The sequence below is a fragment of the Gobius niger genome, assembly GCF_951799975.1.
Source record: "Gobius niger genome assembly, chromosome: 6".
Lineage (NCBI taxonomy): Eukaryota > Metazoa > Chordata > Actinopteri > Gobiiformes > Gobiidae > Gobius > Gobius niger.
Window position 1 is genome coordinate 21,022,543 of NC_136857.1, and position 64,174 is coordinate 21,086,716.

The following is a 64,174-nucleotide window of genomic DNA, read 5'->3' on the forward strand; positions in this document are numbered from 1 at the left end:
CCTTTGTGTGCAATATCCTTTTTTGGAATCAGCCCCGTCTCATGTGTAATCAGTTATGACACTGAAGGGAGACTGAAAACCCCTTGATTTTGACCAAATCTGAGGGGATTTGGATATGACTGTCAAAAACAGAATATTCAAAAATATGAACCCCCTGCTTTTAAAGTTTCCCCATTTGACTCTAGAATGTGAGAGCATAAACTGTAGACCACATAAATACTTATTTTATAAATACTGTTTTACTGTCAAAAGTTCCACAAAAACACATTTTTGCACAAGTGAAAAGCCTTTACAAGTGATCAATATTAGTGTTATATAAAGTCATCAAGAGTTATGTGCCCAGTTGGAAGTGCCGCGGGTTCAGAAGCGCACGCGGACCCTCCAGGAGTACGTGGTGAGCACGCGGCTCTTCTTGCGCACTATGCAGGTGTACAGGCCCTCGTTTATGGCGTTAGCCACGATGGTGATGTGGTCATCCTCGAGAGAGATGTAGTTGGGATGGGAATACACCAACAGCTCCCCGTCCTTGTACCAACTGTAACACACCAAGGACCACAAGTTTCGTTAGGATGTTCTATAATAGGAAGACGCGTTATAATTTCAGGTGAGGACAAGGGCCAGTTCACTGTTTTTACAATGAACAGGAAGGAATGGGTCCAAGAGTTGCCGAATTAGGAAGCCTACAGCTTATTTAAACGATCACAATTGCACCTTTGGGATTGAAATGTGGCACAATCTTTAACTTAAACAGTGAAAAACATATTTATTATTTATTATTATTCCGGTTTTTGTTTTGTATGAATAAGCCCTGTAATTACAGAGATATGAAATATTAATTAGGTAAATTCATTTATGAGTTTCTGTCACATTACCTTTTTCCTGTTATGGATGATATTTTGAGTACTTCTAAAAAATGATATTTATAATAAGTTCTCAATTGTGAATCGGATAGCCTTGTTATTATTCAAATATCCTTTTTATATTCTCATATCAAGCGAGTGTACTCCATATCTGATATATCTTCAGCCGTAGTGACACTTACTATACTTTGCCTTTCTTTGAAGCGATTTTCTTCCCACAGCGGAACGTGAGCTTCTTTCCCTCCACCACCAGTTTGTGTTTGGTCCTGGGCGGAGTAGGAGTCGGAGCCACCGTGGGGAAAGGAAACTCTGAAGAGAGTAAAAACAAAACTCTGGCTCATTATCAGAGGTTAAGGTGGTGGTAGTGGTTAAGGCAGGGCAGGGGTGGGCTATTAATGTTCACAGGGGGCCACATGAGTGACTTGAATAGCATGAGTTAGAGGTCTGCACCAACAATAACTTTAACTTAATCTCATTGCAAAACGCACTGAATTATGTCTGGAACTCACTTGATTGTAAATGTAAATACTGTAAAAAAAAAAAAAGAGGCAAAATGACAACAAAGCTCTGCATTGACTCAGCAGCTTTGTTGTAAATATTTTATTGTCACTTTTAAGGGGGGGAGAATCCGGCCCCTCTGAGTTAAGGTGTACTTTATTGTCCTCTGCACCCATCCTTCGATGCCGCTGGGTCACCCTGTAAGGAGCAGTGGGCGACCCATCTCCAGATGTGGGGTCAGGCTGATGGTCAGTATTACCGGGCTTGAGGAATAACCTATTGTACATGTTTTGGTTGATGGGGGTAAATAAAGTATCCGAAGGAAACCCATCCATGGGGAGTAAAACTCCACACACACGGACAGGAAACACGGGACCTTCTTGCTGTGAGGCAAATAAAACTATTCGTGCGATTTATACTTTAGTACTGATGTTAAAGGACAGACAACATGAAATATTGTTTCGTGATCCAAAACATACACCATTACAATGTGTTATTGAATTTCGTATTGATTAAATTACATTTTATTTATGGACGCCTACATGAAGTTTTTATAACTTTGATTTAGTGTTTCACATAAGGGTACTGTTTATACAAAACATTACTACTCAAAGTAATTATGAAGGATAAAGTACTGTAATAAAACTACTCTAAGAATCACATTTACTTCAAAAAGTTATTCAAGTACATCTACCAACTTTATTGTACACTGCAATACATCCACAGCATGATGTACAACCACACAATGTTTGGTTTGCGCCCACGATCACCTTTATTTTTATGCTATAGCCACAGTAGGATATGAAGGAAGGGGGAGGTCAGGTTATAGCTCTAGTTTTTGAGTCTTCAAGGGGTTAATAAAGGCTAAAATATCCGTTTTAAGCCTTTGTAAAGTTTTGATTAATTATTTGAGGATTTAAGTGTCCAATGCTTGACAAAATGAACCCTAAGTTTTTCATGCGGCGGTTAGCATGGGTTCAATTCCCACCTCTCTGTGTGGAGTTTGCATGTTCTCCCCATGTCTGCGTAGGTTTCCTCCGGGTACTCTGGTTTCCACTACCACTAAAACATGTACAATAGGTTCCCCTCTGGGGCCAGGACTCCCCTGTAAAAGAGATTCTTAATCTCAGTGGGACTTTCCAGGTTAAATAAAGGTCAAATAAAATTTCCCAGGAATGAAAGGATGAAAAAAAAGAGACTATAATTGTTTTAACCTGATTCCTCAATTCAATTCAAATTCTGTGACCACCAGCGCAGACTCTGCTGCTGAAGTGTCCCACTGCAGTCCCTCTGGTGACTGCAGCAGAAATCCAAACTGACCTTGTGTGTCTCTAACCCTCAAGCCACAGTCTGGAATTCCAGCGGTTTGGAATCACTTCGGAATTTTCCACAGCCGTACTACGTTTCCCAATCAACAATGAGGAACAGATCAGAGCCAGGCAGCAGCGCTATCCTGCTGTCTCCACACTGTCCCGCACGCTGATGTCCCCTGTCTCCACACTGTCCCACACACTGATGTCCCCGTCTCCACATTGTCCCACACGCTGATGTCCTCTGTCTCCACACTGTCCCGCACACTGATGTCCCCTGTCTCCACACTGTCCCACACGCTGATGTCCCCTGTCTCCACACTGTCCCACACGCTGATGTCCCCTGTCTCCACACTGTCCCGCACACTGATGTCCCCTGTCTCCACACTGTCCCACACGCTGATGTCCCCTGTCTCCACACTGTCCCACACACTGATGTCCCCTGTCTCCACACTGTCCCACACACTGATGTCCCCTGTCTCCACACTGTCCCACACGCTGATGTCCCCTGTCTCCACACTGTCCCACACACTGATGTCCTCTGTCTCCACACTGTCCCACACACTGATGTCCCCTGTCTCCACACTGTCCCACACGCTGATGTCCCCTGTCTCCACACTGTCCCACACACTGATGTCCCCTGTCTCCACACTGTCCCACACACTGATGTCCTCTGTCTCCACACTGTCCCACACGCTGATGTCCCCTGTCTCCACACTGTCCCACACACTGATGTCCCCTGTCTCCACACTGTCCCACACACTGATGTCCTCTGTCTCCACACTGTCCCACACACTGATGTCCCCTGTCTCCACACTGTCCCACACACTGATGTCCTCTGTCTCCACACTGTCCCACACACTGATGTCCCCTGTCTCCACACTGTCCCACACACTGATGTCCCCTGTCTCCACACTGTCCCACATGCTGATGTCCTCTGTCTCTACACTGTCCCACACGCTGATGTCCCCTGTCTCCACACTGTCCCGCACACTGATGTCCCCTGTCTCCACACTGTCCCACACACTGATGTCCTCTGTCTCCACACTGTCCCACATGCTGATGTCCCCTGTCTCCACACTGTCCCACACTCTGATGTCCCCTGTCTCCACACTGTCCCACACACTGATGTCCTCTGTCTCCACACTGTCCCGCACACTGATGTCCCCTGTCTCCACACTGTCCCACACACTGATGTCCCCTGTCTCCACACTGTCCCACACACTGATGTCCCCTGTCTCCACACTTTCCCACACACTGATGTCCCCTGTCTCCACACTGTCCCACACACTGATGTCCCCTGTCTCCACACTTTCCCACACGCTGATGTCCCCTGTCTCCACACTGTCCCACACACTGATGTCCCCTGTCTCCACACTGTCCCACCAGCTGATGTCCCCTGTCTCCCCACTGTCCCACACACTGATGTCCCCTGTCTCCACACTGTCCCACACGCTGATGTCCCCTGTCTCCACACTGTCCCGCACGCTGATGTCCCCTGTCTCCACACTGTCCCACACACTGATGTCCCCTGTCTCCACACTGTCCCACACGCTGATGTCCTCTGTCTTCACACAGTCCCACACACTGATGTCCCCTGTCTCCACACTGTCCCGCACACTGATGTCCCCTGTCTCCACACTGTCCCACATGCTGATGTCCCCTGTCTCTCCACACTGTCCCACACACTGATGTCCCCTGTCTCCACACTGTCCCGCACACTGATGTCCCCTGTCTCCACACTGTCCCGCACACTGATGTCCTCTGTCTCCACACTGTCCCGCACACTGATGTCCTCTGTCTCCACACTGTCCCACACACTGATGTCCCCTGTCTCCACACTGTCCCACACACTGATGTCCTCTGTCTCCACACTGTCCCACACACTGATGTCCCCTGTCTCCACACTGTCCCACATGCTGATGTCCCCTGTCTCCACACTGTCCCGCACACTGATGTCCCCTGTCTCCACACTGTCCCGCACACTGATGTCCCCTGTCTCCACACTGTCCCGCACACTGATGTCCTCTGTCTCCACACTGTCCCACACGCTGATGTCCCCTGTCTCCACACTGTCCCACACACTGATGTCCTCTGTCTCCACACTGTCCCACACACTGATGTCCTCTGTCTCCACACTGTCCCACACGCTGATGTCCCCTGTCTCCACACTGTCCCACATGCTGATGTCCCGTCTCCACACTGTCCCACACGCTAATGTCCCCTGTCTCCACACTGTCCCACATGCTGATGTCCCCTGTCTCCACACTGTCCCGCACGCTGATGTCCCCTGTCTCCACACTGTCCCACACGCTGATGTCCCCTGTCTCCACACTGTCCCACACACTGATGTCCCCTGTCTCCACACTGTCCCACACACTGATGTCCCCTGTCTCCACACTGTCCCACATGCTGATGTCCCCTGTCTCCACACTGTCCCACATGCTGATGTCCCCTGTCTCCACACTGTCCCACATGCTGATGTCCCCTGTCTCCACACTGTCCCACACGCTAATGTCCCCTGTCTCCACACTGTCCCACATGCTGATGTCCCCTGTCTCCACACTGTCCCACACGCTGATGTCCCCTGTCTCCACACTGTCCCGCACACTGATGTCCCCTGTCTCCACACTGTCCCACACACTGATGTCCCCTGTCTCCACACTGTCCCACACACTGATGTATTCTTTTAACATCTGAATTGTTGCAGGGTTGTTGTTTTTGTACCATTATACCATTAGACAAAGACTATTCTGTAGAATTTGATGTTTTGCAACACTATGAGCCCAAAGAAGATCAGCCGAGTACCTGAACATCCTGCATGACCAGGTTATTCCATCAATGGATTCTTTCTTCCCTGATGGAACGGGCTTATTCCAAAATGACAATGCCAGGGTTCATCGGGGTCACATTGTGAAAGGAGCATGAAACATCATTTTCACTCATGGATTGGCTGCCAGAGTCCAGATCTTAACGCCACTGAGAGTCTTTGAAATGTGCTTGAGAGGGCTTTGCACTGTGCTCACACTCTCCCATCATCAATACAAGGTCTTGATGAGAAATTAATGCAACACTGGAAGGGACACTTTTGACATTGCAGCTTATTGAAACATTGCCACAGCTGTAATCAAAGCTAAACGTGGTCCAACAAAATATTAGAGCATGTGGCCTTTATTGATGGCTACTTTTATTTTTTGGTCAGACAGTGTAATTTCAAAGTATTTAGTAGTTAGTTAGTAGTTAGTATTTAGTTGTTATTTATTTATTTTTTTTAACATTTTTAAACTCCATCTCGTCCCTTTAAATAAAGACTAATCTGGGTCTAAAAAGGGCCTAAACTAGGCCTAAATTGAACTAAATATGATTGTAAACTTAATCTATATAAAAGAAAAAAACATCAGTCTTAATTGCATTAGCTCATAGCTATCCCTGGTCTCTGCACATATAGTATATCTGACCTCTTATGAAAATACCACAGTACACAGTCTGAAAACCACTCGACTAGTGAACCTCTGGACCACTATGAATTACAGCAGCACGCTATTGGTTCGTCACTGTGCTGGAGTTAAAAGTGTTGCGCGTCAGTGGCACAGGAGGTAGTGTGTATAGTGGTATAGTTGATTCCCACTAACTGCTAATAGCAGTAGAGTTTTAGAATGGCACTAACAGTAGCATTAACAGTAGCAGGAGTCAGTAGAGTGCAGGGCTGGACCTGCTGGCTCCTGTTGCTCCATTGGCAGTCTGTTGAGTGTTCAGTTTTTCTTTTCTCTGGAATAGTGTGTGTCTTACCGTAACAGAAATCACAGCTGGAGGGGCAGTGCTTCTGCATCAGCCTTCGCTTGCTTTTGCAGTAGCCTTTGCGAGCCCATGCCTCACAGATGAATAAGCGGTCCAGACATCCTGAGGGGCAAAGAGGAGGAGTAGGAGGAGGGCAGTCAGGAGAAAGCCTTGCTCAGCACACAGAGCACAGTGAGGATGACTCAGGACGAGCTCACACTTACTGCACTGGTGCCACGTGGCTATTGCCAGCTGTCTGTCATGTGCACTACACTCAGACAACTGAGGAAGCCCCCCAAAGAAAACAACTCCTACTGTACTTGTCAAACCACCTGGACTCAACTGACTCATAGGTTCAATGTTTGTCTTTATTGAAAATACAAATATATATCTGTGCCAGCCTTTACACATCATCGTTGATTTGTTTGTGTAAGCTCTCATGAGTTTTCCTAGAAGTTTTCAAAGTCTTCAGCTGAACTGAGTTGTTGAAATTGAAGGTTTTTTCACCTCTCTTTTCAGTGAGAACAGCCTGCTCAAGTTAATGATTTGACTGGTTTAAAAATAGTATTTATACGTCAAAATCTATGCTCAAATTTTGAGAAAGTTTTGTATTGTAAGCTTTTTTTCTAACACTGCTAGTAGAGACTTAGAAATGTCTCTATCTCTGGGTCTATCGACTGGAAACTGTCATAATTGCATGTCACATTTTTTCATGTCATCATGTGTTGATGCACTAGCATGGATGTGCATATAATGATTGTTTTTGTTTATTTCTACATATGTACTATAATTGCACACACTGTCCTAAATATGCAAATGTTTCTCCACATTACAGCGGTGCAACTATGTAATTTCTCTGCCTCCTTTCTTCAGTAAAGTTATTTTCTGCCTTTGTGCTACAATATTATGTGTCCAGTTAGTGCAGTTAAGTGCTGTACCATAGAGGCGATGCAGACCCCACACCTCGTCCTGGGTGATGAGTTTGCGTCCCGTCAATGTTGCATTCAGGTGCATTATGGCCTTGGAGTCCATGGAGTGCATGAGACCCAGGACATGTCCGATTTCATGAGTGGCAACGTGGACCAGGTCGGTCAACCATACGCCTGAAACAGAGCGCACAGAATGATCAGTTTTCCCCCTCTGCATTTATCAAAGGGCCAGAACTGGACTCACTATAGCTCGACAATGTAACCCATATCCTATTACATGCAATGCACAAAATGTTTTCAAAGTGTCACTCTGTCCTCAAAGTCCCAAACAACTGAGTAAAAGCCTGCCTTTCTTCCAGCTGAAGCGCATATTTCCCAGAATCCAGTACTCGTGGTCGTCGAAGTGTATCTCTCCGGTTGGCGGGAAGAAGGCATGGGCCAGCTCTCCGGTGATGCCATCGAAGCAGTGGTGCAGGTAGGATTGCAGACAGTCTGTGTGGTTGACAGGGTAGAAGCCTGAGGAGCACAAAGATACACATTTACTAGAGTTTGAACACTGTAGAAGGGGATTAAAGATTCTGTGGACTGTGTGATACTCATCTAAAACTCATACACACAATTTGGCTTCCATCTACATGCCTGTATTGATGGCGTCTGAATAGTAAACATTGATCATTGAGAAGCACACCAAAGAAGAGACTAGGACAGATTCCCTATTATTTGTGGAAGAATTTGGTAGTTTAAAGTGATATTTTGGGATTTTTGACAAAGGGCCTCATTTCCTAGTTATCCAGAGTGTTGTTGATTTTTCGAGATATCCTATATATATATATTGAGTCCTTATAGTCCTTATGGAAGTTTACAGTTTAGTAGGCTAGTAGTAGTAGGCATTGAAAACTGTCTGACCCAAGCACAGTGCACCTGAGGCAAATCACTGATAACACCAGACTACCGATACAAATGTCTGCGTTCCGTTGACTGAATAATTTTTGAGATAAAACCATTTTGCATTTAAAAGAACTTATACGCAGCGGCAGAGTGATCTGCAAGGTCACCGGATCTAGTTTGTTTACCTGCGGCCGGGATTACTACACGTGGCTTTCTACAAATCATATTTGGCAACGTTTGGATGACTACCCAATGATTTTGAAGAGGTTTTAGCTCTAGCCTAGCACCACTAACCTCTTCAAATATAAGCCTACAGAAAGCAACAATACTCTGGATAACTAGGAAATGAGGCCCTATGTCAAAAATCCTGAAATATCCCTTTAAGTTTAATAACTTTTGATGTATGGTATGCTGTATTCTCGCTACATTTGACCCATCCATCAATGCCTATGGAGTAACCTGAAATAGAAGGGTGACCACAGTGCAGTGCCTAGGGATCTATCACCAGCTCTTGAGCTAGGTTTGGTTAGGGCCAGCCACAGGGTTTATCATATTATCATGTTTTTTGGTTAGTTTAAATTGTAGGTACTTTGAAGGTCAATACTTAATTCCTGGAGTACAGAGGAGCAAAGCTCTCACCGATCTTGATGTCTGCTTCCTGGTCGGCTGGCACCTCCCTGAAGGTGAAGGGGGACACATCGCTCCACATGCCGAAGGCTCTGGCGATGCCCCTGCGCGTGTCACTAGCATTGATCAGGTTGGAGGGGAAGGAGAGCAGCCTGGCAGACACAGCAGAGTGTGGTGAGTGAGAGCAGCTCTGTGGACACACATTCCTCCACAGCACAGCACTTTGCCAAAACACAAGGGCTACTGTTCAGACAGTGCAAATCCCACAAGCACCGCACTACAACTCCATTACCCCGAGTCCAGAGAGAGAGAGCAGAGGCAGCATCAGACAGAAGGGACCAGGCCCATTAAAGCACACAGATTAGGCTAGAGGTCTGTCAACACCACTGTAATAAATACAGACACACTATGATCTGTTGGCCACCACACTGTGTTTCATACCACATGTTGCTCTTTCTATCTGTTCTGTTCCCATGCTGAGGACTGGTACAGAAGTAAATAAACATTGCAAGCAATTTATTTTATTTGGCTTGCTTTCAGGATAAGCAAAACTTTTTGTTCTAAAAATGTTTATATTGTTGGCAAGGAAGCTGATAAACACAAGCCTCTGGATGTTTTCAGTCTTTCTACTGGCATTGAACTGTTTTAATGACAGCTAAACCATATCTGTGCAAGCATATGAAATCCATCAAAGACAGTCTGATTTAGCTGAAGAGTTCAAACGGTCTCACGCTGTGGTCCCATTCATCATGCAACAACCCAGGTGTCTGCCAGCACTGTCCTGTCTGACTATGAGGCCTGTAGGTCACCATGATTAGATAGTTCACTAAAATAACCTTTTTTTTTCAGAGTCAAGTCCACTGCCCAGTGGCTACGGGTATCTATGAAAACCATGATGTTATTCTTCTCACAGTGGGATCACACACACCACAGTTACAGGTGGGGGAGGAATCTTACTTGTATGTGAGCTTGAACTTGTCCCACTTGAGCTGCTCGGGGGTCAGGGTGTAGCGCTTGTTCCGGGACAGATGGAGCACCTGGGAGCGGGCCTCTTTGCGGATCCCGATGAGCAGGGAAGTGGTGTAAGGTTCTTCCTTGGACAAAGAAAACCCTGCAGTTAATCACTTACTGTGCAAGAACAAGAACTCTATCTAAGAGGTGGAGTAAACTACAAAACTACAACTATATATATATTTTGGCAATGTGAAGTTTGTTCAGCTCACATCATCTGTTCTGCAGCACACTCATGGCTCAACTCCACTTCTTCATCTCTCTGTGTCTTGTTATGTAGGCTATTTCTTATAATTACACAATGGAGAACAATTATTTGAAGTAGCAAAAAGAGTTTTAGAAAATAAATAGTTAAGCCTCCTTGGAAATAAGTAGATCTAAAGTAATCATCAGGTCAGTAATCCTTAATGCAAATAGTAGCATAATATATAAAAGTACAATTTTATGGTGTATAAAAGCGCTACTTATTACTTTGCACAATAAATCAAATAGATCCTATACTCAATAGAGCATACAATGATTCAAAAATGGTTTGTGTGTGTGTGTGTGTGTGTGTAAATAAATGTTTAGTGATGTGGGGTAACCATTGGAGCTATAACTGCCCTGATTTGTTCTCTATTTGCTGCTTCCTGCTTGGGCTGAGATTGGGACCAGTCTTGGCCCATAGATTATTTATACCTCCCTTCACTTCCTACTAATCATGTGTGTAAGAACGCAGCTGCTCTGCCTTCAGGGGTCAATGCTCAATGCCTCGTTGCAAAAGAATTGTCTGGTCAGAGATTCACGAGCTGCTGAGAGCACTACAGCCAGCACATCCTTCTGTGTTGACTCTTATTAGTCCTGCAGCAAATCCAGTCCCACACTCTGGCTCACACAGAAATAAAACATAAAACAAGCAGAAGACTGGAGCCAGCAGTGAGTCTTCGTCCAAGGGCAGAATGAGTGAGGACAAATCCCACAGGAGCAGCCGTCTGGAGCAACTGCTACTCAGAACCCACTTCCAAGAGCTGTTTAATGCACATTATCATGCAAAGCCTAATATCACGCAAACAAAACAGAATAGGACCAACATCAGTCAAAAATGCAAACTATAACTTCAGTGAAGGGTTGAGCATTAGCCTATATGCTTGATTACATATATCATAGAGCTGAAGCACATTGTAACTTGACATTCTAGGGCCCAAAAATACAAAATACAAAAAATACTCTCATTGGTTGCCCAGGAGAATCTAGAGAAACTATGTGAGAGAACAAAGATCCTTAATGCCAACATGTTGAAATGCAAACCAGTACAGGTTGATTGATCACAGGTGCTTTTAGTTGCTTTTAGCTTTTAATTCAATGGGTGTAAGGCGTCACTGTGAATTGTAAAATCATGACCACTTGTTTGATCCTATGGATTTCAGTGTAGTGCGTGCACATACCTCACTGGTCCAGGGGAGGTCCGCAGCTCCGTGCGTCCCGGCGCACAACAGGCTCAGCAATGCGGCCAGCACAGAGGCGCGCTCCGCTCTGCACGATCGCCTGTCAGTTTCAGGACTCACCATGGCCATCACAAATGGTCCACACACCGCAAAAGTCCCTCCGAAGCCTCACAGCTTCACTGCGCAGGGGACGCTGGGTTGGCTATTTGTTGTCCATGGCACGAAGAAGTAGGATGCTGGTGGAAACAGTGTGGCCGTACAGAGAGTACACTGATCTGCTCCGTTCTGTTCCACAACTTTGGTTTCGCATTACTGCACATGGGGCAGCAGGTCAGCGGCGAGACGAGCTAATGAGAAGCACACGAGTCTGTCCGTCACAACACTGTCTGCGGAGTGCACCATTAAAACCATACGCTCTGCTGGCACTTTTACGGAGAGGACGTGATTCATGAACGTGCTGCATCTGCGAACGCCAACATTTAGATTATTGTTGATTACAATACAACTTTGATTTGCCGTCCATCAATGCCCTTGAGACAGGAATAACTTTTTTATCTTTGCTCATGTTAAAAATGAAAACATTCAAAACATAATATTAACCTGAATTGAAAAACACAACTGAAACGAAGAGATTATTTGTGTAATATTTATCACCGCTTTCAGGAATGAATCAAAGGTCGGAACCATTGTAGCCGGGCGCATGTTTCCTACGTGCTTTAGATGTCGGTGCACTCTCGGAGGAGGAAATGGCAGCCGTCAGGTGCTGCAGGCACCACTGTGGCACATTACTCAAGTACCCTCCGACTGGACACGAACGCCGTGTCACTGCCTTCAGCTGCAGCGGCCCAGAGGACTCTCAGACATGCTCGTGATCGCCAGAGAACTCCGTGAGCGACGGATATTGAAGATATAGAGGTAAAGCTCCAGCAGGCATTTAGGCTGCCCTTATTAGCTCACAGGCTAACTAGTTAGCTTTAATCCTATAATCTGGAGTTAGTCTTGGTTTGTTTGCTCGTCTCCCTCCATAACTATGACTGCAGCTGCACGAATTGCACCTGACAGCACTATCAGTAATCCTGTAGTGGTGCATAAATGGGTCACTGTTATGATTCGACTTTGACACTCAGAGTGGGTGTATCCACTTGATTAACACTTGTGGGTTCTCCCGGAGGTGAAGCCATTTGAATGCCTTCGTTCAGTCTTAATTGTAATTTAAAGCAAACATTCCTTTAATTGATTCTGAAACTATTTTTGTCTGCATCAACATTTAGTTCATTTTATTCAGACAAAATCCCAATTTTAAAAATCTATAATCCATCCATCCATAATCATATTAGAATTTATAGTTTGTGTTGTACAATGAGACTGGCCTCCATCAAAATACTCTCTTCTCATAAAAGTCTAATTTGACATGATTTGTAATGCATATTTTGTCACCATAGGTACAAAAGGCTGCTGCTGCTGGAATAGATTGCTGAGGAATGGCCAAAGAACAAAAACCTAGTCAAGCAGAAACATTTGTTTTTGCTGGATCTAATGGTCACAATGGGCAGCAATATGAGACTAATATGAACAGTGTGTCGCATAAAGCTGCACTGGGCCCTCAGCGGCGCTCCAGGATGTCCCGAGTTGCCTCAGACCTCCAGTCGAAATGTGCAGCGTACGTCCTGGCTCTGAGGCCCTGGAGCTTCAGTGCCTCTCTCACACCCGTGGCTCTGGGGGGTGCATTAGCCTACAAATTGGAGGGCTCGGTGGACTTGATCCTTCTGATGGTGTGTGCAGTAACCGTGCTGGTGGTCCATGGAGCAGGGAACCTTGTCAACACTTATTATGACTTCTCCAAAGGAATTGACCACAAGAAGAGTGATGACAGGACACTGGTGGACGAGATCCTGGCGCCCCAGGACATCGTGATGTTTGGGGCGCTGTTGTATTCTGCAGGATGCATGTGTGCCACTTTGCTTTATTTCCTGTCCACACTCAGGCTGGAGCACCTGGCTCTTATCTATTTTGGGGGACTTTCCAGTTCGTTTTTATACACAGGAGGTAAGTAACATGTGAATACCATATTTGTACAGTTTTACAATACATTTTAAACAGAGAATAAACTTTACTTATCAGCTGCTCCATAGTTACTGGTCCGCCTACTTTCAACAGCTCACACACTGCCTTTGTGTCTTTGTTCACTGTTTGCATAGTTGGGTTTTGTTGATAACATTGAGAAATTCTTTACATTTCTTGATTGTCTTCATGTTGTTCTGAATTTCTTAAATTTAGTTTTCTCTAATGTTGTTATATACAGCACATTCATTCTGCAGCAAAGGTCTGCTCTGAAACCTTTGCATCATAAGAGAAAATTATTTGAATGTTACCTGTAAAGAGCCACTTCTAATTTTGATTAGTGTGCATTAGTTAAAGAGGACTCAACCAGAACTTCCCTTGGAAAAAACCTCAAATTGCAGTAATTCGACATCTTATTTTATTTTATATGATGGTATGAAGCATTATGCTGCCATCGTTACATGCAACAACCATTTCTCAGTTTTATTATTTGATGAAGTTTGTTACCCATTTTGTGGCTAACATATATTATAACTTATTTTTTCTGCAGGCATTGGCTTGAAGTATGTGGCACTAGGAGACGTGGTCATTCTCATCACATTTGGCCCTCTGGCGGTCATGTTTGCCCATGCTCTGCAGGTTGGCTATCTCTCTGTTCTTCCACTGGTTTATGCCGTCCCTCTGGCCCTCAACACGGAAGCCATCCTCCACAGCAACAACACTAGAGACATGGACTCTGACAAACAGGCGGGCATTGTTACCCTGGCCATCCTGATTGGGCCCACTCTCTCCTATGTGCTGTACAATCTGCTTCTCTTCGTCCCTTATGTGCTCTTCTGCATCCTGGCCACACACTACACCATCAGCATGGCCCTGCCACTGCTCACCCTGCCCATGGCCTTTCCCCTGGAGAAGCAGTTCCGCAGCCGGTGCTACGCCAAGATCCCACAGAAGACGGCCAAGCTCAACCTTCTAATGGGACTTTTTTATGTCTTCGGCATTATTCTGGCTCCTCCCGGAAGTTTGCCATTGTTTTGATTTGGGAGTTTTCTTAATTTGGCTTTTTAATGTAGAGCTGCACAATATTCAGTTGGAGTCACTGTAAAATGGCAGGTCTGACACATGCACCAATAATCAGCAGCAGCATCAGTGATTTTTGTCAACAAAGACTATAGCTATATTATTATGTTGACTGACCTTTTTTTAGTGACTATAATAATAATCTAAAGTAGCTCTTTAATGACGAAAACATGAGACACTTTTGAGTTTACGTTGACGGGATGAGACAAAAATGGGCGAATGGTTCGTCAGCGGGAGAACACCTAAGGTCCCATGGCCTCACATGCAGCAGGCTGTGCCCCGCGCTCCGGAGATCAAATTGGGACTTTATCTTTTCTCCGGACAATTTTTACCCCAATTAAATACAGTAGCGTATGCCGTATGAACGCAGAAAGCATGTTGATGATTTAATGTGCTAAAAAAATCTGGAAGCAGTGATTAAAGGATGAGGAGAGCGGTCGCTTTTGGGAGCAGTCATGTTTACAGTGACACTTCTGCCTATTGTGGTGTAATCTGTCTGTCAAAAGCTTCACACAACCCGTCAACCTTCATCCCAATTTCCAATAATTCTTATTTTCAATACTTATGGATCTAAATGAAACTCACTAAAACCTTTTTGACTTTTTTGAGTAGAAATAACTTAATATGACAAAGTATTTTGTCCGAAAACATGCTCTGTGCTAGATTCGACCTGCAAATCTTATTTAATGCACTGCAGGGTTTTTTGTGTGTGTTTTTGGCAGATGCTGGGCCACATTACTGTGTCAAAATGTTCTTACCAAGGGACACGACAACCGTTTGTGTCCAAAGTGAGTTTTAAATCTATTCACTGAAAGACAAAATGTAGGAATCACATATGAACACCATTTGACTCAATATGAGGGGGGTCATTTCTGTAAAAGTAGCTCTTTGCGAGGGCCACCTTCTAGAATATTGTGCAGTCCTATTTATTTCAGGCAATTTCAAATATGTTCTTATATTTGTAAGCTCAGTGAGTGATTCTGCTTGCTTTGAATGTTTAATTTATACAGATCTAGATATGGAAGGATTAAGACATTAGATTTTTGTCAATTAAAAAGCCTCTTTTCAGTGTTAAAGCCAATTTTGTTTGCCTTTGTTTCCAGGCAGAAGTGGCATCATAGTAAAAACAGAGTTTTGTCACTTGTTAATTCAGTCACTGTCTCTGGTACGCATTTTTTATTTATTTTGTTTTGGGCGCAGCCAAATAGTATTACTTTGGATTATAATAAAGCATTGTAAATTATTATTTTCTCGTTTCTGTTCCAGATGCATACAGTTGTACACTAGATGGCAGCAGAGACAACACAAAGCCACCAGCCCAAGTCACCAGATATCCCCAAAACATGCCACTTATTAGAAATATGACTAATTATTAAGTATTGTTATTTTATGATCTAACACGAGGGAGAACATAACATAATTAAAACCACGGGGTGAAAAATAATGTTTCACTAAACGTCACTATACAATCTGTCTCCACGGAACACACTCATAGTATAACAGACTCATCCTTGTATATTATATAATGACTCTCTGCTTTATACTATACTGCTGCTGAAGAACACAGTGGGGAGAGCTGGTTTCCTAACACATCTCTGCAGAATCTCCAGCATGTGAAGGCAGCGTTGTCGTGACGCAATGCATGGGCGTGTTGACATGGCTCCGAGCAGCCGAACCTTTCGGCATTGTAAACAATTATTTGTTCCAATACAAGAAATGTCAGCGCTGTTGAATGGCGGCAATATGGAAATACATCTTATTCCAAAGTAATCATCCCTGACCCGGCCTCGGTAAGTTGCTAAGTCGCAGCATATGCCATTTTTGTGTCATTTAATCATGGCCATACGTGCATTAGCTAGCTAGCGCCAGCGTCGGACAAGCTAGTCGTTTAAACGCACCACAGCCTGGATACAGTCACTGAACCCAAACCTCTATTTCTGGTATTTACTCTGATATGTTATACGTTTTGAATGAGTAATGTCCCCTGGCTGAGATCATTTATAATGTCTGTCAGAGGGACAAAAGAAAGGTCTTCTTATAGCTGCTGGTTATTGAAAATCACAGTGATCGGCGAGCGAATAATGTTAGCACAAAAACATCCATGCCGATGTTTGTTATTTGTTCTGTCCCCGACTGAGATCATTGCTGTTTAATGACTTGTAATTGCGAGTGTCAAGAAGGTGTACTTGGCACTGTACGGTGCATTATGGACGCTGTTTGGCGTAGCAGCTGTACGTGCGCTCCTGGGAGAGCTGATGGACAGGATCAATGAAATCCAGTGCGCTCTGTGCCAGCAGTCCGCGGGGTGCCCGTGATGTGCTCCAGCCTAAAGGTGCGGGAGCAGACCTGTCAGCAGTAGCATAGAGCTCTGCTAGAAGGAGCTAAAGCATTCAATATGAATATGAAATTCAAAGTCAGCTGCATGGTGCCCTAAAATAAGCCTAGGGGGCGTTAAAGCCATGACCCTCTTGATAAACGGTCTAATTATGGACTGTAGTTTTAATATGCTTCTTTTAAAAGAACTGTCACATTACACTACCTCCCACAATACTAGCACTATAACACGTGCCCTGCCCAAAGTATTTTAGGCATGTCAAAGCAGATTTTTAAAAAAAAATTTAAACAAACCATGGCAGTTGTTCTAGTTGTGGCCCAATAAACTAAAGCTGTCCTGACTGTGGAACATGCTTAAAGTTATGCCATAAAGTGCAACTCCCTTTATCTCTATAACGTGATGTTTTACTCTGAATTGTCCCATTGAACTAGTTTGTACTGCTGTCTGTCCTGGTGCCATACACCTGTCAAGTTTGACAGAAGGAACAAGTCGCAGCTGCCACACTGGAGCTACAACTGGACATACCACAGTCTGTCAGCCCCACCTACTGCACACATTCACTCAAACGCCATTTGTGTACCCTGCTCCCCTCACATGCACTTCAAAGAGCTGAAATGAAATTGTTGCGTGGCCACTGTCGAGGTAGGAATGAAATTTGTTGCCTATTTGTCTTTCTGAGGCTTTACCTTCTACTGTATATCAATACATCGTCTCATGGAGACCCTCAGCTCAGCCCCTGACTCTGGTGGTTATATAGGTCAGAGTGAGACTGTCCACTTTGGTTGGTCCTCTTTCTTTCTTTGTGACCATATGTGAAAGATGTTGTGTTCTAATGCTCATCCTGCACAAACATTGCTTTGTTACTGTTGAATAGGGCTGCACCTGACGACTGTTTTTGTAATCGATTCATCTGCAGATTAGTGGCACCGCTTGAAGACATGTTGATGGAGTAAACTTTACTTGAATGTTTGTCGGAGGCTCGTAGTGCTTAAAAAAGTCACTACAACTGAAATTGCTGAACACAAGCACACATTCCGGTGTACAGGCCATTCCTCATTTGAAAGCTGAGAACCTCCAGTGTTCAGTCGGAGCTTTAACAACTGGACTGACTGAACAAGCTGGTCAGGAGGGCCAGCTCCGACCTGGGCTGCCCCCTGGACTCTGTGGAAGAGGTGAGGGACAGGAGGGTGTTAGCCAAGCTCACCTCCATCATGGACAACACCTCCCACCCACTGCATGGGACTGTAGAAGAGCTGAGCAGCTCTCTCAGTGGCAGACTGAGACACCCTCAGTGCAGGACGGAGCGCTACCACAAAGCCTTCATCCCCACTGCTGTCAGACTGTACAATAAGACTGTAAAGTAACAAGTGCAATAATCTCTGTATCAGCTGCACTTTATTAACTCTGAAGTGATCTTCTTGAACGCCGACTGTAACAAGTGAATTTCTCCTTTGTGAGATCAATAAAGGTTTATCTTATCTTATCTTATTTGGAGGCTGCCCTGGCACTGATTGGGACTTTATCGGGGCAGGAACTGGGACTGTGGAAGTGGAAACTGGGCAACAATTTAAAAAAAAGTGGTGCTACATCGGCTTTCTGATTGAATAATTGTCATGAGACACAGACAGATGGTATTTAGGAAACTTAAATGTAGCTTTTTTTGAGTCTGTGTAGGAAACGTTTAATCGATTACTAAAATAGTTATCAACTCTTTCATTCATCAGTTATCGATTGGTGGCTTAGTTCTTCTGTTTAATAACATGTTGTTGCATTGTCATACAGTGTAAATCATGGGCTTTGTAAATATAGAATATCTTATGTACTCCTTTTCCCCCAGCTACTGTATGTGTGACTTGTGTTTGTCCAATGTGTGTCAGTGGTGGGTTGAATCATTCTTCCACTTTAACTTGTTGGACTTGTTGGAGTGTGTTGGTTTGCACAGTGTGGACTGTGTGAGAGGGAGAGCGGGGTGTTCTGCTCTGGCTGCTCCGGTTTACTCACCTTTCAGGCAGCTGCTATACCATCCATAACCAGGAAGTGACGTCACACTCTTTGACAGTTTAGCCTGATCTCTCTTATTAGCTCTAAAACTCCCCATGACTCAACCCACCCCGCTTTCCCCTTTACCACAATGAACTGTTGTACTGTGATTTGTCCAGTCAGTGTCGAGGCTGCTTGGCCATTATCTGCTGACATTTCTGCATGCATAGAAATGCAGCTTGTCTTTATACTTATTTTCATGTTCTGTGCAGCTTTGTTTACTGGAAGGGAAAGTAGACTGTTTCTAAAGGCCACTTTCCTTCAGTAACCAAAATGGCAAATGTAGCGTGAGTTAACTTCTGCATGTTGCATCTTTCTCATTGTTATTGTGCCCTACAGCTGTGGCGACATCAGAGTGCTGCTCTGTGTGCATTTTTAGAAAAGGCACTCTTGTATAACTGCATTTGGATGAGGACCTCAAGTATTTAAACCAACGTCCCCTCTCAGCCCCCCCCTGCCACACACTGGAGCCCACCCCTCGGCTTCATCCTTCTGGATCTCACATGGGCAGCTCAGCGGCTGGTGTCCCCGTGGCTGGCAGGTGGGACACTGTTACTTGGGGCATACATATTTTGGGCTGACATGATGCTCGTTTCTGCACGTAAAGTGGCCGGTTGCGCTCCTCTCCCCTTGCACGCCCTCCTCTTCTGTGTGCAGTTCATTCACCGAGCATCATCAGCTGAGCTGACTGCTGCTGGGACATCACTAACACGCTGCCTCTCTCTTGTCCTGTTACGTTCAAGTGGAAGGCTGCTGTCCTCTCAGATCAATCTGAAAACATACAGCATCTTAATGATAATAATAATAAAGCTCATTCACTGCCTCTTGAAAACTGCCAGGGAAGAGAGGGATATTGCTGAGTGTTACACAATTTAAAGAGAAACATTCAATACCCTCAATTCTCACACACACTCAGCAGACAGAACTCGCCCTCACAGCAAGACAGTCCATGTGCTCTGGTTTTCCTTTTCCCTCTGGATTCCCCTGAAAATTAGATTTTAAATCAAGACATGTCACAACGTTTTAAAACGACATCTGACGTGATGTTTCAGAACCAAAGAAATTGCTCAGTCCTGTATTTTTCATTTCTTTTTCTTATTTTTGAGAATTAGATGTAGTACTTTTATATTTTATTAGCTTTTAGTTCTGTACTCCTGGTGATGGGTAGATGATGGAAGGGCTCACGTGTCCATTGTCTCTCCACTGAAGCTGTAGAAATGTTTGGATCACAGTGGTTCTTGTGTTGTGCTGTTGAGTTGAGTTCAGATGGACCAGAAATGCTCCTGGTCCATCTGAAATTAACAAACAGTTTGACAATGTAGATGCGGCATTGATGCATTGTGAATATGTAATCTGAAGCATATTGGAAAATCTGCCTGCTCATAATAGATACCAGGGATTTTATTACAATTAATGTTGCAGCCCCAATTGATACTTCAGCTGTTTAATGCTCTAGTCTTAGAATGAGTTTGGACCACAACTAGCCATTTCTAATTCTTTTATTGTTTGTTAACAGATAAGTATCAGGTAAAGGGCCTGTCATTTCTATATTATGGTGAAGTGTTCCCTGTAAATATGTTGTATGTAAAGTTTAAACGCAGGCGGTGTGTTGCATAATAACAGAACCCAGACTATCAGACTGATCGGTCTCCTCGGCTCTGATTACGTCACAACAGTGGCTTTAGTTATTAGTATTGGGGCACTGTTTTTCCTTGTAACACAGTTCAGAAGCTGGCACTCTCTGCTCTCTAAGGGACTCAGATAAGGAAAAAAAAAAGTACTGTATGCTCCAAAACAAACAGCAAAGTTCACATCAAGCCAAATACTGGGAGTCAGGTGCCTCATTGGAGGGACAGTCTGGTGGAGACCCACCCGGAGTCACGGCTCGTCCAGCACCAGGCGACATGTTCAAAAATGGACTGAAGATCATGGGCAGTGAGTATGGATGTTGGAGGAATGTTTGAGCTGATTTCACGTGTTATCTGCGGTACGTTTGGAGGAGGGTTCTCGCCCTTTGTGGTACTTCCCGGGGAAAAAAAAGTTATTTGATATTTTAGTTGAAAATCTGTACAAATATTTTGGCTTAGTTCTGGCTTGGTTTGTTATTTTTTTCAGTTTTCACACAAATGAAAGCGATACACTGTCTAAGACTGTAAAAAGAAGATATACTGGGTTGTATAGTTTGGTGTTGGTCCTATAACTGTACATGGTCTTAGTAAACATTTCATTTCTGATGCACATTTTGTCCTTTATCCTTTGATCAGTGTCTTTGTAACATTAACTATTTAACATTACAGGGAATCATTCGTTTCTCCAGTGAGTGATTGGGTTATCATCGCGCCTACAGACCGTTGAGCCAAAGCCTGTGATGCAGTCAGAATAGCGAAGTGGCTGTTGTGTCACTGTATTGACAGAAGTCCCACTGAGTGTGCTGTTTGCTCAGGCGCTGTATTGATTTTTGCAGAGAGCCCCCTGGCCACCGGTTGTGTCCGACACCAGCCAGTTCCAGCGGCTTGTTCTCCGGTCTGACCCTAACGCTGATGTAGATGCACTGCCGTGGCTTTAGTGTGGCACATAGTCTTCCCTTGGAGAATAAACACGACTTACATGTTAAGGGACTCTCAGATGAATCATCGAGATAAGTGGTGGAAGTCAGAAATGGCAGGAGGTAGGTAGGTATTTGTTTTAATCATTTCATGGCCTTTTTGATACTGGAGCATTATAAAACCACAAGGAATGTTCTTTTTGTAATGAGGCACCTGATCATCCACCAGCCCCGCGCTCTGAAACGTTGATTGCGACTTGGAAAACACATGTAAGCTGTGTACGTTTGGCCTTCCACCACGTTTTACAGGCCGCTCCATAAGAACAGCCTCCCGTTTGGATGGTTGTTTTACAGTTTACCGCGCAGCAGGGGGGCACCTCTGCGCTGCTTTCATGTTTACTATAAGGACCCATACGTGCGGTTACGTAACACAGCACAGTATACACTCGCATGATTCAGCACACCTGTCCTAAGGCTTTGGCAGCCGAGCATCCATGAGGAAAAGCCATTTAACAGGTTATGTATCTGATGGAGGCTTTATAAACTGGTCTTTTCTAGCCGGAGAGAAAGAAGACAGTATGGCTGGCCAGGCTGGGTCTTTTCTACTCTGTTGTGTTTTCTTTTCCATATTGTTATAAAGGGTCAGAATAATTCACCCATTCGTTGTGAGCTTATACAATGATTGGGCTTATCCTCTGAGGGAGAGGCGAGCAAAACAGTTTATATTATGATAAAAATAATAGAAATAAATTGATTTACCTGACTAAGACCAGATTGATATTACAGCGCAAATATTACATTAGCTCAGAAATATAAATGTGGAAAGGCTCCGGTGGCTAAGTATCAAAAAGTAGCTAAACAAAAAATAAAGATTCTTTTTTTTATGGTCATGTCGCAGAGAAATTGAAGTTGTATCAAACCTTGAGCCTGGTGAAACTTTAGCTGACTGGAAGGGGCCCATAGATTCCGCAGTCTCCTCCCTGAAGGCAGCACACTGAAGAAACTGTGTGATGGCTGCCTGAGATTTCATAAATTATTATGTTTTGAGCCTCCGTTGTGGTCCATCCTCATTCATATATTAGATAGATATATAGATATTTCTGGGTAATGTTTGTACTGTAATAACAATCTGTCATTTTAGGGCTTGTCTGCATCTGAGTTTTTCTTTTCTCAGTGGTGTCTGATTGTAGTAGAGACTAGGACTAGGTTCAGTTGTATTGACCAAGGTGACTGACTGGTATGAACAAATCTAGACTGATCTAACCATGCTGAAAACTTGCTCTTGAATGTCGCCCGTGTGGAAACGGCCTTTGATGATGCAGATGTGACGTCATATTGTTTGATTCCCTCAGCATATTAAATCATGAATTAGGATACCGTTATTATTATTGACAACTATCCCCTATAAGATATCCCCTATAAGCCGATTGGGCTAAGTATGTTGTTGATGTGTATGCCGTTACTACGTCCCCCACCCCCAAGAGGATCACTGTTACTCATGCAGTTCTTAAGACACTGCATTGGCTCATTGAAAAATGAATGCAGTGCATATTAGTTGCCAGCCCGCAGAAAATACTCAACAGCATATCCTAATTGCCTTCAGCGTGGGTGAGTTATCATTGATAGTATCTATTTTTTAGTGTTGTTTTGAATGTCATTTGATGGTAAGTTTGGAAATGAGTGACTGCAGGTTGATGATGAAGCCTTTCAAAGTGCCTGATTATCATAGAAAGTTGATTGATTGATTTGATAACAGCGCTGTAGTACTAGTGACTTTGGTTTAGCTCAGCCTTCCCTTCCAGTGATTAAGTAAACAGCCATTTTGTTCCTGTCCCTGTTAGTGTTTTGGAAGTCATCCCAGGGTGACTGTCTCAGGTTATAAGTGCATCCAGTACATGCAAATCTTAGGCAGGACTGTCACGATAAGTACTATATGGACTTATCGTTCAATAACAATACATTTTTGCACTCAATATTTATCGCCTGTGCATGAATTTGCACTTTTTACCCCCATTTTTACAATTTAGTACTGTATTTATTAGTCAAAGTAAGTTTTGTTTCATTGTATTTCATGTTTACTGTAGGATATTTCAAGAGAAAGTCCTTTTCGAACTAAGCTTTCTCTGTCATTTTTAAGCTTTAGAGCAAGTTTCTGAGGCATAAAGAGGTCTTCATTAATATCGTTTTTCGCAAATTTTTCCTGCCTCGATATATCAAATGTCAGATTTTTGTTATCGTGACAGGCCTAATCATGGGTCACGGCTGGAGTGTGAAAGATGACGAGAGAACAGACCACTGCTTCAATTATTAGGCCTTCATTAATGTGAGAGCATTCCTAAAAAAGGTTGGGACAAAGGCTTGTTTGTTCTCAGTTGGGCTTCCTGAGATTCTGCCTGTAGATACTGAATGACCATCGGTTACTTGCAGAGCTGTCATATGGATGGACTCTTCAAAATGGTTGATATTCAGAGATCCATATACAAAAAGGAGTTCTTCTTTTTGCATACTTAAACTTATACTTATACTTAAATTAAACTTATGCTAGTGTTCACCCAGAATACGTGGATATCAGTATAACAACTGCAATGTTTCTGTATGTTATGTTGCAGGCTGGTGGTTCGCAGAATTGAGACGATACGATCAAAGGGCTTTCTAGGCATTTCCTAAATCCACCCTGTTCACTGTCCCAGCCTGTGGGGGAAGTCTCTCTGCCCTCGGTGCCCTGGGAGAGTGTGTGAGTGTGTCTCCTGGGCTGCCCCGTCCATGCGTAGATTGCGCACATTGGCTGAGATACGCGTTTGGATTTTAAAAAAATGGGGCATAATCGGCCTACTCTCTCCTCTCTGATCCGCGGCATCCATATGTTTTCATGTCTAAGCACACGCATTCTGAGCCAAAACAACACGCTAATCTCTGCGGGAGGCCCATAATCTACAATGCTTTACGGCCAGCTGCCAGCTTATTATCAGGGATCACAAACCCAAACTGACAGATTTCTGCTGGTGTTACAAGACGTGGGAGAAAACTCAATTTCAGCTTCACAATATGGCCATGTAATGAACACCGTTATGAGCTACGTGTGTGTTTGATTCATGGCTGTCTGCGCAATAGGAGAGGTGTTGACCAGGTTCAATAAAACCTCTAAAGAGATAATGGTCCAAGCCAAACAGTGAAAAGGGTTACATCAGGGCAGGATCAGGTCAGTCCAGGTCGTCACAGCAGGTTAGAACCAGAAAGTATTTGGGATGCCATTGATTTTATGACATTTGACTCACACTTGACAGCTCAGACATTCACTTCCACTTTCAGCCACCTCAACAATTTACCAACGAACAGTCATGACTGAGGAAGCGATTATCTTGCGGCAGACGAAGTGGATATTTATGGTTTACACACTATTGTCCCATTTCCTGCACTTATTCACATCTCTAATTTCGGTAATACGAAGCAATGACGTTGAATTGTGCTCAAACGTTCTGCGCGCCTCAGTTCTTTCGCCTCGTTTCCTAATTACAGTCTTTAAGGTCAGACTGTTGATTGGATGCGGACCTTTTGCCTTGTGAGAAATTAGCGGGAAAGAACGGGAACATCGTTTATTTCTGGCATAAACGTCGAGAACAAAATGTCACGACAAGCGAGGCTATGAAAAAGGATCCCTGTTTCGTGCTGTTCGCTGTCACATCATATTTACCGCTGTTTGGCACAACCCGCTCTCCTTTGTGAAAGGGTTTTTCCCTCTCATTTTTGATCAGCATGAAAACATATTGAAAGAGTACGTGGAGAATACTTTCTGACCCTCTGTCTGTTTACTCTTTAATTGCCGCTCTGGTGTCATCCTACAAAATGAACAAAAGCCCATTCCCGCTGTGCCGCTGCTGATTAATAGATGCGAATAGCTGACTGCTGATCATCATTCGCTCCTTTGCAAACCATATATTGCTGACTCACATAAGCTTCCTCTATTAATTCCCTTTTCCAGCCGCACCAATTCAAAACACTGGAGTCATCAGTCAAGTGAGCAGCAGCCAGCATCTGTGAGAGTGTCCTTGGAACACAATTACTGACATCTCTCTCAGTCTCAATGCTGTTCCGAGCCAATTTTACACTTTCAGATCTGTAAAAATGGTCTTGCAGCGCAATGACAAGACAGGAAGTCTAAAGCCGCCGCGGTGGCTAAGTTGTTGTGTGCTTAAAATAGAAAGCTGCTGGGTCAATGAGGATATGCCATTTTAGGCATCTGTTTTGCGAATATAGACTGCGAGATGTTTGCACTACTATCATCTGAAAATCCCTCACATCCCGAAGGCTGAGGAGGTTAGAAAATGTATTTACCTCTTAACCCCCACTCGAACCGACACTTTGTCCAGTTTGGCTTTACCCAAATCTATAAGCTTAAAACAAAATGTGACGAAAATGCAACGAAAAAAGGAGTGAAAGGTTGGCAAAAAAGTAAAAAAGCAACAAAATACCAACAAAAAAGTGACAAAAAATCAATGAAAAGGTGACAAAAAAGCAACAGAAATTAGTCAGAAATGAGACAAAAATGTGACGAAAATGTGACAAAAATTAGAAAAAAATGTGATGAAAAAGCAACAAAAAAGCAATGAAAAGAAGAAGAGTCAAAATAAGAGTCAAAAAGTGACAAAAAACTCACAAAAAGTGTCAAAAGAGCAACAAAAATGTGACAAAAATGTGACAAAAGGGCAGAGAAAAAAGTAATGAAAACGCAAAACAAGTGACAACAACACGGAAGCAATGCAACGAAAAAGATCAGTTTAGCTCGGTTTTGTAGGCCTTAGCTTTCAAATGAGGCGGCTCCAGTCGAGAAGCTTTTAGACTTGGGTAAAGCCGAACTGGAGAAAAAATGTGCTTGGTTAAGGTGGGTGGTAAGAGGTTAATGCGTAAATAACAAACCACAAAAGCGCTACTGTCATAATAACTGTCATTGTTGTATTAAAAAGAGAGAGAGATACAGCTGGTGGCAAAAATGAATGAAAAAATTAATTAGTTTTCAAATTATAATGCAGGTTTTGGCTTTCATCCACCACTCAATTCAATAATTTACAGATATGGCCAAAAAAAACATGGCAACTGTCTATTGCGCGGCGTCTTTCCTGCCATCTTGTGTTGCTTATTTTAATCTGAGCACAATTTTTCCCATGTAGTTTCCAGTCCGGGCATAAACACGACCTCCTGCGGGCCAGTGGTTTGTTCCGGCTTGGCTGTGTTGTTGATGCTTGGGGCGCATATGTGTGAGCCCTGCAGGAGCCGGCGGAGACACAGGTGCTAAGGTCCGGCTCTGATCAGCACAGCGGGGCCAGAGCAGCCGTCTCCAGCTGCTCTCTCCACAAGTGTGCCGAGACATCCACCAGTGAACCTGAATGCACCGCTCCATAATTGATGAGACACAGGGCATGCTGCGTTCAAGTCCCACAGTAGCAAGACACGAGTGGATCGATTAGGGCTGCGCAAAGATCAAAAATCAAAGATGAGAGGCTTTGATTTGATGCTTGTTGTGATATTGTCATGTACTGTATGTTGTTTTAGGTCTATTTGCAATATGTTTATAGGGTTCAAAACTGTTCTCATAGTGGAGAATCTTTGTCCACACTGTTGGAGAACTTGGCTGCACACTTTAAGGATTTTGTGACTGTTTATGCTTGTAACATGTTCCAACGTGAACCATTTGAGTTAGGTCCTGCTGTGCTCTGCTCTGCGGCTCCTTTACATGGCCAAGCGTGGGTTCTGAACAGCTGTCAGAAACTATGATAAAACTTTTTTTTTTTTACAAAACCTCGTCTCCAGTCAATGGAATGTACTGTACTGAAAGGATTTTTGTGTACGAGCAAAAAAAAGGGTTATGAGTGAGTCTAGAACTGTCTTGACTTGTAACTTTCCAAAATAGGTGATGTAGCATAAGCTAATGTTGGTACTTTTAATATTAGTTTTGAGGATTGAGCTGTCAACAAAGTCATGACTGTCACAAGATAACAGCGTAATACTTGTGATGCAACAAAAGCAGCCTCTATCAATATAACACTCCACTTTTGGCTTTGGAATAATATTTGTTGCATTTCTTCTATTCTCTATAGTGACAAAAATGTTTTATTTTTAACTAAAAGAAACCGAAATCTAAATATTCACCAATATGCTGCATCTTTTGACCGTTGTGTTTCCAGTGACCCCTGACCTGTTCCCTGAGACCCCGCTGGTTCCCTCTCTGCCCGCGATCTCCTCATCTCGCGCCATCCCGGGCCCTCACAAGCCTCGGAGGTGCAGCGGGGGTAGTGCCAGTGCCCCACGCCCCCGGCCCGTACGCTGCAAGACCGTCCCCGGCAGAGGCACCATGGAGGTGGGCATGCGTGTGGTGCGCGGCCACGACTGGAAGTGGGGAAACCAGGACGATGGCGAGGGCCACGTGGGCACAGTGGTGGAGATCGGTCGTCAGGGCAGCACCACCACGCCGGACAAGACTGTTGTGGTGCAGTGGGACAGCGGGACCCGGACCAACTACAGGACGGGGTACCAGGGATCCTTTGACCTGCTGCTGTATGACAATGCTCAGATAGGTACGAAAAACACACTCCCTCCCAAATGATGGCAGGAGTCAGGACTGAGGGACTTGATGATGATCTATCTCTGGCTGGATCTTGTTTATAAAAGAGTTTCTAGAGTCCAGTGTAAATTCCTACTTAGTTCAAATAGGATACACTGACACTTTTACAGCTGTTGAACAATGTTTTAGGGACAATAACAACATCTGCTCAAAGATGCGATGAATTTCCAGTGTATGATTTGTTGCAAGGCTGTGACTTACACTGCCATTTCTCCTCATCAGTGTCTGGGTCTATTTTGGAGCAGCGTGACACACATTCATTAGCATTTTGCTCCATTTAGAGTGACATTTCTCTGCTTCACGACTTGGCCTTCGCTTAATGAGAGAGCTGCAGCCAACGGGGAAAGGGTATTGTTGTGTTGTTTGAGGCTCATGCCACTTGACATGATCTTAGCTTTTGTGATAAATGATTGTGTGAAACATTTCTCCCACATTTCTAAGTTCACCCCTTATGGATTACTCAACAGTATGATGCTCAATTCAGCATTTCACCGTGGACAGTACCTGAGACAGATGGTGGAACAACACCTGTTTGATTATTTCTGTTGAGATGATGACAGTGTAGTTAATAAAACAATAACAACAACAACAACCCATCTGTATTTTCGGCAGGGGTGCGCCACTCCAACATCATCTGCGACAGCTGCAAGAAGCACGGCATCATGGGAATGAGGTGGAAGTGTAAGGTGTGCTTCGACTACGACCTGTGCACGCAGTGTTACATGAACAACAAACACGACCTGAGCCATGCCTTCGAGCGCTACGAGACCGCACACTCTCAGCCGTGAGTACATCAGCGCTACATTAGCCTTTTATCTCTCATTTGTGGTTTGTTTAAGCTTCATTAGCAACCTGAGGAGCAGTTGAATTCTAAGGTTCTGTGTCTGGAATGTGCATAATAATAATAATTATTATTTGACACCAAAACAAAACAACGCTGTGCTTGTTGCAGTTGTGCTCACTGGGCAAGTTGATTCTTATTATTGTGAATATGAAATCTGGCACATTCCTACTTTCGTTTCTACAGAGCTCTTAACATGAAATCAGATTCTTTTTAGTAAAAGAAAATGAAACATTAAAAGTACAAGGTCATAATGTAATGTAAGCTCATGTGGCGTCTTAATTCTGTGATCTTGAATCTGATCGTTGACTCAGGGAAATATGAATCTGAAAAATGACCGATTTCTGGACACAGGAATCTCCTTGGCCCATATAGATTGCATCTAAATCTTTTCTGCAGACCGTTTCCTCAGTCATTTGAGGCCATCCTGCTCTTGTTTTGCTGATGCTGTCCCTCTGTACGTGAGTTTATTCTTCTGCATCAGTTCACAGCGAGCTGCTCTCCGCTCCCGGCTTTGTCTGAATGTCATCTGCACGACCACTCTCTTTTAACAAACGCAAATGTATGACCCACATATCTGCCATAGTTTACTGTAGGCCAGGCTCAAGACAAGACTGTTTCCATCTGTGCAACAACTCTGTGTTAAGACTCGCCTAAATTCGTTTTGCTCTTAATAAATCTGAGGATTTTCAGCTGTTGCTTAAAATAAGTAATAGTAATGGACCAAAAATGGCTCCTTGTGGGACTCCTGTAAAAATTGCAGTTTAGATGAGGTTGAACTGTTTTTTTTTTTTTTTAAACATCTTGTGGTCAAATATATTTTTGTGTACATTTTATACAGTGCAGGTTTTGCACATTTCTTTAAAATGCTATTTTACATTTAGCTCCTTAATATCTGCTTATTATGGCTTTGAGTAGAAAGTTGTATGAAACAGTTTTTTCTTAAATTTAGATTGAGGGAAACGACATATTGGATTTTTGGCAAAAGTGACTGCGATTAATTAACTTTTTTTTTGTTCTGTGAGTTTGCAGCCCTTTTTAGAATCAGTAGCCTGAAATGATTGAACTGCCAATATTATTTTACATACAGTGTCTAGTTGCAGACAGTTGGCCAAAATCTATCTGTCCTTAACACAGGGACATAAAGAGCGTGTATCTGCTGAAAAGACGCAGAGATCATTATAATAGAGAGACTAAGGTCACACATATTGATTTGTCATTGAGGGTGGGTTCTATAGGCTCAGCAGTGTCCTTCACTTACAAGGTGTTTTAGTCAAGCATCTTTTGTAAACAGCTGAACCCTTTTACAAACATGTTCTTTTCAATTACTCTACATTCGCACTTTTAAAGCCAGAGCATACGTCATATGATCATCCAGACAGTATTTGTCAGTGTTCATGTTTCTCTTTTTAGCACCTAATACTGTATGTCGAGCAATCAATCGGGTATGGTAGTGTTTATTTTTGTGATGCCGGTTGATTCACTTGCAAGTCATGTGAGAGCCAAACTTCCTGCTGGGTAAATATTGGTTAGAGTTTTTAAAATAGCACAATACTCTCTTGAGAAAACCTTGTGAACCTTCGCCACTAGAGCATGTTTTGTGGTTTTGTGTGAAAGATTTATTTGAATCCACTGTCAAGTACTTTTTCAGATTTGCCTTCCTGAGCTTCTTTTTCAGCTTTCATTTTATACTTATGAGCTCACTTTAAAACTCTTGAGACCAGCGTCACATGGAAGTCAGTCCTTACCCAGCCCCTAAAATGACGACTGAAGACTCAAGTCCCCTCCCGCCCTCACCCTCTAAATGTTTGCTCTATAATTGGCCAGTCATAGGACACACTCATATGGCCTAATGTTACATCATACTACTGTACGCGACCATTGAGAAGAATCCTTTCCTGTGATAGTCCAAACGGAGAGCATGTCCAGTGGCAGACAGTGAATTGTGATTTTTTTCTTTTTAATTATGCTGCAGGAGTGAGTCTAGGATGGACTTCATGTGCGGTGGTATAGCCATTAAAATAATAAACAACAAGCAAATGAAAACACCAATAAACCGTAGTCTAGTGGTATTACTATTCTAAAAAGAAACCGAAGGACCTTTTATCAAACGTTATGCCAATAGGCTATTTATTCCTTCCTATAAGTGGCAACATAACACGTTATTCCTGATGGTGCAGCTGTGATTTATGAGAGGCGACTGGTTGCACTGTTTTTTTCATGTGAACATATGCAGTGGTTTAGTGGCTGCAGGTCTATTTGCAGTTTACAGGCACTGGCTTTACGACCGCCCCCGGGGAACAATGGGAAGTGGAGTGGAGGGGCTAGTCATGAGCAGGTCCCAGGGCTAACGTGCGTGTGCGTGTGCGTGCGTGTGTGTGTGCGTGTGCGTGTGCGTGTGTGTGTGTGTGCGTGTGCGTGTGTGTGTGTGTGTGTGTGAGGCATGAGCTAGATGTTCTGTCCTCATGTGTTCCTCCGTGATTACTGCAGATTGCACTGGATTAGCACGCTAACATCTGCAGCTGTATGGATTAGCCTGCTAACACCTTCAACTTTCTACACGCACAAATTAAAGTGCCATAGGAAGTGTTTATGGCTTAGATTTATGAATGAGTGAAAGCGGTTAACATTTTTTTATTGCCACAAATATGAAAATAGTAGGCAGCATTTTAGACGGCCAAGGACTACATAAGTGGTGACCATTATTCATGAACATGCATTTAAATTGTGCAACATCCAGGGTGTTATTGTTGTGTTTTGATAATATTCTGGCCTAAAATTTTATGGTCACATTTCGTTCGATAAACTTTAGAATCACTCGATAGCGTAAGGACCCCCAAATGGCCTCGACTACCAATAGATGAATTCAGGTGTTTAAAATCCTGCGCAAAACCAACTTTTCTTATTGGTCTTTTCTACACACATGACACGGTGCCGCCATCTCAGCTGCTTCACAGCTGCTTTCATCGATTATTGCTGCGACTCCAGCGAAAATGTATTATTCTGGTCATATTTTTTCCAGTATCGAGGCAAAGTAAAACGGAGAAAGTAAATGTTCACACCGTGTAGCTGTCTGTTGGCTCTTCACCCAATTTCTCCATGTTCTGTCCTGTCACACAAAGCCTTCAGGCCAAAATAAAGCATTGTGTGTTGTGATTCCTTACCTCAATCCTCTTGAAAGTCTGTTGTCTCTTGCCTGTATTTTTTCTGTTTAAAAGTGTGCTTTTAACCCGCTTTCACTCTGCACTGTTCAATCTGAGCCAAAAGCTAAAGGCTAAAATATCTCAAGACTCAGACGCAATCATAATAAAAATCTCATTGTGCTGCTGTGATTCCCCATACCTGATTTCTAACAGTGATTTAAGAACATAGTGAAACGTCTGCCGCCCAAGCTCTTCGTGTGTGCCTCTGGTTTACGGGGACACGGGAGCCTGCTGACAGAGGGACATATGTGTGGGCCATATGCTTACGAGAAGAGCCTTCCGCACTCGGTTAATCAGCTCTGTCCCAAACAAAAACAACACGCACACAACACTATTAGGTCAGACCTACTGTACGTGTAATCCTGCACCACTCATCAGACCAGTCCCACCACATCAGCACTACCAAGATGGGCACTCCGCTAAAGTGTGTGTCAATCTATGAAATTAATTGAACACTATCGAGCAACGTGTACATTTTGTTTGTTTTTATTCTATTTCATTAGATTTGGGCCAATCCAGTGCCAGTAACAGCACATTGTTTGGAGGGAAGTTGGTCTTGTTATTATAGAAAACATTTTGATTTATTTTTTTGCTAAATGTTTGAACCCTTGCTCTAAATGCAAGAAAGTGGTGCAGTGACCTCTGAAGACCTTCTGTTAGTTGTAGCCTACTTATTGGATCTCTTGTTGTCTGCTGGAGATAAACTTCTTTCCTGACTGGGCTGCCGGGCTGTTGATTATTGTGTTTAGGTGTGCAGCGTCTGGGAAATGCGACATTTGGCCTTAGGCGGATTACTGCTCATCCTTTGAGAACTGGTGACTGTATGTCACATGTGACTCTCCTTGACTGTTGATGTCCACAGACTGTATCACTCGCACCCTTCATAAATACTAAGTGAAAGAGGTACTCGTCTGTGGGGTGTGTGATGTCGAACCCTTTTTACAGTTAATGTTTATGTCACAATATTATGGGAATTACTGAAAAAACAAATTGTTACAGTAAATAATACTCATGAAATTCTCACAGTCTTGCTTGAAGAGTTTGATAATATATAATAATAGCTTTTGTTTTTATTTAGTTTCCACAACAGATTGGGCCCTCTGTGTTTTGCTTGTGTGTTTACCCTCGAGTGGCCTGCTCTCTAATTGGCCACTGTCAGGATTAGTCTTAAAGCTAATGTTTTCAGACGCCAGAGCTCAGAGCAGAGGTGCTCAGTTAGGGAGCAGAGAGCAGACATGAAGTTCAGCACAGCCACGGTCAGGCGTTTATGGAAAGAGTGATCCATGACTTCTTTAAAGTATGGGCATTGGGAGCTCCTTTGCACCGAGGACTGACCAAATCTTCACTATCAGGTAGGTCAGACGCAAGAGCGAGCTAGTTCTGGGATGTTCCAAGAGAATGTGGCTACTTCCAAGATTTGTGGTTCAACGTTAACTTGTGTGAAAGCAACAGGCCACCGTTTTTTCTTACTGAGATATGTTTTTACCTGAGCTTAGACAAGTTGATGCGTACCTGTCTGGTCTTTGTGGGTGCACTCAGTCACGATGTTGTCAGCATTTAGCCTCTCCTCCTCTCCTCTATGGGGCCAAACGGGGTAAAGCTAGAAGCGACTAAGCTCTTCCACGTTTTCCCTATTTAAATACCTTTACGTGAGTAGTTACACGATCCAAGTATAGTAACACAAAATTAAACATGTCGATTAAGCGGGTAAAAGGGGTACTATTGTAAGGTGTATAAACACCGTAGGAGCACTTCGACATCCACGCAGTTAAGTGAAGATATTTCTGCGAACATAACATAAGGAACATAAGGGAAAAAAAGCCTGTTCCTTTTAACTACCTTTGAGCCGTCCCAGACTTTCAATTGTTTACTTGTCTGGACCTTTGTGGATTTGTTACACTAAACTAGGGCTGCACCATATCAACATATTATCTGTATTGAAATATTAAGAGACACAAGATCTATGTCCATATGTAATGTACAAAATGTTTGCTGCTGACCAGCGTTCCCCTGAGGTGACTCTGGCTATATCAGACATATTGAGCCTGTATGAACACAGCATGTGCTTCTGTCGCAGAGTGTGTCTGGCCCCAAGACAGAACCTCCCGCGGATCATCCTCAAAGGCATCTTCCAGGGCGTCAAAGTGGTGCGTGGCCCTGACTGGGACTGGGGCAACCAAGATGGTGAGTGTCCCGTGCCCCTCCCTCACCCTCACTGCCCCCCCTCTCTTCACACACAGGACAAACACTGTCTAACCTGCACTCTCTAATGGATCTTTAATGGCACTCTTTACTGGAGTGAGTCATCCCATTGTGCTTCACAGATGTGTGTCCTGTGTTCTCACGTTCATTGTCATTCATTTTGCAGGGTTTGTGTTCTTATTATTCTTTTCTTACTAAGAGGTAGTTAAGGCGGGGGCATGAGATTGTAGATGTTTCTTTGAATTTGCAGAAACAAGAAAAGTAGAAGTAGCCCTGATCCATTTTCACACAAATGAATATATATATATGAATATAATATATGTGAAACTCGGAAAAATTGAATATCGCTAAAAAGTGCTTTTAATTCTGTTATTCAACTTAAAACTGTGAAACTAATATATGATAGACTCATTGCATGCAAAGTGAGATATGTACAGCCTTTATTTGTTATCATTTTGATTATTATGGCTCAGCTTGTAAAAACCCCAAATTAAAAATGTCATAAAATTAGAATATTTTGAAAATGGACTGTAAGCCATAATCATCAAAATAATAACAAACAAAGGATTGACATATCTCACTTTGCATGTCATGAGTCTATATCATATATAAGTATCACATTTTAAGTTCGAATTTTCCAAGTTTCACCTGTATACTACACTAGTTCAGTTTGAAATAAATTCCCCTGACCGAACCTGCACATTTATTGGTGCTTTGGTGCGGTTATTTGCATATCTGTGACATTTTTCATCTTCATCTTCATGGCGTGTGTTCTTAAATTGCCTGTGTCCTTTTGTGTGTTGTGTCTTATTCCATTTTACAAACTTGACATGCTCATGTCTGGCTTCTTTGTCTTTTCTGTGAGTTTCACTGTTTTTTGTTTTGATTTAGCAATGGCAAATGAAGAAGGTCTATGCTTCTGTTAATATATATTTTTTGCATTTCTTTCTCATCATTCACACATTTTTACCAGATTTCTGAAGGACTTGGAGGATAACATCCATCTCATGCATATTTTCTATTACTTAAACACTTTCTATTTGTCTGAAGTTGATGATAATCTCCCAGCGCTGATGTGATGTTATCTCTGTTTATGGTGTCTTGTGTGCACTGACGGCTGCAGGTGGGGAGGGTAAAGTGGGGAAGGTAGTGGACATTCGTGGCTGGGACACAGAATCCGGTCGCAGCGTGGCCAGTGTCACCTGGTCCAACGGCACCACCAACGTCTACCGCATGGGCCACAAGGGCAAGGTAGACCTGAAGTACGTGTCGGACGGACAAGGAGGCTTCTACTACAAGGATCACTTCCCTAAACTGGGTAAGACACACCGGGAGCTGACTGTACATGAAAACTGATGTAGAGTTTGCATGTTCTCCCTGTACCTGCGTAGGTTTACTCCGAGTTCTTACAGGTTTAATTTACCACTAAAACATGTGTGAAATAGGCCAGGATGCATGATGTGTGTGAAGCAGTGAAACATGTGAATTTAACCACACAATCACACATTTTTTGATCTTGGAATCGTAATACTAGCCCTGATTACATTAACATGTTATTTTAGTTATTTATTTATTTGACAGGGACATTGCACAACAAATGTGTTGCACAGACCAGAGATAGCTACAAGATAATTTCATCTGTAGTCCCTGGGCAGAGGCAAAGTGACAGCAGTTTTATACAGTGGCCAATGAGCATTCTGTCCATTCACAATATAAAATGCAGTTAGTTAATGAGACTTTTTAAATTTGCAGTAAAAAGTGCCATCTCTGGTGATGTTTGCCAACTCATCACCTGAGGGCCAACAAAAATTGCCCTTTGGGCATCCCTGTTTTAGTGTGTGTCTTGTATGTATGAAGCCAGTGTGTTACAAATGAGTGCAAACATTTGCATGGTCTTGTGTCTCCAGGAGAGCACGCTGAGCTGCAGCGGCAGGAGAGTGCTGACGGACACTCTTTCCAACAGGCAGACAAAGTCAAGTGTCTGTTAGAGGTGGACATTCTGAGGCAGATGCAGGAGGGCCACGGAGGCTGGAACCCCAAGATGGCCGAGGTAACACCAACTTCAAATGCGCTCATTTTATCCAGACAGAACTCAGGTTTACTGTACACTTTTTACCATTAGTTTTCTGATTATCAGTTGGTTCCGAGGCAGTTCATTTTGATAATGCAGTCCTTTCTCTGAATTTACGCTTTACAGTTTCATCTGTGTTTGTTTCTGTTCCATTTACATCGTGCAATCTCTTGTTCTAATCTTATGTAGATTGTTTATAAGTAGATGGTCAAATAAGTGATGTGAAACAGAGCCAAGAGTGTGAGTCCATGCTGTTAAAACACTTTGCGGTGGGTTACATGTTGCCTGTCTGTCCACAGTACATCTGCCGGATCGGGACGGTCCACAGAATCACTGACCGAGGAGATGTCAGGGTGCAGTACAGCAACAACATCCGCTGGACCTTCCACCCGGGCGCACTCACTAAGGTACGCTGCGCCCTCTTCACCACTAAGGATCGCTGCATTGGAGAGCTAAGTGTATTCCTCTTGGCAGGTGAACACGTTTGGAGTTGGAGAGCTGGTCAAAGTGCTGGAGGACATGGACAGTGTGAAGAGACTACAGGCGGGACATGGAGAGTGGACGGACAGCATGGCTCCTGTACGATCATTCTCACTCATAAGCTCACACATGTTACTCATGGCACTTTCTGAACCACTCCATTTGTATAGTTTTATGAGAGCAATTTCCAGTAAATCCTGAACTGAATGTCTCCTAGTTTGTGTATTTGTAACGTGATGTTTTTGGACTCCACTTTGCCTCCTCCCCTGCAGGTGCTGGGCCAGGTCGGGAAGGTGCTGAAAGTGTATGCAGACGGTGACCTCCGCGTGGCGTTCGGGGGTCAGACGTGGACCTTCAACCCGGCCTGTCTGTCGGCGCAGCCCGTGGAGGTGGATGCAAACCTCATGACAGCCGAGAACCCGTCTGAATCAGGAAGTAAGGTCGCGCATGGAGCCCGGGCTCTGCTAGAACAACTGCAGCTCGCATGTTACCCTCTCTTTGTCCCTGCTTCATTCCAGCTTATATCCCATGCATGTAACTGTTCATAACCACAATTGTTTTCTTCCAGTTTGTTGTTAAAATGCATTGCTCTTGATTTGTGTGTGTGTGGTTTTCTCTTCAACTCTTATTTGGTGAACGTCTCCATGTATTTGTTGAACTCATTTCTTCTGGTTCATTGCAGCCGCTTCTGTTAAACAAGCACGATTTGCTCTGTCTGCCTCTTCTCCCGAATGCAGCTGTCAGCAGATGATAACCTTGTTTTTTTTCTTTTCTTTACACACTCATTAATGCCCCCTGTTCCCTGTCTGTGTGTGCCCAGGTACAGTGATCTCGGTGCTGGAGAAACTACTGGCCCAGTCCACAGAGCAGGACAACCCCAGCCGGCTGGTGATTGAGGCGGCTCATGGCAGCGCCAGCAAAGTGCGGGAGCTACTGCAGAAGTACCCTGACAAGGTGAGTGCAGCAGTCTCCTCTGTGCTGCAGTCCAGGGGCTGTTCGGTGGGGAAGTGCGCCGCTCATACAAGAAGGTCAAGCTTTTAGTTTATTACGCTGAAATGCCACTTCCGCCAGATTCAGTTTTCAGAAAACATGGTATATGCTAAAGATTTTAGCCTTTTTAGAATACTGTTCTTTCCTGTCATCTCTTAAATCATTAACATTATTCTAGGATTTGACCTTGAAATAGTTTCAACATCAGTGCTTGCAAAATCTGTTCAGACTCATGTTTTACACAGAATAGAAACTAAAAGTACTCATGAGCTGAATCCTTCTGAAGAGCAAGGAAAAGAGGATCATTTTCTCCCTACCATTTGCTTCATAAATGCTTTTTATGAAGCAAATACTTTTTCTATCGGGCATTCATCGAAGCGACCCTAGCTTTTTGCCTGGTCGCCTGGTACGGGAGCTCTTCTGTTAGAAGCAAAAATGCCTTGAATCAGCTGGTCAAGTGGTCAAGTAAAGTCATTGGCCAGCCTCAGACCAGTTTGGACTTTCTGCATGATAGACAGTTAGAGAGGATGGCACGAAGCATCGTAAGAGACACTGAGCATCCTTTGCATTCAGAGTTTCGATTGCTTCCGTCTGGGCGTCGGTTTTTGATGCCAATGAGCCATACGAACCGTTTTAAGAAAAGCTTTGTTCCCGCTGCCCTTTCCTTTATGAACAAGTTGGGATCAAATTGCCCCTGACACGGCTTTTTTATCTTTGTTACTGTCAAGTGGCTTAAACTTCAGTTGTTTCTGTACCAAAGGCACATCCTGTTAGTATCTGGAGCACTTACAAGTTTTATATTTAAATATGTGTGATGTTTTATTTTTGTATAATGTGTTTTAATGTGTTGACTAGTTCTCAGAATTGCAAGATGAATTTACCCACGGGTACAAATAAATTAACCTAACCTAACCTAACCTTACATTGCTGGAATACCTCAATTAAGTTTATAAGGAGGCTTACTGTTGTACTGTGGCTTTAAATACTGTTGTCACAAGATAACAAGATAGAAAGGACAAATTTGTTTTAACATGAGATTTTTGTCATGCCATGTGCTATGTGATATATGGCGATAGAGAATTATGTTTTAAATAACATATATTTGCTTATTATCATTTTTAAAATATGATCAATTGAAAACTAGACCGTTCTGACTCAAAAAGTTCCTCTTTTATGAGTGAACCAGTTCACTTCATCAGAGCTGGAGAATAAAGGTCCACAAAAATCAATTTTGACCTGATCTGACTATTTTAGGTTTATTCTGTGTGTTATGTAGGCCTGTAATCTAACATATCCAACACTTAACACTAAATTCACACAGACCAACAGTTAATTTTTCCTCTGAAATAATCAACACTAATGACCAATAAATCCCCTGTGTGTGTGTTCCCCTTGAGCACATCCGCTCCACGTGTCTGCCGAGGCTTATAGATAATCTCTGTCATACCTGTCCCTGCTCAGACTGTAGTCAGCGCTGACCATGTCTGGGTCTGTGCGTTCCTGCCAGGTGGACATAAAAAACCAGGGGAAGACAGCACTGCAGGTGGCCTCTCATCAGGGCCACATGGAGGTGGTGAAGGCCCTGCTGCAGGCCAACAGCTCCATCGAGATCAAGGACGAGGATGGAGACACGGCTCTGCACTACACTGCTTTTGGGTAACAGCATTCATGTCCAGCCTCAAAGGGATACAAATAATGACAGAGTTTGATGATGTCTGACTGTATTAGGCTGAGGAATCCAATACAAATGATTAATCCATTTTCCATTTTTTGAGTCCTGAGCTATGAAATAAATATATTGCTGTAGCTTAAAAGTGAGTATTTATCAGTATTCGACTTGTTATGAAAGTGACAAGTATGAAACTAAAAATGTCTCTACATGTGATAGAATATTGTCTGACAAGACCAATAATGCAATAAGTCCTGAATTGTGACTTGATTGATGATTGTGCTGTGTGTGGTTTATAGAAACCAGGCGGAGGTGGCGCGGCTGCTCCTGAGTAAAGGGGCCAATGTGAACATGCTGAATAACTCCATGTGCACAGCTCTGCACATCGCCGTCAACAAGGGCTTCTGCGACGTGGTGCGAGTGTTGACCGAGCAGTCGGCCGACGTCAACCTGCAGGTCAGACACAAAACTGTTCAGTCCTTCACAACATCATCTCAAGTAAATTGATATCAAACACAGTATTACAATGTTACTGCTCGGATCTGAAATGTTAGCATCCCAGCACGTTGATGTTCTACTGTATGTGTAACTCTTGCTAGGACTCTTATGGAGACACGCCGCTCCATGATGCCGTCGCTAAAGATTTCCGGAACATCATTGAGGTCCTGGTGGTGGTGCCCAGTATAGACTTCAGCCAGCAGAACCATAGAGGTTTTAACCTGTTGCACCACGCTGCGCTCAAGGGCAACAAGCTGTGAGTACCACAAACCGTTTAAAAGCCAACAACCAGGTTATCCACTTCATATGAATGTGATGAGGAAATAGGATCAATAAAACTGTCCTGAGTCCCACACTTTACAGAATTACTGGAGAGTGTAATTAATGGGAATGGCCTTTGAGCTAAAAATATAAAACATTTCTCTGATCAAATGCCTGTCATAGTTTCAAACATTTTCTGTTAGGCAACTGCTTTCTCTTCTTTGAGAAGTTCCCATTTTGCTTCACAAAACATACAAAAAAGAAAGTCCTTCGGGTTACAGCGAGTTTCCAGTGTAATGTAAGCAATTTGTGAACTTCCCTTTGGCTTTCTACACGTCATTCAGGCCTTTCACAATTTTTTAATACCAAAAGACCACAAGGGTCAAAGGTTCTTTCTTGTGCTTAAAAATAAATAAACAAATAATTTCAATCATTTTAGTGATAGTTTAAATGACAATTAATTACACAGGTATTCATTAAAGTAGTAGTACTATTAACTCATGCCCCTACTGGCCATAAGCGCCACTGCAAGTGTCGTAGCATGTTTTTTTACTCATTAAATGTCCGTGAGAGTAGAAAAGACAAAGGGAGAGAGGGATATTGTACATCCAATTACACAATGGAGATACATTTTTTTCACTCAAACTTGGCTGTAAATACTGTCTAAGTTTGCCCGTTAGCCTGTTAGCTACTTCTTCGTGATTCCATTAGTGTGTATTGGGGCCTCCGACCCGGAGGCAGGAAAGCTGCAATTGTGGTTTTCTGGCCAGAGACACCAGAGGGAGATGCGAGACCCCCCCCCCAATCATCCCATTAACACTTGTGTAAGGGACTACAAAAAGGATTTATTAACGTAAACATGTCACTTAGCACTGCTTTAACAGGTTTCTATAACAAAATTGCGTACATAGCATATTAAAGAGAATTCTTTGTAAACAAATGTTACAAATGCAGTGCACTATTTATTGATTATTGTTTTAATTGTTGGTTGAAACAGCCACTTTAATTGGAAAATTATCTGATAAAATTATATAAAAATCAATGCTCAACCGAAACAACATAGTATTTTTGTTGATCCTAAATGACTCATTGGATCGTAATAACTACTAATACTATTACTCTGAGGCCTCGTACCCCAAATGCAGAACTGTGAAAACCTCTTTTGATCTGATTCTGTTCTCGTCTGAACAACACCCGGGTGACTGTGTGTGAACTCTGTCGGAGTGTTTATCTAAGCCCTCTCCCCACTCCAGCCTCTCCCCCTTATCCCTTCTCCCTTCTCCCTCCTTTAGTCTAAATTTACCCACTGCCCCTCCGGATTCATCGGCCTTTCCACAAGTGTACTCGGTCTGTTTACTCTCATCTGATCGATATTTCCTTATCTGTGAATCATTTATAGACCTCATATGACCTAATGAGAACTTTAGCCTTATTTTATAACAGCATTGTGTGTCATGGAAAGTGGGGTGTTTTTACAGAGGTGCCAGGAATGAAAAACACAGGTCTCATTGGAAGCGGTTTCCCCTCAAGCGCGTGCCACTTCGTTCATGGTCTCTCTTTATACACTCGTAAAGATGTTGGTGTCTTGAGAGCTGGTGGAAAAGTACAGGAAAGTACGAAAGTGGGCATGACGACAGAGCTGAGATCGAACTATCTTGGTCACTGGATGAAGTGACCCCTGGGTTTTTCATTTTAAACGTGCCATGTTTGGGGAAAAAAAAGGACCCAAAAAACCCAAGTCATTCAGCGCTGTTACATTGTGGCCCATAGACTGGGGAATAGGCTCCAGGAATTAGCTGTGTTTGCAGTGTACATGTACAGACCCATTGCTATAACATCTAAATCTAAAGATGAAGTGATATTTTGGGGACATCTGGTGGCAAAAACACAAATGACACATTAATGTTGCACGCGCTTCTAAAGTTTGCATATACTTGCAAGTCTAAGTCTCTCAGTGTTTTTCTGTTTGAGCATCTATTGGATTTACTGGTAATCTGGATTTTATGGAAATGCTAATCTACATCTCATTTGCTCTATCTCTAAATCTGTGATTGTATTAGGACAGTAACTGATCTATTGAAGAGTGTAGTGGTTGTAAACAGGTATGTTGTGTTTAAAGTTAGTGAACAGATGGTTTATCCTGATTCCTGGCAGTCGGCCTGAGTGACTTCCAGTGTGGTTATCTGGGGTTACCTTCACACTGCGTCAAAACAACATTACAGCTTTTCCTTCTGCCAACCAGAGATAGACGCCACTGGACCTCATGGACTTTTTTCATCAGTAAAAAATGTTGTTGTTACTGTTCTAAACATAAACACCCATGTGTCATTATATGCTGAAAACAGGACTGACAGACCAGATTGATTGTTTGTATAAAATAGAGAAATACTTTACAGATGGCAGAGACAACAGTCTGTGGTGTGACCCGTCTGCATGAGCAGAGCAGGACACCCTTGTATGGATATGTTTGTAGAGGTACATTGTTTCAGAAGATAAAGCTAAGCTGCACATAAAAGAATTTAGAATGAAACCGATGAATTGTATGTTGCCGTTGTGAGAAAAAGGAGACTCTATTGACACAGTGATTAACTAGTCCGATGGTTTTTGAGGTCTGTCCAATCCAAGCACGCTGAGGTCTGATGACTCTGAGGCGAGCCGATGGTTCACAGGAGACTTCCCTGTGAAGACTGAGAGTCCACGTTGGTGCAGTGCAGCTCTGGTGACCTCCACCAATGCCCCCTCATCCCCACCCCCATTGACTGTACATGACTAATACAGTAAGCATGGAGAGCAGAGCGTCCTAATGAGGCACTAATCTTCATCAAAGCCCGTCCTGTCGTTCTAATGAGGAACTAACGCAATTTCCTTTTTATGAGCTGCATCCAAACATTTATTCAAACTAAATATGTTTGTTGTTGAGGCAATATGTTACCTATGAAAAATGATCTAACTAGAATAATTCCTTAAAGCTTAAACCAATTGCTGAAGAAATGTTATTTGCCGTTTGCTCTCATAATTGTAGCAAAGATCTAACTCCTCCTGGTTTGCAAACCAGCAGCTTGGAAGATACAGTAGGTGATATATCTTCAATTCAAAACAGCACAGGCATCCAGGTGACTCCTTTAGAAAACCTTCTTTCTCTAAAATGTAAAACTCCTGGATGCGAGCGTGCTTACTCAACCATGAAATTCTGAGAATGTTGAGTAAAATCCCTCAGCTGTGTAGCTCACAGACCCTCCCGCACATCCCGACTGTTCACTTCAGTTAATTAGACGCATCATATATGTATTGATATATTTTACTTGTACTATAGTACATTGTCTATACTGCTGCCATAGAAATCAAGCACTGACTTGCGTGTAATGAAAGTGAAAAAAACGAAATTGACTGCAGATCCACAGAAGTATCTCACTTTAATTAGGAATGAAAATGAGCCTCACGGTGTTTGAGAGCCTCTCTCTGTGGTGCGTGGCCTCAGTGGCACTTTCTTAATTTCACACGTCATAAAGCAGCATGGATCACTGTGATTGTACCCTCACTCAGTCCAGGTGTGGTGTCTTTCAGGGCCACGGAGAAGATCTTGGCGCGGGCGAGGCAGCTGGTGGATGTGAAGAAGGAAGATGGGTTTTCAGCCCTTCACCTGGCTGCCCTCAACAACCACCGGGAGGTCGCAGAGATCCTCATCAAAGAGGTCTGGACAACAATCCATAGCCATTTCACTGTGACCCTCAACTTGTTCTTACAAATATATCACTTATAATATTAAAGAGATACAGTATCTCTGAAATGAGTTTATTTGCCTATATGACTAAATGATGACAAAACAGTGAATCAGCAAGGAGAGTTTTTAAGAACGTCTCTTTCAAAAGTCCCCACAATAATAACATTATTATTCATAACAGCTCGAGTGCACAAATTAAGAGGTACTTTTTACCTTTTCTCTTCAGGGCCGCTGTGACATGAACATCCGTAACAACCGCAACCAGACTCCCCTGCAGCTGGCGGTGACGCAGGGCCACACGGAGCTGGTGGAGCTGCTGGTGTCGGAGGGAGCAGACGTCAACATGGAGGATGAGGACGGGGACACGGCCATGCACACGGCGCTGCTCCGACCTCAGCTCAGCTCCACCATCATCAGCCCCACAGCGGAGGAGGGAGACAGCTGCGCCAACCCCCTCTACGCAAAGGTCAGTCACACACAGCGTGCACAACACCAACGCACAGGGGAATCCAATGTAATCTTCACTTTAAATTGAAGTATATCGGCATTTCACAAGCTCAGAGGAAATATTAAAAGTTACTGAATCAGAGGCAACAACATGTTTACATTGAGCTACACAGGGTTCAGTCATATTTACACTTTAGAATGTAATGTTGCGATTTCACTACATAGTCCCCCTGTTGTCATAGAAATGTCACTATAGTGTCTGGTGCATGCGCATGTGAAAGCCCAGCTGACGTGATAAGGGCTTATTAAATTCCAATCAAGCAGCTTACAGTGGAGTGAGCCTTAAGAGAATGGAGAGACAGAATAGACTGGACGGACACAATATAGAGCCAGGTGTAAGCACATGGGGATCAGAGGAGTGACCACTGTTGGTGTAGAGAGGGTGAGGAGACAGAGCTCATGTTGAAGCCTAGTGAAGAATACACTCGCAATTGTATTAAATGCTCACATACAATGTAAACAATATTAAAACAGGATTACCTACATTTTCAATTCCAATATTAATGATTTGTACAATTTGGTCAATGTCTCAAGAAAGAGCTGAAGATGTCTATATAAAATCAATGTAAACATTTGCAGTAGAATAACGGTTTACAATAAATTATGGCACAAGGCTACGCACATGCAATTAATAAAAACAAGAGCAATCTTCTATACCTTTTGTTGTTAAAAAGAAAGAATAAAATAATAGTATGACCAGGTTGCACAGCTTCAGGTCCTGCTGAAACATGTTCCAGAGGTCTGTGCGCTCGGCTGGGAGACTGAAGGAGATTTGTGCATACCTGGAAATACGATTATATAGTGCTGGTGGTACGTGCCAAAACATGAAGAGAAGAACTTGTGTGACAACAAGGCCACACCGCCTTTGCAATGCCCGACCCAGATCTCAGAAGCTAATCAGGCAGGGCATGGCTGGTACTTGGATGGGAGACCGTTTGGAAACACCAGGAAGCCTGGGTGAATGTAGTGAGTGAGTGGCGGTGGTGGTTGGAGGGGCTGTTGGCACAGACTGGTTGCCTGGCTTTCGTCAGTCTACCCCAGGGCAACTATGGCTACAGCAGTAGCTTACCACCTAAATATGGAGTACTGTGAATGAATAATGACTACAGTGTAGCGCTTTGAGATACTTGGTATCACGAGCTTGTAAAGCGGAATCCAAGTGTAAGCCATTATAAATAGTAGCGTGTCCCAATCTGTCCACTGTCTCAGACACAGATTAATCTGGTCTGGGTTTAATTTAGCCTAAGTGTAAACAAACGCTTCACACACAGTTCAGCAGTTCATGGAACTAAACATTTTGGGCAGACAGTGAAGCAGAGTTAGAGCACTATAGAAAGCCTCAGTATTTGACATTGTGATTGTGCGAACAGAAGATGGATATTGGACTTGCTTTGAACATCTGCCATGGGAATACAGATGGAAAATAGCATCTTGGCTAATTTTGGCAGTGTTCCTTAATACGCACTGTCCCTGAAATAAACAATAATTATTTAAGGGCAATGTTTCAAATGTATCCATGTTTTTTACTCTTCAAAATAGCTCTGCAGCGTAACCTTTGGTGTATATTTAATTTGCGCATCCAAAACTGTGTGGTGTCAGTACAAACCCTGGTGTCTGAGCTGAACCAGTGGAAATTAATAACAGCTTAATTAAGTTGGATGAGAGATAAGGCAAAGCCAGTCATGTGATCTGTGACTGCAGCAAACCGTATTATTTATATTATACCACCAATCAGTGATCACACAACCAATCAGAGCAGCTCACACCGCTACAAGGACCTTTGTTAACGTTAGAGGAAGCAGCATTTTCAGCCCCAGCAGGCAGAAATGAACGGTGAATTTTAGGCCCAAAACCTCTTGGGATTCGGTACTGAAGCACTTATTCTTACACAAAAGCAATGCATTCAATGTCTTTTAATTTCCTCTCAGCTGTGGGTCCTTGACCAAACACGATTCTCATACATCATTACTTGCCGTGTTTCACACAAAGCCTCTGTTCAGGTGGACGCACAAGTCATGATTGTTTAGTGGATCAATCGTTTCTATTTGGTTATCACAGCAACATAATTGGATTTCCTTGCACTTGTACAGCCAAATAGGGGATTAAATCTGAAATCAAGAATTTCAATAAACTTCAAACCACCGGAGAATCACCTGCAGGAGCATTAGAGTACACTGCCCCCAATGACTCTCTGAAAATTGATCAGATGAAGCCGGTCAGAAGTATTTTAGTACTGGGGCTAAAATCCACTAAAAGTCACAACAGTCAGTATAAAGCTAGAGCTACTGTGGCTACTGTGGAACTCAACATTACGTACTGAGTGGCAAATCAAACACTGCATTCTATTGTGGCATAGGGTATGAAGACAGCTTTCATTGCATAAAATGTAATTTTATCTTAATTTTATGAAAGCATTTTGCCTGTACTGTGTGCAGCTGAGTGCGTCAGGCCTGCTGGGAAACACTGAGCTGAGTGTGGGAGCAGCCATCGCCTGTTACTTGGCCCAAGAGGGAGCAGACATCAACTACGCTAACCACAAAGGCAAGAGTCCCCTGGACCTGGTCACGGACAGCACCATGGTGCAGCTCATTAAGAGCTTCTCTGAGAAGCACAGGTACATGTTACACAAACACTCACACCACATTTGTCATTTTCTGATGTTCAACATATTATTAAACTGAACAGGCTGCAGCGTCTGTCGGCGCTCACGTGTGGCCAGGGCCTGAGCAGTGCCAGCCTGAGGAGAGTGCACACCACTCCTAACACCATGACCAACCTAGTGCTGCCCACGCCCCCTGGGCCCAGCGAGTGCCTCATCTGCTCCGAGCTGGCTCTGCTGGTGCTCTTCTGCCCATGTCAGCACAGTGTGGCCTGTGAAGGTAAACCTTACACACAAAACAACTGCCCCCTGAACTGTAACAGAGCATGCTGTTCCATGTTTGTTATATCGTTTAAAAACGTTGTGCAAAAGAAATAGAAAGGAAAAAAAAGGTTCTACTACTGTACGCATATAAAGCAACTGCCCTGTTACGAGTGTACCATGTTTGCTCCAGCAGATGGCAGCACAAACTTCTGCTCTGAAATACAAAATTCTCTTGAGGTGAAAAATCATCTCACTGCAACAGTCTTATCTGTTTTAGACTATGGAGACCTGTTGTATATGAATGCCACAGCTCAATGTCTTCATAAGATTGAAACGGTTTATCATGTTTCTCTGAGGTTCAGAACATGCAGAACTTCATTGTGAACTATATTCTCAAGTGGGATGGCCCCCTTTGTCAGGAGGCTGGGTCATTGGTACACTTTTATTTATGAGGCTGTGCTTGGACTACTGCCCCCTTCATCTGTAATTTAAGAAGTGTTGACTTCAGAAAAGATCTGGGGGAAAAGGGCTTTTGTTTACTAAATGCAAAGGTAAGGTAAAGTGTACTTCATTGTTCCTTTGGGCAAATGTGTCCTCTGCATTTGACTCATCCTTGCCGATGCTGCTGGGGCGACCCGTAAGGAGCAGTGGGCGACCGCAGTGCAACGCCCGGTGGCCCATCTCCAGATCTCAAGCCTGGCTAATGGTCAAATTCACCTGACTGGAGGATCAAGCTGTTGTTTTCAGTTTCTCTGCTCCTTCTACATGGAACATGTTACAAAAAAGGACCGGAAACAGAACTTATTCCATTAAACACACCAGATTGACAGCAGCTCATCAAATTGTAACTGTTACCATCCAAAAATCTCCCACAATTACCAAAAAATAATTCAGTTACCAAAAGCAAAATGTACATGTGATGATGACAAATAAAGTTTAAGTTCTTCTCGATGTCTATGTGTATGAATATTAGACACTAACAGCTATTCTATGTGTTTCTTGACCAGAGTGCGCCCACAGAATGAAGAAGTGCATCAAATGTCAAGTCACAATAACAAAGAAAATCAGACAAGGTAAGACCGGCTTCACGTGTCTCAGCTCAAACCTGTCAGACCTCGGCACTGACCTGTGCTTCTGTCCCAGACCAAACAGAGGTGGACTGCAGTCCCGGAACAGAACACTCGGAACAGCACAACCTTCTGGAGCAGCTGCAGTCCCGGTACCGACAGATGGAGGAGCGCATCACCTGTCCCATCTGCATCGACAACCACATCAAACTGGTGTTTCAGTGTGGACACGCCTCCTGCATAGAGTGCAGTGCGGCCCTCAAGACCTGTCCCATTTGCCGACAGACCATCCGCGAGCGCATACAACTCTTTGTCTGAACTGTCCCAGGACGCGCCTGGCTGTGTGAAACAGAGGACTGAGCACACTATCTGTTACATATGAGAAAGGAGCGTCAGAGGTTACATGGCGAACTGACAGAGTGTCACCGTTTTATATTTTGATGGGTTTAAATATGGAAAAGTGCCCTGATCTGAATCTGTTTTCTTTAACCTGTTTTGCAGAGATTCTGACCTGTCTTTACCTTGTGTGTACAATAAGTAATACAGAGGCAAAATGGCACCCAACTCGACCTTCATAGTAATTGCCAAAGGTGTAAACAAGATTTTTTTTAATATATAATTTTAATCAGTGAATATTATTATTAATGAATATTATGTGTCAATATGAATCAGTGAATTCTGATAAATGAATATACTGTCTTTATCATTTCAACCTGCAGTAGAGTGGAGACCATCTTGCCTCTTTCAAAACTTGTGCAACACTTTAAGCAAGTCTAAGTAAAAAGGGGTCTCGTTGCCCCTCCCCAGCGCTGTCTTTCGTCTCTGTCCTATCTTTTCTGCTTTCTGTTACCCATAATTCTCTGGCTGCCTGGCCTCCGTTTACATGGCCTGTCCAGTGAATTGTTTGTATCCCATAGTAGTAATCAGTGTTAGTCTCTGCAGAGGGTCCTATAGCTACAGCTCTCTATATAGTCAGCACTGGCCTGAATGCAAGGGCAGTTTATATCCAGTGTATGCATGGACAGATGCATAGTGTAAAGCTGAAATGACTGTGTTGTGTTTTATTTCTCTGGTTACATTTGTGCTTATAATGTATCCATACGTACAGATATTTATTTATGTGTGAAAGGTGGTAATTAGAAACATTTTTAGTTGGTGTTTGCTCGTTTTTACTGAAAACTCAAACAAGCTGAAGTCCTCTACTCTCAGGGTATCCATTGAAGCACTTGTGATATCCAGGAAAGGTCAATGACCCCCACCATCACAATGACAGCTCCTCGATATGACACCGAGCACTGTCAGAAAGAGCTGTCTCACACCGAGCAGCTGAAGGGAGACAGTTCCTGTGTCTCTATCTTTAGCTGTTGGGTCGGAGAGAAGCACTGACAGAGGACGACATTTTTTCAGAAGGTATTCTGTAAATTTGTTAAATATGTTGTTGTTTCAGACCCTTCTCTCGAGAGATCTGGATTGTACATCATATGTGTCAGTGTTAACTTTTCTAAAAGGGCTTATGCATATAATAATTATTCTTGAATCCTTATTTAATGTTAATTTTATATAAGACAAACTTCTGAAACCAGGAGGTTTTTTTGTTTTGTTTGATCCCATGTTTGGGAACTGTACATTGAATGTCGGGTTGTACCTGTCTGCCTTTTGGACATTATCTTGTACTGAGACAAAGGAGGGAGACTTGTTTACTTTAAAGGAAAGTACTTTCATCAGTGCCAAACGCATGAGGATGTGCATGGGCATGCACGCCCCAACGTCAACTATATAGTCGCACTCCGCTTACCCTGAACCCAGGGCCATTCCAGCAGTGTCCAGTCCTAATGTAGACCGTTCTGTGCAGTCAACACTTGGCCGTGTGTGCTTATGCCTCCTTATGCAGGGAGCTGTGTTGAGCATCCCAGTATCATCTGTTCTCACTCTATTCTTTGTTTATAAAATATGAACATTCTTGGGATACTTTTCTGACAGGATTTGTCCATGGGTGTTCTGGGTTCCTGGGTTTACTAGCAAAGGCAATAATGTTTATCAATGGAGAGGTTTGAGGTCTTCTCCGCCTGTAGAGGTCACTGTTGGACAACCATTCTGTAAAAAAAATTCTCAAAGCAAATGTTACGCTGTGTTTGTACAGTTCTGATGTTGGCCTTACTGTCCATTCCTCTTCGTTTCATGGTTTTTCAGTTCGATTCTGTACAAAAATATTTTGCAATAAATATGAAACAGTTTTATAAAGTTTTGTCATGAGGAATTCACTTTTTCATTGCTCTTGCAGAAAACTGCAGTTTGTTGTGCAGCCGATAGTGGTTCAGGCTGCTGCACATATGGCACAACACTGTTCTGTCCTCAGGGTGGTGGGTTCTAGCTCCAGCTCAGACAATTTGCATTACGTTAGATAATTCATTCAAAATCTTTAAAAACATTGCTTACTGGGTGTTGAAACAGCCTACTGCATGGGGGTGGAGAAGGCTCTGTGTGCCACTTCTTTCTGATCCTTTCTCAGAGTTAATTGTCTTACAGTTCTTATGGCTGTGGCAGATGATTCAGTCTTACTGACGTCTAAAGGGAGAACAGAAAGACAGCAGTGACGCTGCAAAAACACAGTGACAGACAGCATACATCATATGTATGTTGATTTTACTGTAGGCTAATGTAAATCACCAAAGAGCAAATGATGACACAGGATCATCTGAGCGTGACGTTTGTTTTTAGGGTTAATGAGGATGATTAGAACTATGACATCATGTTCATATCACATGCAACACTTCACTGAAACAAGCTTTATTGCCTTTGTATATTATAATGTAATGCCATACATCATGTGTGTACCCATAAATCTGACAAGCAGTTCAGGGCAGTTGTCAGCCGCTCAGCGACACTTTAGTGGCAGCAAACACACTCAGTGCACATTGGATTTGGACCAGCAGACACTACTCAGTGCTACTACTACATTTATATCAGCAAAATACACAACAGATATTAGAGAAATAATGAACAAGCAAACAAACTCACATACGTAGGCTTAATGGCAAAGTATACACAATTGCACAATTAACCACAAACTACTGGGAAGACTGCAGAAGTAGTAAGACTGTTCACGATTGCCACTGCAAAGAAAAATACTATCCTCTCTCAATGGGGTCTGATCATGTATAAAACCTAACCCTTGAGTTTACAAACAAGTTTGGAAATTCATGTAATTTCTGCATTTGTTTGACGGTTCATTTCAACCTTCTCTCAAATATTAATGTTAAAATACTCCTGCACAGGTTTAAGTAAAATTTGATAGTTAACGGAAAAAATCTTGATATATCATTGCTCTATTTGCAAAACTATACAACCTATGTGTGTTTTGACTTCACTGTCTCTCCAATGATACATATATCATGTTCTTATTTTCTAATTTACAACAACAGAATACAATGGCTCATAATTGCTTTTAACTGCCAGGTGTAGGCAAGTTTTTAATTAATTGACTGCATTTTCAGTATTGTCAGGATTTCTAGTGCGCTTTATCGGGTATTTGATTCCTGATTTGTGTAATAATAGTTCTCAAAAACATCTTGGGGGCCAAAGGTTATGCTAGAGGGCCGGATATTGCCCTGGGGCCCGACGTTGCCTTCCCCTGCTGTACACTGTACCCAGCATAATATAGCCTGATATTAAATAGGTTTCTGAGGCCACCAGTAGGGGGCACTTGAAGCTGCCTCATGGTGTTCATGGTTCACACACTTTCGGGACACACACAAGCTCACTCATCTTATAATTAATCATGCAAATACTGCAAAAACATTTAATAGTGAATAAAAGTGATACCTTTACTTTAAAACAAGTAAAATATAATCAGAGGCGGGTAGTACTCGGTTGTATTAACTCAAGTACTTCAGAAACTTTTTGCAGAAACTATATTTATTAGAGTAGCAATATCATTCAGTACTTTTTACTTCTACTTGAGTAATATTGTAATGAAGTATCTTTACTCTTACTTGAGTAAAAAAAAATAAGTTACTTGTGCAACTGTTAATAAATGTAGTTACAAAAACTTCAGTTTATGTTGCGTGCCCCTTATATTTGATACAGTTTTATGGTATTTTCTTTGGAAAAATGAATATTTTCACATTATTACAAGTTTTATTTCTCATACTTTATGTCACAACTGAAACATAAATCAGACCTTTACACTCAAACAGTAACTCAGTTCTCACAGTACTCAAGTAACATATTCTCCAAGTACTTTTTAACTTTTACTTGAGTATTTATTTGAGTTACAACATTAACTAGAGTAAAATAATTTTACTATTTTACTATTTACTGTTTTGCGCTGGAATACAAGTGCAGTTCAAGAGAACACCTTTAGAGAGCGCCAAAACCCAACACTGCTATGATATAGTCTGCCTGTTTTACCGGCGCATACTGTATTTTAACCTCTTTTCTCTGTTTTCCCTAAATCATCAAATCTATCATGATCAATATACAATATCCAGATCTCATGTTTAGAAAATCTGACAGAATTTAAGTTTAGGGTTCTCCATTTCCATCAGTGTTCTGCTCAGTATTTCCTTTTGTAGTAAATGGTGTAATGCTTGTAACTCGGCAACCTGATGTTCCCTGAGACAGTGAGGTGTGGCACTCAAGTTTCAAGAAAAGCAAGAAAGCCATTGCCTTTTTACCACCAGTCATTCAAAGTACCTGCAGTCCACACGTTCATTCAAACGCAATGACGTCAACGTATGTAAACACACACAAATGTATTCACAAAGTGCTTCACCTGCGAGGACAGAGTCCGTCCTTTTGTCCACACAGCCAAGTAGATGATGCTTTTTACAATGACAATGATTGATAATTTAAAATATAATATAGATACTCTTTTTATTTTTGAACTATAATTCTTGGTCATTGATTGAAAACAGTAACAAAATGGGCCAATCACATGCTTAATCTGAAGCCTAATGCTATACTCAATTGGCAATATTGCAAATAGCCATTACAGTATTAACATTCAAGACAATGTGAGTGACAGCTGATCAGCCTCAAAAATCCAGGCAGATGCCACTCATTTGGACATTCAGAGCAAGGATTTTGAACAGATACAGTAGAGGGTTAATCCAATCAGAACTGCTATACAGATCAAAGAGAACTTTTTTATGGATGCACTAAAAGAGGATATAAAAGGGCCGACCTCATGTACTCCTGTACGAGTACTTAACCCTTAATGTACACTTGTAACAAAAATGACTTCCTGTCATTGTGGATGAGGTTCCCCTTCCACATAGGACGAGATGGCGCTGGGTCAAGAGTGTCAGCACAAATAACCTGCCAGCTTTGATGCTGCTGTTCTGAAGATAATTGTGCATTTTCAACACAATTTTCACACCAGTGCAGGACACCACGCTCTCAAACAAGGACAAAAAGAGAAGGCGGTGCATCGATTCAGAGGATCAGCGGAGCACCGAAGGCAGCCAGGTTTCCTCCGAGTGCTACAGTTTCCCCGACCTCCAAAAACATGCTGGTCAAGTTGACCCACAGATGTGGCGCGGCTCAGTCGCAGCGGCTCAGGACTAAAACCTGAACACTATTCCTTTGTACGGTTGTACAATGACAAATAAAGCACTAACGGACAGGCCCTTTCTGTTTGGAGTATGCGTGTTCTCCCAGGGTCTGTGTAGGTTTCCTCTGGGTACTGTGGTTTTCCCTACTACTAAAACATGTACAATAGATTCCATTCTGGGGCCAGGACTTCCATGAAGAGGTTCTTAATCTCAGTGGGACTGGTTAAATAAAGGTCAAAGACGTCTCAGGCTGAAGTTCATCTTATCACTAAGGATGCTGTATTTATTCACTCTCTGCTGCGACGTTTAGGTTTAATCCCAGGACTTTCTGATCAATGGGAACAAACCTGAAAGTCCAGGTTCGGTCTGTGTTTACTGTACACTGTCACCTCGCAGCTGTTGTTCCATCAACAAGTAGCACTAATGCTGCACAGAAACTCTCTGAGACAGGGACAATGTGCCGGGCCGAGAAGCATTGTGGGATACCTACAGTTTGTGGAGGAGGTGCTGCTCTTCCATTGTTTGTGAAAGCTCAGCCTTTCCTGAAGGTTCACCTTACTCCGCTCACACTTGACACACAGCAAATGTCATCACAACAGCAGCTCTGGGAAAGTCCAAAAACAGACATGCAAATAGTAGTAAGAATAGTGTCACTTCATAAAAACAAACATAAAACTACTCCAAATGTACTACGGACATCATGAAATTACTATCAGTGAGGTTGCCGTTAAATTGTCTTTCTCTTACTGAAAATATTTTTTTTTCATGTTGTCATAATTGTAAATTGCAATGGTAAATCTGATCTTGTTAATGTACAGATTTTGATCTTGTGATGAGCCCAGTTGCCGATAATGAGCTGTTGAGCGCTTTATATAAATATGAAAATATATGTTAATTGTGTGGCTTTTTTAGTCAATAGGAAAGTTTGGCTCCAGCCCCTCAGTCTAAAATCACAACAGCATTTTTCTTCATACCAGGCATTTCTGTCTCTGTCTCTAAAGATTGTCGTTCAGTGGTTGCGAGGGGAGGGTCCCACTGATGCAAGAACAGCCAACTCTCTGGAAAGACTGAGCTAATTTTAGAAAGAGGTGTTTGTCCTCTTTATTATTGACATGAACTGACACAGTCACACATGACAATGAATTATGATGATTTATAATAAATAAATAAAAAGAAAGTATTTGTTGTTTGAATACTCAGAAGTGTAAGTGAAATGACAAAGCTGTAATGAAAACTTACAAACAATACAAGCAGTAATTTCAATGAAGAAGTTTATTTTATTTATCTAAAAAGTACCAAGTATTCTAAGAAACTCTATAAAAAGTCTGCATCCGGAAAGTCACATGGGCTGGAAGTATAAACATCACCAACTGGATGTTTAAGTACTTCTGTGTTTTGAGTCTCTAATATAAAAGTCCAGGCTATCATCATCTCACAAGCTGCTCAAACTACACGGAAGAAGTACGGGAAAGATATTCCAATATACTTGATGTGAGACTTGATATCACAAACATCAATACAATAATTTGGTTAAAATAACAATAAAATTCTGAAATGACATCTTTTCTATTTATCCAGAATTTAAATATTAATACTTTAGGATTGACTAAGCACTACGCAACTTTCTCCAGACATGATCTAGTAGTCTTGTTAACACCCTAAGGACAGACCCCGCCCCTGAGCTCTTAACACCTGAATAGCGTCCTTTTGCCTGACCTGCGCCCCTCCTTTACATATAGGCCTGTGCGGTTGTTTTTGAGCAGAGGATTTAAAGTGAAGGTGCTCATTAGGACTCCTATAGGAGGATGATGTCCATATGTGCGGGCACCAGGACAGATGGGTTAAGTGGATGGGAAATGCGCTCATTAAGGCTTATAACGCCCACAAGAGCCATGGTGGACCCCAGACGCCCCCCAGACGCCCTCCAGAGCATCTGCACAAGTGGGACGATGGTGAACTGTTTAACTACAGATGGAAAAATACATGATCTTCAATTCTTTTGTTTTAAGTGAGTACAGCCTGAACTGGGACAAGGTTTATATCACTCACACACACAGAGACCTATATAGCAACCTGTTAAAAGGGCTCGTACAACATCGTGGCATAAATAGCAACAATTGTGTGATTAAGGTAGTATATGTTTTTTTTTTTTCCTCATGTTTTCACAGCCTTGATGTGATTGAGTCAGGCCTGGCCTCAGAGTGGTGTGCACTGTGCAGACTCCAGGACGACAGAGGCTGCAGCTGGGACTAGTTCCGCTCGCTCGATGCAAAGTTATTTGCATTGTAAATCTGAGAGTGTGTCATGAGCTCTGGTGCACATTTCAGTTGGCACTAGTTTCTTTAAACACAAATTTAAGTCACCGGCTGCTCCTCAACTATGCTTCAACAGAGATCACAAACCAGTGGGATTCAGGAGGAAAAGATCAGCTGATGGATGTTCACAATAGTGTAAAATGTACTGATTGGTGGTAGTGTATATTAACTACAGGGCTGGACGTCTCAACAACAAGGCTGGTGCTTCACAGTCCTACTTTCACTGGCCACTTTGGACCATGAAAGCAGGATACGAACAGTTTGTTTCTTCTTCTTAAGAAATGGCAATATATTTGATAGGCCTAAGTGATATATAATGATTAGAGGGTGAAAATGGAAAGAAAATACAATAAAACACGTATTAGATGCAACTTCATGAGAAGAAACAATTATATTCTGGTTATAGGAAAATATCTAGACTGATGATAAAATTAGCAAAACTGTCCAGTTAAAAATATAATGTCAAACGCTAACTAACGTTGTGGGTAAAGACACGCACATCCACAGGTCTAAGTAAGTGTGCAGGATCAAGGAATGAGAAAGAATAAAAGAATAAAAGATCCGCACAACTTTGTAAAGCTTTTTTAATGCTCACCGAGTAGTGACGTTTCGGGCCTTAGCCCTTCTTCTTCGGGCCTTCGGCTAACGCCCGAAACGTCACTACTCGGTGAGCATTAAAAAAGCTTGGGAGCTACAAAGTTGTGCGAATCTTTTATTCTTTTAAGCGCTAACTAACAGCATTACGAATGTCTCTAAATTCCACAAGCAGGTTAATGATAACATCTTTTGACTGATGATTATGTGTTCAGAGTTTCATGTGTAAAAGCGGGGCTGAGCTGAGGACATGATGGATGCTCCTTGGCTGTGCTGCAGCAGACTGATTTGCGTTTAATGCAAATCCCAACTGAACTCTCAAAGCAAAGGAAGTGAGGGCTTCTGTCAGTGCAACTGCAATCAGTATTCATCTGTATCTATAATTACGTGACTGATCAACTAATCACGTGTGTCACTGAAACCATTACGTCAGTGGGTTCAGGAAGTATTCTTACCCCTCTTGTTATTGTTATTATCTTAATCTGTATCATGGGTGATGAAAATAATTTACCACAGACCTAAACTAAATGTTCAAGAACAGCACAACTTTTGCCTAAATACCTCTGTTAGTGTGAGATTAGAGTTTTCTTTTATTTCCACAGTTTGTTAGCATAATCAGTGTAGACTTTTAACACAATAGAAACTCTCCTCAAGTGGAGGAGTTCAAGGATCTTGGGGTCTTGTTCACGAGTGAGGGACGGATGGAGCGTGAGATTTATAAATGGATCAGTGCGGCGTCGTATTGGACTGTTGTGGTGAAGAGGGAGCTGAGTGAGGGGGAAAAGCTCTCGATTTACCGATCGATCTATGTTCCCACCCTCACCTATGGTCATGAGATCTGGGTAATGACCGAAAGGAGGAGATTGCGGATACAAGCGGCCAAAATGAGTTTCCTTCGCAGGGTAGCTGAGACAGTTACCCGGGAGCAGCTCGGAGTAAAGTCGCTGCTCTTTCACGTCGAAAGGAGCAGCTGAGGTGGCTGGGGCATCTGTTTCAGATGCCTCCTGGTCGGTGTTCCGGGCATGTCCAAGTGGGAGGAGGCGTCGCGAAGACCCAGGACACACTGGAGGGACCATGTCTCAGAGTTGGCCTGGTGTCGCCTCAGAACAGGAGGTGTGTGTGAATAGGGAAGTCTGGCATCTCTGTTCAGACTGCTGCCCCCCCCCAACCCCGCCCCAGATAAACTGGAAGAAAATGGATGGATGGATAAGAGAAATGTATATGATTTTAGTCAAGGTAAGGATAAAATAGAGAGAATCAAAAGAGGTCTTATTCAAGCGTACAACTGCTTTAACAAACAGATTACAACATAATGAGCAGTTGTCTCATACACAAACCTATATGCAATATCATGAAGTTATGCCACTTGGCTTTTATCAAATCTCTACTATTTCTTGTTTGTTTTGCTGTGCTTGCTGCCAATTCACGTCTCTATTTTACTGGTCACAATAATTTGCCGGTTCCACAATATGTGTCATCACTGACTTATGTGGTCACTTAAGTATTGGCGGACATATTAGATTATTGAGGTAGGTCTCCATCACCTCTCCTAAACTCTTTACAATGTTTAACATATTTTCCACAGACTACCCAAAGCCATGGCAATATGCAGGTAATGTAATAATTATGATTTCCACAGACCAATACTTCAAAGTGTGCGTGGCCCCAGTCTGCCGTCCCCACATAAATGCAGTGGGGCCGGGTGCAGTCGACAGCTGTCTCCTTTGAACGTCCAAAGACAAAAGGCTCTAAATCCTGGCTGCTCCCTCTTTCATGTGTTCACCTGATCCAGCTCTTCCTCCACACTGTCAGCCCTGTGCTCTGCCCGGGCCCTGAGGCCACGGGGTCCCTCTGGCTGTGGACCACTTATTTATTTGAGAAAATCAAAAACACAAATCAAATAAGAGATTCATAGATATTTCACTCATTCATCCACTGTTTAATTTAATTTAGCTTTTAGCCACAAACTACTCTGAAGTGACCTGAGCTGACATGGCTGGAGTGTGGTTGAACGGACATGCCTTTTGTTGACCGCTCAGCTCTGTGGTGAGGATGCAGCAGCTTCTATTTTAGATCTACTCTACGGTGCCTCCCATACACCTCATGGCCTCTGCTGAAGAATCAAGCACTGACACTAAATATAGTGAAAAAGGAAGAAGAGCAGGAGTGTGCGATAACCCACTGTGGGTGCAGACGGCTCCCCTTCACTCTGGGTAATTAGAAAATCTTTGGCCCGGATCTGCCTCCTCTCCCTGTGTGTGCATGAGAGCACTGGGCCCGAGCAGGAGGAGGCTGGGGCCTTTACTGTACCAGGCAATGGTTTCCACCAAATCGTTCTTGCATAACTGAGTGAATGATAACACTGGCGCATTCCTCTCAACACACATCACACGGCTGTGTCTTCCCAGATCACGTTTGCACAGGATTCACACAGGAGGGTACACAGCACGGAGGGACACCGCTACAGAAGTTTGGCACACTCGCAAACATTTTGCCCCGAGGAGATGAACAGCCTGGATGATCTTCAGGGTCAGAGGTCACGTTCATCAAGAGGTAGGTCAGACAGCATTAGAGCTGGAGGTTTTCCCACATCTATTGAGTGTCTGTAGCTGCGAGCAGCAGGGAACAGTACAGGGGAGTTCAGAAGGAAGTTCCTATTTGACGTCAATCTCCAAAAAACTTACACAATACCATATAACTGTCACATTTTGTCAAGAGAGTAAATAACTATTGTCCTGTAGTCAAGAATTTGAATGAGCAACATATGTTTTCCCACATATATCTATTGTCAAAGTCTGATATTTCGTTTAAGAAAGTAACTACAAAGATGTAATACATAGTTTTACAGAAATATAACTATAGTTCATAGAAGTTCATATTAACACTAAAGATACTTCAGTAGTTTACAATGGTGCTTTGTCACTAGAATCATAGTGTGTATTATTCAAAATGTGTATAGAATAATACACACTATAATTGTCTAAAGCCAGGAGAAAGATTGTATGAAAAACTTCTGCTTTTTAATTTGAAAATGTATTCATGGGTCACTTTTAAAATGAGAACTTAGAACAATGAGCCATTATAAAGTGAAAGTGTGCTGTGATCAAAAAGAAACGCAGTGTGTAGTGTATTTGTCATGACACGCACAGCCACATTCAATTCTAAAGTCACTTCCTGGTCATATTCAACAGACGGGGCGACGCCACACTGGTGCCGCTGTATCAATCATCATCGGTGTCACATGACTTAGCATCAATGTGGTGACCTCCGGCGGCAGTCGCAAAATAAGGGATAAAAGCACACGTCCGCATGAGATCGATAATGCAAAGATGGGGCTTGGAGATATTTGCACCATTCACCCCTTTTCATGAAATAATAACTTCCACACACGGACAGTACCTGCTCTGAGCCGCTGCGCCGCTGGTTTCTATGGCTCCTGTCCTCTTTCTGCTGTGGGGCGACTGCAGTGTTGACAGAGCAGCTGCTAAATTCAAAAGCCTGTTAATGAGGATTGTAAAGTGTGTGTTAATGTGTAGCTCTATGCCGCTGCCCACAACTGTCTTAGATAATGTCTGGGCCTCTGGACTTTGATACCCATTCTCTTCATTCAAACGTAAAAAAAAAATGTAATCTGCAAATCATTTACCTGATCTGAGATTCAGGTTCAGTTACTATGTCATTTAGGCTTGTGCAAGAATGGAGATTATATTAGCGTAGCGTAGTTTTCGGACAGTTTTATAATGAATACATAATGAATACATTTCAGAACATGTCTGTATGGAGGCATCAACTACAGAGTTAGTAGATATGTTGTTTGTAGAGGTCATTACGTTACCAACATTATTTCAGCTTTTACCATTTGTTCAGATGCATTAGTTTGCACTCTTATGTATGTACAGCAGGAAAAATATGGCGCTACATTACGTCCGACATATGCAGATGTTTAAGCCCTCGAAGAGATACTGCAGGGCTTTTTGTTTGGTGGGATCTATGCAACACATTTCTAGTAAATTCATTATTAGTTCATTTGCATTTTCAAGTATTGTGAAGTGGTAAATATCAGAAAAAATGGCCTTGCACTATACAATGCTTTGAATAGTGATATAGTGTTGTTGATGTGGGCTCTGTCCTGTGTGACTGTGGCCAATTCCCCAAACCTAGTCCTGTCGACCTTCAGTTACAATTTGAATATTTAAGTAAAGCATGATGCAAATGTCAGACCTACCTACTGCCGTCTTGTTAACAGAGCTGGAAATCGGCAATACAACTTTGTGAAGTAAGGACAAAGCACATAGTGGTAAAACTAGCAATGTTTTGGTTTTGTTGCAAAGTAGATGTGGCATCTTTATGGCTACTGTATGTATGAATCGTGGACATACTTATTTTAAAGGCTGCCGGGATTTGCCTTTATAATAATACTAATAATAATGGTATAAAATACACATGACATCATGGCCGTTAACCTATGGATATCCGGATGATTTAGTAAATGCTGGAGGACAGTTCTCCAAACTGTCAAATAGAAGTAAAGTTATTAGCGTTATCTGCTGTGATAAGATTAACGGCAAGTTCACACAGACCGCACTTTCACTTCTGAGGATGTGTCTCTAGAGAGTTAGTGCTGCTTAGCCCCAAGCTCAGGGCTTGGAAGATCAGCAATTACATTTGTTTCTGAGCCTTTATTTGACAGGGGAAGTAAGTGTGGATGTGGAAATACAGTGTGGAGTTGCAGTTGCACACTGAAATACTTTTGTAAAGAGTTTAGATTATAATTTGGTAATTCGATCTCCTCTCCCACTAGTGCACATTGCGTTGGCGTCCTCCCACTTCACCCTTGTCTCCATGGATGCATTCACTGATGTATGAATGAGAGAATGCGAGAGGCTGATGAAAGTGCTTTGGGAAAAAGACATGTGATCATTTTTAAACTGGTTAAACAGTTACTGAAAAACTGTAGGGCGACGATACGTCCCGAAATCTAGGCTAGGCTTTTGTCCCGAATCCCGAATCTAGCCTAAACTGTCCCAGTCCCAGATAAGCAGCAGCAACTGCCTGATTAAAGACCAACACACACCAAACACCTCTCTTAAGACTGGTAATTATTGTCTGAGAGAGCGCTAGAGCACACTCGGGTGCACGGTGATGCTCCACACCGCACCCCGGTCTGCAAAGGCTACGAAAGCAGCACAGGTCGTTTATGCAGATAATGTAGTGACACAAGAATCGCTGCAAACTTTGAGGACAGAGAAGAGAGCTGCAGTAATAACTACTAGGCAAATCTAAAGAACTCCAAATGCGCCAGTTCTGGAACTTACGTATATCTGTTTTTCTGTCTTATAAACAGCCGCTCTTACTGCCTCATTTTCTCCCTGTGTTGCATTAGACACTCATTCCCACGCTAAATTATATTTAGGATCAGCAGAAATAACATTTAAAACACTCCTCTGCTTGTGTTAAAGCCTTTAAAAGAGCCGTGATGTGGCTCACTCTGTGCAGAAGGGACCCCGTCCTAAATTTCAGGCCATGTAATGTACCTAGTAATCAATACTCTACTATACAAGGTGTGATGTAAAAATGTTGTTTTAAATAAAAACAATAATAAACAAAGCGTTATGATGCATCACATCCTATGCTAAGTTTTTGTGCGTGACAGAACCCACTTGGAGGCAGTGAGGGCCAGCCATGTTGAGGTGCTGTTTTTGGTGGTAAGTAGCAGGTGCGGTGGTGGAGGAGGTTGATCTCGTGTCTCTGGTAACTGGTCCCAGGGGCCTCCAGAAGCAGCGTGTTCACCTGAACCACGTCCCCGAGGTCCCTCCTCATCACAAACATCAGTTGCATCATTAAAGGGCCCTGCTGCTGCTCTGGCCTGCAGGATACGCTCTGTGAGAGAAAGAGAGAGGAAAGTGTTTTGTAGTACAACACTACCATAAAAAAAAGGTTTCTGATTTTAAACATAAAGATAAACAAAAAGTTTGAATAATGTGCTCTAAAACCAAGACATTGCTGTTTTTGAGTATCCGTGTTACTTTTAGCTATGCTGCTCAAACACAGCTCCTAAGGCTTTATGCTACTTTTGTTTGAAAAGCAACAGATATTTCCTCTGAAGGCTCTTTGTTTCCGCTGTAGCACCACTAGCCTTTTTAGGTTAGAAGGGAATGGTCTTGACAATATGCCTATGACTTTGGACTTGCATAGTAGTTATTGTGATTCCACCTTGTGCCTATGCTTTGGCAAACATGTGAAACAACTGAGAGCTAATTACACAAGCCACCATAGACAGGTGTGTTTGGAGATGCTGTGTGTCATAGAGCATCATAATGGCTTCAACTGAACATTTAAAAGCTCACAAAGCCAGTTTTGGCTGAGAGCAGGCGCGGCTCTTTAACACAGCGCGCTACAATGAGAGAGACCTTAAGGTCAGCATTTACGCTCTTTCCCTAAACAAACTGCAGCGTCTGGCACTGAATGAGTGAAACGTGAGCTGGAGCTGCAGGTGTGTCCCCTCAGCACTCTCACACAGTCATTCACAGACAGAACCCCTGTCACCACTCTGCAGAGCCGTGTCTGGCTTTGGCCTTCAGGAGTAGAGCTGAATAATGTTGGAAAAACATCTAACTGCATCTTTTTGGATGAGTGTAGCAAATAGTAAATTACAAAATTTGGAATTGATTTAGTTCACAGTCAGGTGAGGTTGCACCAAACCTAGGGGGCGCAATCATAACTTTTTATAATCACTATAGAATCGGAAGTGAGAGAGACATTCTTTTTTGTTCTGGCAACTCTAGGTTTCAACGTTTCAGACAAGCCCTCCCTGATGGACCAAGGCCTCACATTCTGAATGATATACGACCCCCCGCCTGTGCACCTTTTCCATATATTGCACTTCCTTATTTCTAGGAGCCCAATACATCGTTAAAACGTCTACAAAGTTATACAACACACAAGTAATGTTTCATCTAAATTGAAGAAAGACAAAACTAAACCAACAATATAAGTCTTTGCAGTGTGCGGCTCTTTCAATTGTAGTAAGTTGCCTTGAACAGGTAATGGCATTTTGGAAAAAGATAATCTGTTCATGGTTTGGCCATTAGTTGATTGTAAAAGTTAGATGTAACATTTTCAAATGCAGGTTACAGTAAATGCATGTGCTGATCTTGTCATAATTGTTGGGAGAACGGTTCACAGAGTGTTGGGCAGTGATGCGAACAGGTGTGTTGTGGAATAAGATGCAGTAATAATTGGTATGGCTCATGCAGTTTCTCTATGGAAACGGGCCCAATGGAGATGTGGGCCCCGTCCCGGGTCCTCAGGGTCCAATTACCGGCTCCTGGTGACA

General features: G+C 42.8%; 3 protein-coding genes across 3 annotated transcripts; 2 read left to right on the top strand and 1 right to left on the bottom strand.

The window, feature by feature from the left end:
* Positions 1-219: 219 nt before the first annotated feature.
* On the bottom strand, positions 220-11,709 carry mmp23ba (matrix metallopeptidase 23ba). Its single transcript, XM_079557634.1, has 8 exons — positions 11,325-11,709; positions 9,847-9,983; positions 8,902-9,041; positions 7,723-7,890; positions 7,384-7,548; positions 6,458-6,568; positions 1,043-1,169; positions 220-535 (listed from the first exon to the last, which is right to left on the bottom strand). Exons 1-8 carry the CDS (start codon positions 11,451-11,453, stop codon positions 361-363), a joined length of 1,152 nt encoding a protein of 383 aa, XP_079413760.1. The 5' UTR covers positions 11,454-11,709; the 3' UTR covers positions 220-360.
* A 340-nt stretch (positions 11,710-12,049) lies between these two features.
* ubiad1 (UbiA prenyltransferase domain containing 1) lies at positions 12,050-14,520 on the top strand. The gene is made up of 3 exons (XM_079557637.1): positions 12,050-12,239; positions 12,767-13,370; positions 13,936-14,520. The coding sequence occupies exons 2-3, from the start codon at positions 12,806-12,808 to the stop codon at positions 14,421-14,423; spliced, it is 1,053 nt and encodes a 350-aa protein (XP_079413763.1). The 5' UTR covers positions 12,050-12,239; positions 12,767-12,805; the 3' UTR covers positions 14,424-14,520.
* A 1,582-nt stretch (positions 14,521-16,102) lies between these two features.
* Positions 16,103-50,615, top strand: mib2 (MIB E3 ubiquitin protein ligase 2). The gene is made up of 19 exons (XM_079557562.1): positions 16,103-16,255; positions 27,565-27,954; positions 28,614-28,785; positions 34,123-34,229; positions 35,371-35,565; positions 36,155-36,297; positions 36,618-36,725; positions 36,793-36,897; positions 37,071-37,233; positions 37,619-37,752; positions 39,296-39,444; positions 39,757-39,913; positions 40,057-40,211; positions 43,781-43,907; positions 44,164-44,403; positions 46,880-47,058; positions 47,130-47,323; positions 48,315-48,380; positions 48,451-50,615. The coding sequence occupies exons 2-19, from the start codon at positions 27,732-27,734 to the stop codon at positions 48,690-48,692; spliced, it is 2,859 nt and encodes a 952-aa protein (XP_079413688.1). The 5' UTR covers positions 16,103-16,255; positions 27,565-27,731; the 3' UTR covers positions 48,693-50,615.
* Positions 50,616-64,174: the final 13,559 nt, after the last annotated feature.

Bases quoted from the DNA above. Each gene is read 5' to 3' on its own strand.
- ubiad1 (XM_079557637.1), top strand. From the start codon at position 12,806: ATGGCCAAAGAACAAAAACCTAGTCAAGCAGAAACATTTGTTTTTGCT. The intron at 13,371-13,935 runs GTAAGTAACATG...TTTTTTCTGCAG, and splicing joins TTCGTTTTTATACACAGGAG to GCATTGGCTTGAAGTATGTG.
- mib2 (XM_079557562.1), top strand. From the start codon at position 27,732: ATGGAGGTGGGCATGCGTGTGGTGCGCGGCCACGACTGGAAGTGGGGA. The intron at 37,234-37,618 runs GTAAGGTCGCGC...GTGTGTGCCCAG, and splicing joins GAACCCGTCTGAATCAGGAA to GTACAGTGATCTCGGTGCTG. The intron at 48,381-48,450 runs GTAAGACCGGCT...CTTCTGTCCCAG, and splicing joins AACAAAGAAAATCAGACAAG to ACCAAACAGAGGTGGACTGC.
- mmp23ba (XM_079557634.1), bottom strand. From the start codon at position 11,453: ATGGCCATGGTGAGTCCTGAAACTGACAGGCGATCGTGCAGAGCGGAG. The intron at 9,984-11,324 runs GTATGTGCACGC...TCTTTGTCCAAG, and splicing joins ACCTCCCCTGGACCAGTGAG to GAAGAACCTTACACCACTTC. The intron at 1,170-6,457 runs GTAAGACACACA...TACTCTCTTCAG, and splicing joins CAGCTGTGATTTCTGTTACG to AGTTTCCTTTCCCCACGGTG.